This window comes from Lotus japonicus, chromosome 6 (genome assembly GCF_012489685.1).
Source record: "Lotus japonicus ecotype B-129 chromosome 6, LjGifu_v1.2".
In the NCBI taxonomy this organism is placed as follows: Eukaryota; Viridiplantae; Streptophyta; class Magnoliopsida; order Fabales; family Fabaceae; genus Lotus; species Lotus japonicus.
This window is the reverse complement of record NC_080046.1, coordinates 9,980,912-10,053,000: the sequence shown is the minus strand read 5'-3', so window position 1 is coordinate 10,053,000 and position 72,089 is coordinate 9,980,912. Positions and strand designations below refer to the sequence as shown.

At 38.6% G+C, this 72,089-nt stretch overlaps 2 protein-coding genes across 2 annotated transcripts; one reads left to right on the top strand and one right to left on the bottom strand.

Annotated features, from left to right (window-relative positions):
- Positions 1 to 25,679: 25,679 nt before the first annotated feature.
- LOC130724866 (uncharacterized) lies at positions 25,680 to 30,412 on the top strand. Its single transcript, XM_057576136.1, has 2 exons — positions 25,680 to 25,983; positions 30,246 to 30,412. The coding sequence occupies exons 1-2, from the start codon at positions 25,680 to 25,682 to the stop codon at positions 30,410 to 30,412; spliced, it is 471 nt and encodes a 156-aa protein (XP_057432119.1).
- A 21,819-nt stretch (positions 30,413 to 52,231) lies between these two features.
- Positions 52,232 to 59,898, bottom strand: LOC130723763 (uncharacterized). Its single transcript, XM_057574890.1, has 12 exons — positions 59,490 to 59,898; positions 58,929 to 59,132; positions 58,708 to 58,853; positions 57,862 to 58,130; positions 57,321 to 57,418; positions 56,547 to 56,694; positions 56,030 to 56,469; positions 54,940 to 55,454; positions 54,785 to 54,845; positions 54,394 to 54,672; positions 53,277 to 53,538; positions 52,232 to 52,890 (listed from the first exon to the last, which is right to left on the bottom strand). The coding sequence occupies exons 1-12, from the start codon at positions 59,853 to 59,855 to the stop codon at positions 52,526 to 52,528; spliced, it is 3,153 nt and encodes a 1,050-aa protein (XP_057430873.1). The 5' UTR covers positions 59,856 to 59,898; the 3' UTR covers positions 52,232 to 52,525.
- Between the last annotated feature and the right edge of the window lie 12,191 nt (positions 59,899 to 72,089).

The following is a 72,089-nucleotide window of genomic DNA, read 5'->3' as shown; positions in this document are numbered from 1 at the left end:
CCAATAAAACTAAATTAAAATCTCAACTCTTATTTTTCCACCCTTCAAAATAAATATTTGTTCTTTTTCTGAGGTTTCGTCTACCGTGAAACTGACCCACGGTGCTTCACTTTGTCTTTTCACCATTGGATTTAATGTTTTTTATTTGAACGGTCCAGTTCAGTTTATAATAATAATAATTCATTAATTAAATATATATAACTTTACTAAAATACCCTTGTCTCTTCTAATGCTTAGCCGCCACCACCTCCCTCTCCCTCCATGGCAGCGCCGCCACCACCACTCAACACAACCAGATCCGGTTCGCATCTCCACCCAAAGCCCCCACCACCACTCAACACAACCAGATCTGAGAACCCATTTTCCTATCTCCACCACCACCACCACCTTTATGGAAAATTGCAACCACCACAAAAATCTCTTCGTGAAATCAGCCACTGCTCCCCTAACCCTTCTTCCTTCTTTAACAAAATTTTCAAGAAATCAACACCAAGATTTGCTCCATGTCTTACAAATCAACAAATAACGTAGAGAATTAATGAATCTGTAACTCACAAAGGGGTGTGAGAATGAAAAATAGGAGCTTGATAATGATAAACACCACCGTAAAGGAGGAGAGGAATGAAGCTTGATCTGAAAGAGCTTGATAAACCCAACCAGATCCATGGCGTGGTAAGAAGCTTGATGATCTGAACCTTCAGATTTGTTCATATCTGCAAAGAAAAACTCAATTTTTCCAACTTCTCCTTTATCTTTGGTCTCCTACAGCTCGGATGAAGACTTCTAACTACTCAGATCTGAACATCGTGACTCTTTTTTCCCACTACATTGCTCCTCCCTCGGCACCGAGCTTTATCGTTCGTCGTTTGAGTGTCAACGGCCAATTCCGGCCTCCGCAGGATGCACTGTCCTCACCATCTCCCCTTCTCCCTCTCCCTTTTTTCACCCTCTCTTCTTCCCTTTCTTTTCTTTTGAACTGTTTGCCCGGTGTGGAGACAGGAGGATGCCCGGAGTTGAAAGGAAGCGGTGCCCCCATGGCAGCGCCGCCACCACCTCCCTCTCCCTCCCATGGCAGCGCCGCCACCACAGTAACCACCATCCAAAGCAGAAAACCCAGTGTGAGTTGGTGATGATGGAAGGAAAAAGATGGAAAAATTTGAGCAAAGAAGGTTATTTTTGTCTTATCACTAATATAGTAAAACTGAAGCACCGTGTGTCAGTTTGAAACTGACACACGGTAGGCGCAGCCTTTTTCTGATGATATGATTCAATATGAAAGTTTTGGTATAAGATTATACTCTCTGTTTTATTTATATCAGTCTCCACGGGAAAGGTGTAAGGCCCGAGTTTTTAAGTTTATGATAAGTGAATAAACTTCTTATTCACGATTAGGGTTGATGTAATGTGAAGGGAAACCTGAACGAAAGTTTATTAAATGAAATATATTTATGAAGGAGAAAGTTCAGGAAAAGTCAAAGGATTGTATCGAAGTCGATTTAAGTTATAGCACGACTAATATTCGCATTTAAAACCTAGGACAAGAACCTTAGGAAACAAAACTATGTTCCAGCTTTGGAACACTATAGGAATATAATTTCCAACAAACTTCCAGCTTTGGAACACTGTAGGAATTTAGTCCAAAAATCTTTAGAGAAATATTAGAACTTCTCTTCTTCCATATATCACAATCATTTCGAGGCGAAACTCTAGGATCTACGAACGTCCGATTCCAATCATCGGAAGTTTGCCGAAACCGAATCCCTGGTTTTTCAAAACCCTAGAATCAACCGTCAATGAAGACTTTTTCTATTCAGAGCTTCAAATGAAGATTCTACACGCGTCCACCCATTTCTCTTGATGATTTCAATCTTTCTTCAGAAGGAAGTTTTCCATTCCGACATTCGATGCAAAAAGTAACTTATCGGGTAAAATAGTTTTACACCGACTTTGCATTAGTCACCTAAAATATAAGGAGACCTCATTTTAGTTTTGGAATTCTTTCGCCAAAACCTATCTTAGAATTCATGGAGAATGAAGCCGGAAAAAATCAGATTCGCGAAACTTTCATTTTACCGCGTTTTGCCAACCTCTATATATAGCCAAGAAATGAGAAAATATCACAAATTTCCACCATTTCTCACCAAAACCTGCGAATTTGCTAAGAGGAAGAAGGAAGAAGAACTTTTGTTCATTTCTTGCTTGATCGTCGATCAATCAGTTGCTACTTCAAGGCTTCGAGGTATAGTCGCTAATCCTTACCTCTGATCGCTTTTTCCATAGCTTTTCTGTAGAGTTTTCTGAGCGGATAGTTTATGGGTTTTTGCAAAACTATCCTGAATCTTTCATTTCTGATTCTAAACCTCTTCCTTATGCGCCCAAGATCACTTCTGCCGGGTTAGATTTTCCGTTATGTCGCCGGAATTCCGCCGGAATCAATTTTAGCCTTAAATACCCATTTTTGGAGTTTTTGAGGTAAAGCTTCAACCTTTAGGCTAAAAACTATCGCCTTAGCTTAGTGTTAGTAGGATTAGTTGTCATAAACGTCGTTAGTAACGTCCCTGCAAAATTTGGTTTTTGGGATTTCAGTTTTGAAATTTCTAAGTTAAAAATCATGACCAAAATACCCCTGCGACAGTTTTTGATCCGATAATTTTTCCGAGTTCAGAATACCCTTAGTTACGGCTTATGAAAGCATAGGAACCAAGTTTGATCGAAGAAAAATCGAGCCCCACAATTAACCAAAGTGGCCGAGCCCTATTAGGGGGGAGGAGGAAAATTTCCTTTTCCGAAAACTTGTCTTTCGAGCTAGATTATCGTACCTTAGAGTATAGATTACTTCGAGTAACCTTAGTAAGTATCGATAGCTTAGTTTTCGATAGATTCTGATAGTATTTCTGTGGTTTTGCTCTAAAGGTGATTTTGAGGAATTTCCAGCGGAGCAAGGCTTTGATTGTGAAGGAGCTTTAGGAGATAACTCTGGAGAACCTATAGGTGAGGGCTTCTCACTGAATCTCTAGTTAATGCTTAGGGTCGATGTTTCGACATTGTTTACTGTTTATGCACTGGAATTGTGTGTGATTGGAAAATGTTTTCTGAGGCTTCGGCTGACAATGTAGATGATTCATCTACTGAATGTTTTTGAGATTGTCTTACATGCTATGTGCTATGTGGGTAATCTAGGATGTGTGGTGCATGCTTTATATGCTAAGTGCTAAGTGTTTATGATGCGATTTATTGATATATGACATGTTGTTGATTGTGATGATTTAAATATGCTCTGTACTGGAATCTGAGATTCTGAATGGTGAGAATAGCGGGCAGGTCATGCCGATTTTATTTTGAGAGTTTTGAGAAAGTTTGATAGGACGAACGAGGTTCGGGCCTTAATTTTGTTTAGTGGATCGAGACATCCTCTGGAAGCGACTTGGGATTGGGGGATCCTGAAAATGTATAAGACTTGCGATAAGACAAAATGGAATCTATTTTATAAAGAAAATTCATAAGGCCTTAAATAACCTCAAAATCTTTAAGTAATGATAACAACCTCGAAGGAAGGCATTGGAAGTCAAATCATAGTTTTGGAAAAACGAGGAGTGTCGTCGGATCCAAGTGTTGAGTTTGTTGTTGTGCTGTTGGAGCAGCGTTTGTTGTTGTGCTGTTGGAGCAGCGTTTATTGTTGTGCTGTTGGAGCAGCGTTTGTTGTTGTGCTGTTGGAGCAGCGTTTGTTGTGGTGCTGTTGGAGCAGCTATGTGTCGTTATGAAGTGTGTCTTTTGGTCGCAGAATCGACTTTACCTTAGGGTAAGCTTTTAGAGACTTTAACTTCCCTAGAACACGTGGCGACGTGTCGAGTGAGGACGGAGACGTTGTTTGACTAATCATTTTGCATACATGCAACATTAATGGGGTATTAACACAGGACGTACTCTGGACCTCGTCGGTTTCCAAAATGGTCATAAGACCCGGAATGCCGTGAAAGAGCGTTTATAGACGTCTCTTGTAGCAGACCGAAATGGCAGACCTACAGGTTTACTGCTGATCTGACTACCTTTGTGTGGTGTAAGAGGCACGCGGGCCGAAATGGTCCCACCGTGGCTGGTGTTAGGGCTGATCCGTTTGATGTCCATCCGTTCCGGATTGCATATTGGTTGACTGGGTTAACCTGCATATCATTTCATGCAACATGCATACTGACATAGTTGATGAGTGTGTTTGGTACTTGTTAATTCTATTTGAGGCATGTTAACTGTGATTTACTGTCGTTTATGTTCATTGAGAAATATGCAACCCTAGGATGTTATCCTTAGCTATAAGCCTTAGTGGCTATTTCCTTATCTGTATCTATTGGTGGTGTTATTTACATAATTCTTTGGAGTTGACCCTCGCGTCTTCTGTGTGTGCTTTGGCGGACAAACGCCCTTTGTCAGATGTCTTTGGCGGGCTGATTCATGATGGTTCATCCTTCGGGAGGAACTAGGGTTGAGATGCAGGAACTGGAGCGTATCGCGGTTGCGAGAGGAGGACGGATGGTGTATGTAGACTAGGTCGTTCTGGATTTCGAATTCGGACGACGATCATGCTAGCATGTAGGATTGAGTGTTAGTGTGAGCTCCTCGAGATGGGATTAGTGTAGGAGTAGAGTCCTAGCTCTGAACATCATTTGTTCCTTTGGGAACAGGGTAGTTTCCCACCTATAGCTTTTTGTGTGGTTTCTTTACGGGAATCACAGGGAGTTGGTTGGACTTAGGAGGTCTTGTTTTAGGCCATCTGGGCTGACTTATTCTCAGTTTTGAGGGATGGTGTTGCGGACACTTCACCTTTTTATTTGGTTTGTACATATTGCCTACGGGCGTTACAGTTTTCTTTCCGTCACTGGAGGTTACTCGTGACGAGGTTGCTACTTACAGCGGGGGCTGTTTATATATTGTACATTAGTTCTATTGCTTTTCGCTTTTGGGTTTTATTTAATTCAGTCTTGTCTTAGTTATTATAAAAAAAAAAATATTTCACGTTTTTCCGCATTAAGTTTACTTTTGGTTACTAAAGTGACGCCACCGAAATCGGGGTGTTACAAAAGGGGTCTCACGCAAAGGCGGATCCAGGATCCGGGGTTAGGAGGTTCAAATTTTTCAAACAAACATATCAATAAAAATATAATTAAAACAGCTTTAATATGTTTATACTAATAAATTATACAAATCATAATTCTCTTTTACGTGATTTCATATTCTAAAATCGTTGAATAATAAGTTTGAAGTCAATGATATTGAATATCACTCTTAATGTAAGTAATTAAATAGTCGTTCATCCATGTATCTCTCATTCGGTTACGCAGCCTATTCTTTACAATATTCATAGCAACAAGCAAAATCAGTGCAAATTTCAAAAGAAGATAAACTTGTGGATAAACAACATGTTTTCCTTTTTCAACCAACTTCTCCGAAAGTTGTTGGAGTCCTTTCAAAGAGGTGAATTCATCATTCCTATGCATATCGATGATGTAAGAATCTAGTGCATCACCAAACACCAAGAACCACTAAATTAAATGGAGTGAACTCATTTGGATAAAAACTTGCAAATTCCAATACCTTTGTCTTATCAAAAGCAGAGAACAAATTACATGGATCCAAAGAAGCCAAACAAAGTTGCATGTCTATCACAGTATAAAATAACTCAACATGATAATGATGCTTTGTTGTAATGATATGGGTTTTACGTCGTGACTACCCAGTACTAACAAACACACTTCCTGCAATAAAGACACTGAGACACACGCGTGTGTGAGAGAGTGAGGTAAGTGAGTTTGAGTCTTTTGTGCATATAGGTGAAATTAGGTGCAAAATTTAAACTACTAGTACAATTTAAAAATTTCAGGGGCTTAAAAAAAATTGATATAGAGTGTTAAAATTTATATAGGGGGGGAAGGGGCAAGTATAATCTTTTTTTTTCCAGGGGGTTCAAATGAACCCCCTCATCACCATGTAGGTCCGCCTCTGGCCTCACGTGACTTATCCGACTCAGGTTACGGTTGTGATGTTCCTGTCCACAAAGGTATTACTATTTTTTACCTCAGAGATGATCGAACCCGGGCCAGAAGCTTAGGCGAAATCCCTTAAGGAAATGCACATTCACCTCTTGTGGTTTATTTATTAGTTACTTTTACATAATTTTCTAGCTTAAAAAAAGTACTCCATTTTTCTTCAAACCAACATTATCTCTTTCGTATTAAATATGAAGGTAATTGTGGAAGAAAGTATTGAATGTTTCATTACTATTATAAAATAATTATTTACAAAGTTGCAACGAAATGGCGACAGCAATGGACGATGACGGCGCGCAGGGCAAAAACGGCGGAGTGACAGGAAAGGACACCGGTGATGGGCCACCACCGCCGGCGCGAATGACCTTCAAGGAGAAACTGCTCGGCACTCAAGGGGCCGTTGCGGCATGGAAGAAAGCGGACATGATCAAAGAGAAGTTGGTCAGGGTTGAACATGAGAATGATAATCGTTTGCTTCCACGATGCATCATTGATGATGGGGTCTTCAAAGAGCTATGCAAGCCATGGAAGGGCACACTGATAGCCAAGCTTCTTGGGAAGACCTTAGGTTTTACAGTGATGAAGGAAAAATTGAGACAGTTATGGAAACCAAAGGGTGGAATGGAGGTTTTGGATATTGGCCATGGCTACTTCACGGTTACTTTTGATGATTCACAGGACAAGGAGATAGCTATAGGAGAGGGCCCATGGATGATATTTGACCACTATTTATCTGTTCGTGAATGGGATCCAGATTTTGTATCTTCTGAGGCACGAGTGGAGAAGACCTTGGTGTGGATCCGCTTTCCTTGCTTGGGCTTGGCTTATTATGAGGAAAATGTGTTGATGGCAATAGCTACCGCTGTTGGACAGCCTATCAAAGTGGACAAGAATACACCGAGTATCAATAGAGGACGTTTTGCACGGGTCTGTGTGGAGGTGGATGTTAATGTTCCGGTGGTTGGTAGGGTTTGGATCCGGAATCATTGGTATAAGGTGGAGTATGAAGGGTTGCACTTACTTTGCTCGACATGTGGCTGCTATGGCCACCTTCGCCGGACTTGTGATCTTGAACCAGCTAAGCAGGACCAGGGGAAGGTCGGAAGCACAGTGGTGGTGGAGTCTCAGGTGGAAGCCCAATCAGTCTCGACAACCGTGGGTGATGGAGCAGGGCAGAAAGCCGCAATGATGGCGGCGGAGAAGGCAAGCGAGAAATTAGGGGATGATATTAATGGAGTAATTGAAGGTATGAAAGGAGGTGCAAGAACTTAGCCGGCTTGAACTCAAGCTGCTGGAAGAGAAGGAGTGTTTGGAAGAGAAGCTCAAGACTTCAGAAGAGATTCTGGAGAGGGATGAGCTAAAGATCAGGCTCAGCAACATCCAGCATGTACTGGAGCGTCTGGAGAAGGATAGGTCAGAGCAGCGCCAGGAGTGCAGAAGAATGAGGAGAGATCCTCCATTCTAGATTATATGATGTAAAGAAATATGATGTAAACACAAAACAATTATGAATAAAACGAGTTTAGCAAACATATGTGACACAAAGATATATATATATATATATATATATATATATATATATATATATATATGTGCATATAGAATCACAAACGAACAAATTAAAATAAGTAAAAAAAAAGAAACAGAGTTTAACAAAAGGAAAACAAGGTTAACGAAAGAAGAAAAAGAAGAGATCCTAAAACTAAGGTTTGTCAGTGCGTCGCAGAAGTTCCATCATCATTTGCTTCATCTCAATCAGCATGGATTCATGAGTGTCAAGACGTTGTTCCATGATGTCGAGTCTGGATGAGCTTGTCTGAGTAGAGCTGGAAGGAACATTCTGAGCAGCTTGAGGATCTGGAATGGAAGCAGAAGCAGCAGGAGTAAACACAACTGGTGCAAGTCGCTCTGCCTCAGCCTCAGCTTCAAGACGCTCTGCCTCAAGTCTGGCTTGTTCAGCCTGAGCTGCTGCTTGACGTGCAGCTTCTTCTGCTTGATCTTTCTTTCTCTTGGCTTCTTCAATAGCTTCAAGAAGCTTGTTTCTCTGTTCTAGTTCATGAAGAGCCACCCTCCTAGCAAGCCTTTGCTTTGCAGCCTCAATGCTCTGACTGCCCTCTGCATGCAGGAGCTGCAGCATAATTGGAACTTGAGCCACTAGCCAAGTGCTCAGATTGTTCCACTCATCAGCCACATTTTCAGCATTCTCACTGAGATCAGTCTGACCGTGCACATTGCGGAGCCTCAAAGAGGCTTCATGATAGAAGATATTGATGCACTCAGAGAGAGATGTGGGTTGAAGGTGAGTATAGGGAATTATGGAGAGGTTGGGTTCAGGAGAGGCTGGGTGATTGCTGCTATGAGCTTCAGAAGCACCTTGTGGAGAACCAATGTTAATCATGGGAGCATTGGGTTCAGAGGTTCCACGGTGAGGGTCTGAAGTTTCAACCAGAGGGTGAGGTGATCTAACCGAGGATTGGTTAGACACTGATTGTTCGGGTTCAGGGTCTGGTTGAATAGGCTCTTGTTGGTCAGGGACAGGGTGAGCTTGTTGAACTAAGGGGTCTGCCTCTTGGATAGGATTGGCCAAGATAGGTTCATCTGGGTCAACTAGACGTTCAGGTCTAGGGCCAGGATATCTCCTAGGGCTTGGGCAGGTAAGGTAATACTCTTCCAAGGCAGACACCTTCTCTTTTCTAACCTCCATGAATTTTCTAATTGATTCAGAGGTATTGGAGGGAGGAGAGTCAATAACATTGATTGGGAATGATACAGGTGTGAAGGCTGTTGAAGAGTCTGTATCCGTGGTTCTGGCAGCAGGACGTGCTGATGCTCTGGGAACAGAGTGATCAGACGTTCTGGGTTGTGGTTCTGTTTGGTTGGGCTCGGGTTGTTCATGGATGATTGGTTCAGAAGATACTGGGTCGTATGGAATGGTAAGGAGAGAGGTTGGATCTTCTGACCTAGAGGTTGGGTTCTTAAGCAAATTCCAGAGAGGTGCTTCAGTAGGAGAAGGTTGAAAGAAGGGGGATCTTGGGGAATGTGGTGGAGAGGTGGTTTGTGCGGCTGGTTGGGATTCAGGAATAGGAGTGAGGGGATTTGAGGAGTGTTGAAGCAAGGCAGAAATAGGGAGTGCATCAAATAAATTCAAATCATCATCAGAAGCAAGTGCAGGCTTACTTGAATGTGCTGATGATCGAGTCACTCTGGCAGGAGCTTCAGTCCTTCTGACCACTGCAGCAGCTGGTTCCACCCGAGTAGGCTTCACCACGATTCTGACCTTCTTCTGCTTCTTCTTTGGAGGACCATCCTCACTATCATCATCATCACCATCATCAGGCTTGCTCTTCGTCTTCTTGACCAGAGGGACATCAGATTCCTCTGAGGATTCTTCCAGAACCATCTTCCTCTTGGTTTTCTTCTTGGGAGGAGAAGGAAACTCTGGAGCTGGTGGAAGTTTGCTGACGAAATCATCAAGGTCAATCTCGAATCCTTGAGCCCTGAGGTCTTCAACATAGCATCTGATGGCGTCAGGATGGTCTGCCTGAGTCCACAGAGGGTAGTCATTCAGAGGCATCCTTCTTCCTCTGATCTCTGAAGATGTGTCTTCATGAGCAGGAGCAATCTTCTTCTGAACCAAACCCATCTTCTTCAGAGAGTTGGCAGTGAAGACATCGCTGACAATTGTGCTCAAGTCCTCTGTGCAACCAGCATTGATCAAATCTTGCACCAAGTTGCTTTCAATGAGAAAGTCTGAGAGCAGCCTCCCAAACGGGATATATTTGATTGCAGACTTGATGGAGGCGGTGGTGCGAGACTTCCGGATGCATTCCTTTAAGTAGGAGAACAGGAAGTAGGGTAGGCAGATCTTCTCCTTGTCTTGAATGAAGAACAGCATCGCCTTCTGGTTGAAGTTGATGTAATCTGGGGAACTGCCCTTCGGTCTCTGATTGATGCAGTTGAGCAGGATCTTGTGCCAGATTCTGAGTTTGGGGTGAAGATCCATCACCTTGTAGCTTGTCTTGCCCGGTTTGAAGGTGGTGTACAGAGCCTGGTTGACTATGTCCTTGGTGCTGGGTTTCAGCTTCGATTCCGTCAGTTGGAACCGATACCCATAAGCAGTTTCTGCACCTAGCAGATTCACGAATGACTTCTCAGTGATGATGATCTTCCTGCCAAGAATGTGAGAGACCACCTGAGTATCATCGCAGTCGGCGTGCTTCCAGAATTCCTTTACCAATTTCTCATACACCGGTCCTCGAAGTCGGTTGAAATAATTTCCTCAACCTTGAGCTTGGACTTCAGGACGAAGATCAAACCCATTTGCAGCCAAGTTGTCGAGGTTGAATCTCCATTCTGCCAGGACTTGGAGTTCCTCAGGAGGATAAACACAGTGAACGGCACAGCCCCGTTCTGCAATTGGAACAAACTGCTCTTGAGTTTGAACTTGTTCTTGTGCCGGGTTCTCAGAGCCCCTTTGACCCGTTGCCAAACCAACTTCCATGTGAGGGAACTGAGGTGCATCTGCAGTAGATCTTCTGGTTTGTCTCACCATCTTGAAGAGGTTGAAGGTTTGAGGTAGAAGATGAAGTTTGAAAGATGAAGAGAGATCGAGAGAGAAATCGAGAAAAGGCGGTTTTGAAAAACAGAGAGTGCGAGAGTGAAAACCGGAAGTGAAGAGAACGTGTGTGTATAGTGGGTTTTATCAAATAACCGTTGTTGATTCAAAAAGCACTTTAAGATCAACGGTTGAAAATTAAAGATAGATAGTAACAGTAAAATACACAATCACACACAGGAGATAAGCATATCTACACGCAATCATAACAGACTGTCACACGGGCACAAGGAATTATGCATCAGAAATTCTGACACACGTGTTGTTGTCTCAGCTTCAGAGTCAGTACCAGTGGGTACACACACTCTGATTGAGTTACCTTCTGAACTAGACATCTTCTGATCAAGAAGTATCATAGTCAGAGGTTCTGATCCATCTTCACTCTGGACAAAAGTCCATGTTCAGATTTTTCAGAATAAAATTAAATCTATCCTCTGCTAAGGGCTTTGTAAAGATATCTGCCCATTGATGGTCAGTATCAACAAACTTCAGAAGAAGTACGCCCTTCTGTACATAATCTCTAATGAAGTGATACTTTACCTCAATGTGCTTTGCCCTTGAATGCAAGATAGGATTCTTACTCAATGAGATTGCAGCAGTGTTATCACAATAGATTGGGATATTGCTCTCAAGGATCTGATAATCCTCCAGCTGATGTTTCATCCAGAGCATCTGAGTGCTGCATATTGCTGCTGAGATATATTCTGCCTCTGCAGTTGATAGTGCAATGGTTGATTGCCTCTTGCTTGCCCATGAGACTAGATTGCTTCCCAGAAATTGACAATTTCCAGAAGTACTTTTTCTCTCTGTTCTATCTCCAGCATAATCAGCATCACAATAACCTGAAAGCTTATACTCTGATGTTTTCTTATACATCAAGCCAAGGTTAGTGGTGCCTTTCAGATACCTTAGGATCCTCTTAACAGCAGTTAAGTGGGTTTCCCTTGGATCTGATTGGAAACGAGCACATAAGTGAACACTAAATAATATGTCTGGCCTAGATGCAGTTAAGTATAGAAGTGAACCTATCATTCCACGATAGAGCTTCTGACATACTTTACCGCTTTTATCTTCTTTCTCCAAAATGCATGTAGGATGCATTGGAGTCTTGGCCACTGTAGATTCCAGCATATTGAACTTCTTCAGAAGTTCTTTAGTGTACTTGCTCTGATGGATATATGTTCCTTCTGGTGTTTGATCAACTTGTATTCCCAGAAAGTACTTTAATTCTCCCATCATACTCATCTCAAATTCAGCCTGCATCATCTCAGAAAATTCTTTGCATAGAGATTGATTAGCAGAACCAAATATAATATCATCAACATAAATTTGCACAATTAAGATATCATCTTTATAAGTCTTGCAAAAAAGAGTTGTATCTACTTTACCCCTTACAAACTCATTCTCCAGAAGGAATGAGCTAAGTCTCTCATACCATGCTCTGGGAGCTTGCTTCAGACCGTAGAGTGATTTCTTCAATTTGAACACATGGTCTGGTTTCTTTTCATCTTCAAAACCTGGGGGTTGATGAACATAGACTTCCTCTGAGATATAACCATTTAGGAAGGCACTCTTTACGTCCATCTGATGTAGAACTATGTTGTGATTTACTGAGAAAGAGATCAACAGTCTGATTGCCTCCAGTCTTGCTACCGGAGCAAATGTTTCAGTGTAGTCTATTCCTTCCTGCTGGCTGTAGCCTTGAGCAACTAGCCTTGCCTTGTTTCTGACTACATCTCCTTTCTCATTCAGCTTGTTTCTGAATACCCATTTCGTTCCAATAACATGGACACTCTCAGGCTTCTTCACTAAGCTCCAAACATCGTTCTTGGAGAATTGATTTAATTCTTCTTCCATGGCCAGAATCCAATCCTTGTCCTGAAGAGCTTCATCTATGGACTTGGGTTCAATTAAGGACACCAATCCTTTCAGACTCAGCAAGGTCTCTTCAGAGGGTCTGAAGGCAGATCTGGTTCTGACTGGTTCATCTTTGTTGCCCAGAATCAATTCCTTAGGGTGAGCTGCAGTGATTCTGCTCTTCTTCAGAGTTTGTGAGTTAGAGGGACCAGCTTCTTCCTCTGGTTCATCTTCCTCTGGCTCAACTTCCTCTGGAGCTTTGCCTTTGTCAGAAACATTAATGCTTAAATCTGCAAACTTTTCAACTAGCTTTGACTGGTCAGAGTCAAGCTTATCATCAAATCTAACATGAATAGATTCTTCAATAGTCTTAGCATCAGTATTATAAAATCTAAAACCTTTAGATCTATCAGAATAACCAAGTAATAGACACTTAGAAGACTTAGCATCAAATTTATGCAATCTATCCTTAGTATTGAGAACATAACAAACACAGCCAAAAGGATGAAAATAAGAAATGTTGGGTTTTATGTTCTTCCACAATTCATAAGGAGTCTTATTCAGAATTGGTCTCACAGAGATTCTGTTCTGAATGTAACATGCTGTATTTACTGCCTCTGCCCAAAAATGCTTAGCCATGCCAGTTTCTTGGAGCATGGTTCTAGCCATCTCCTGAAGAGTTCTGTTCTTCCTCTCAACAACACCATTTTGTTGAGGAGTTCTGGGACAAGAGAAATCATGTGCAATTCCATAGGAATCAAACAGACTCTCAAACTTGTCATTCTCAAACTCTCCACCATGGTCACTTCTGACACGCACAATCCTACAAGCCTTCTCGTTTTGCACTTGGGCTATGAAGGTAGAGAACACAGCATGAGACTCATCCTTGCGGGTTAGAAACTTTACCCATGTCCAGCGGCTATAGTCGTCAACGATGACCATCCCATATCTCTTGCCACCTATAGACTCAGTTTTCACTGGTCCAAAAAGGTCGATATGCAGAAGTTCCAACGGCCTTGAGGTTGAGACAACATTCTTTGCCTTGAAAGGGACTTTAGTGAATTTGCCTTTCTGACATGCTTCACAAAGAGCGTCTGAAGCGAACTTCAGATTAGGTAAGCCCCTGACAAGGTTTAGCTTGCTCAGCTGAGAAATCTTTCTCATACTGGCATGCCCTAACCGTCTATGCCATACCCACTGCTCTTCATTAACAGACAGAAGGCAATTCACATTCTGAGCCTCCAACTCAGATAATCTGATCTTATAAATGTTGTTCTTCCTCTTGCTGTTAAACAGAACAGAGCCATCGATCTGACTTACAGCCCGGCAGGACTTTTGATTGAATATAACATCATAACCCTTGTCAGCTAATTGACTTATAGACAATAAGTTATGTGTTAAGCCGTCTACCAATAAAACATTATCAATGCATGGACTACTATCTACACAAATAGTACCAGTACCAACGATTTTACCCTTTTCATTTCCACCGAAGCCAACTTCACCTCCAGGCTTAAGTTTCAGCTCTCGGAACATACGCTTTTCTCCCGTCATGTGACGCGAGCATCCACTGTCCAGATACCATGATTGGTGTTTCAGTGGAGCTATCAAGGATATCTGCAACATAGATAATCTTGTCCTTAGGTACCCACTTTCTGGGTCCTCTTTTGTTAGTTACCCCAGAGGTTCTGATCACCTTGGGTGTCTCAACATAATATTTTAAAGGAATATTTGCATGATATTTAGTCATAGAGAAAGATCCCTTTTTAAGAGGATGTTTAGTAACTTTAGCAGGTACAGGATCAGGCAATATGGTACCAGAGGGAACAAAGCATTCATACAAGGATTTAGCTTTAGACACAGAAGGCTCATTTCTAATTGGTTTAGAATAGCCAATGCCATGCATTCCATTTCTGCTTACGCCATAGATCATTGAAGCCATTAAGCTTCTATCCACGCTTTTAGCTAGAAATCTTTGAAAAGACTTTTCATACTTAGATTCATTTTTACAATCAGAGGCATCACAGGCAACAATTTCTTCTAACTTAGCAATCTGGTTCTTAAGCACAGAGTTAGAATTTACCAAAGCATGATTTTCATTTTTCAAATCAGAAATAATTTTCTCATGTTCAGAAGGAGTCTTGGAGACAGCAGATAAGTTCTTTTTCAACTTTTTATGCTTAGACAATAAAGAGTTATACTTATCCATGATATCAGACAAAGCATGTTTCAGTTCAGAGGTAGAGAAAGAAGCAAATACCTCATTTTCATCGTCTGAGTTAGGATCTCCTTCTGATTCTGAGTCAGAGTCAGCAGCTTCCTTTGACTCTGCTTCCTTGTCTTTGACAATTGCCATGAGTCCTTGGACTTCACCATCAGAGTCAACATCCTCTGACTCTGATTCATCAAATGTCACCATCAGACTCTTCTTGGTCTTGAAGTGCTTCTTTGGCTTCTTGTCTTTCTTCAACTTTGGACAATCACTTTTGTAGTGCCCAGATTCTTTACACTCAAAACATGTGACTTCCTTGATTGAAGACTTCTTCTGGCCTGAGGACTCATACTTTCCTTTTGCCTTTCCAGAGCCTTTGAACTTGCTCTGCCTGTGCTTCCAGATGCGGTTGAGTCTCTTGGAGATCAGAGTCAGCTCATCTTCATCAGAATCTTCTGATGCTTCTTCAGATTCTTCTTCTTCAGCTTGAAGAGCCTTTGACTTCTCAACCTTAGCCTTTTCAGATTTGGATTTCAAGGCTATGGATTTTTTCCTCAGATCTTGCATCTCTGAGCGTTTCAGCTCATGGCATTTCAAGATGCTGATGAGTTCTTCTAAACTCATGTTCTCAACGTCTCTCGTGAGCTCTATTGAAGTCACCAAAGGCATCCAACTTTCAGGAAGACACCTGATGACCCTTATGACATGATCTTTTGTTGTGTAGCTCTTGTTGAGAGGTCGTATGCCAGCTACAAGCAATTGAAATCTGGAGAACATTTCTTCAATGGACTCATTTGGCTCCATGATGAAGGATTCGTACTTTTGGATCAAAGACAATGCCTTTGATTCTTTGACTTTCTTGTTTCCTTCATGAGACATCTTCAGAGAATCAAAAATGCCTTTAGCAAACTCACGATCTGTAATCTTCTGGTACTCCTCATAGGAAATAGCACTTAGAAGAATTGCTCTTGCTTTGTGATGTTGTGAGTACAGCTTCTTTTGATCTGCAGTCATCTCTGACCTTGGGATCTTCTTGCCATCTGCATCAACTGGACGCTCATAGCCATCCACAATAATATCCCAGAGATCTGCATCGAAACCCAGAAAGAAACTTTCCAGTCTATCTTTCCAATATTCGAACCTTTGACCATCGAACATAGGAGGCTTTGCGTTGTAACCATCTCTTTGAGTTTCACTGGTGGTGGCAGCCATTGTTTTTCACACCGGCCCGGATCACTGAACACTGTTAGGTGTGGTAATCAGAACTTGCGCTCTGATACCAATTGAAGGTATGAAAAACGGTAGAAAGGGGGGGTTTGAATAACGTTTTCAGAACAAAAACTTCCACCTTAAAGATTTTGACAAATCTTTCGAGAACTTAAGTGCTAAAGATAAGAGATAGAAAAGCACACAAGGATTTTATCCTGGTTCACTTGATAAATCACTCAAGCTACTCCAGTCCACCCGTTAAGGTGATTTCTTCCTTCTTAGAATGAAGGCAATCCACTAATCAGGTAAGAGTTACAACTGCACTTGAAACCTACAAGTGACTAACAATTACACTGACTTAGCTCACACTAAGATTCACTCTCTTAGTCTTCTCTAGGATCCGATCAACCTTGATCTCCTAAAGGAACTAAACAAACTGTTTATCAAAGAATCGTTTACAAGAGATTTGCTTCTAAAAAGCTAATTGTAAACACAATGAATTTCAGATGAAAGAAAGCTTAGAATATTTTGAATATGTCTTGCGCGTGTATATTTCTTTCTTGTTCTTCTATTGTAGTTTCTTAGCCGCTTCTTTCAATCTTCAGCCTCTATATATACTCCAAGGATTAGGGTTGAGTGTTGCATGGGAAATGCTACCGTTGGAGGGCAGTTCTGGAAAATCCAGTTTCTGCTGTGGCTGAGAACGTTAGGTAGGTCGTCAGGAAGGTACACTTGCTTTTGTACTTGGATAGCGACTTGACCTTTTAACCTAGGAGACTTCTGATCAGGGGAATACTTTATATTGGAACTTGTGAAGCCGGTTGATCAGAGTCAGAGGGAAAGCACAGATCCTCTGACCATTGTATCTTCTGATTCTGAACTCAGAGGGAAGAACATGCCTTCAGAGTTTCTTGCTTCTGGACTTCAGAGTTTCTACTATTCAGCTTCTGGATCTTCAAAGTCTTCTACACCATCAGAACATCTGAACCTTCAGTGTTTCTTGGTTATCAGAACTTCTGGATCTTCAGAGCTTCTAGCGACTGAGTCCACATCAGAGTTTGTATAGCTTCAGAACTTCTGAAGCTTTTCCACTGTTCATACTGAACATGGTGAATGCGAAAGCGTTGCTTGGGTTACCCTTTATACACAGTGCTTCTGATTTGTGTGAGATTGAGTTGAGGTCAGAGCCTGTAAATAGCACACTCAGAAAAACACGTTAGAGTACCACAATTGTTCATATCAAAAGGTTAACTTGTAATCATCAAAACATAGAGTTGTACTACTAGATCAAAACTTGATCTTACAGTAATGGGGACCGCGGAATCTCAGGAGAAACCGAGAGAGAATCCCGAGATACATGGCAAGTGGCTGACGGTTACGAGGAAGAAATCTGCTCCGAGATCAACGACCCAATCAACATTAAATACCAAGAAGGGGATCCCAAGGAGTATATTTAATGCCCCTGGCGTGGGGGAGGAACAGGCACGTGGGAAACATGTCAGCTTGGCAAAGGAGTTTGTAGTTGGTAAGAGCAGTGTGGGCCAATTTCCTAGTCCACCAGTGACTCGAAAGAAGCGGCCCAGAAGAGAGGTTCCTTTAGTGTTAAAAGAACCCAACTTGGCCATGTTGGGCCATCCACCCCAGGCCTGGGATAATGCCATGACCGGAGCCCAGTGGGAAACACCTCTCTTGGCTACTTCTGCGGGCCCCACTGTCCTTCAGTTAGAAGGTGTTCCAGAATGGGAGGTGAGGCATGTGGAGAGAAATCACTTCCAGTTTGTGGAAGGAGGCACAACAAATCAAGATGCAGAGGAACGAGAGAAATCTCGAATAGCAGCGGAGAACGTCGCCATGGTGGAGGATCTATCCACCCAACCAGCGCCCCCTGTGTAGTCGAGGTCGAGGCCTCCTCTCCCACTTCGCTTGGTGTTTATGGATTTGTCGACTGCCAAGATAATATGCTGGAATGTGCGTGGGGCAGTCAATGTCCGTGGGAGAAGGGTGGTTAAGGATCTGATTGCTAAACATCAACCAGATTTGTTTGTGGTGGTGGAGACGCACTGCCCCTTCCAAAGGGCTGAGACCTTTTGGTCAAGCCTGGGCTATGAAGCGTGTAGTGTGTCTGAGGCCAGTGTTTTTGTTGGTGGGATTTGGGTGCTGGGTTCCTGTGGGCGCAACTTCTCTGTGTCAGTGCTTGATGTCCACAGTCAAGTGGTGACTCTTCAAATTGATGGGCAGGGCTCTTCCTGGGTATGTAGTGTTGTATATACCAGTCCCGGCCCCGCGGGGAGGGACATCATTTGGCAGCATTTGATTCAGCTCCGGTCCTCCTTTATGTTTCTGTGGCTGTTGCTCGGGGATTTCAATGTGGTAGCTTTTCCATCAGAGGTCAAGGGAGGTACGTTCTGCTACCAAAGGGCACTTTGTTTTCGTGACATGTTGGAGGCATGTGGCCTAGTGGACCTTGGATGTTTTGGCCGCAAGTTCACATGGTTTCGAAGAACACAGACTGGTCAATCTATTGCAAAACGACTGGGCAGAGCACTATGCTCTATGGAATGGCGTCATTTGTACCAAGAGGCAGTGGTGGAGGTCCTACCTAGGGTCCATTCTGATCATTCCCCCATTCTCCTTCATTGTGGTGGCTTTGTGATGAATCGGAAAGGAAGGCCCTTCAGGTTTATGGCTTCTTGGGCCACCCATCCAAAATTTGAGTAGGTGGTGTGTTCAGGATGGAATAAGAGGAATGATGTGGTGCTGGGGCGGTTGGACCAGGTTCGTCAAGGAGCGGTGGAATTTAATAAGAAGGTATTTGGCAATATCTTCCACCGGAAGAATGTCTGTGAAGGGCGATTGAGAGGTGTGCAGCGCGCGTTGGAAGAGAGGGAAACTAGCAGCCTCCTTCAGCTGGAAAGAAAGCTACAAGATGAATATGGTCAGATTCTCTATCAGGAAGAGTTAATGTGGTTTCAGAAATCAAGGGAGCAAAGGGTGCGCTTTGGGGATCGGAATACTAAGTATTTCCATTCTCAAACGATTGTCCGTAGGAAGAGGAACAAAGTTCATGGCTTGTTCCTTGAGGATGGTACCTGGAGCACTGATCAGAAACAGCTAAGTGAAGAGGCCAAAAGGTTTTATCAAAACCTGTTTGCATCCCCTAGTAATGCTAACCCGGAGGCTATGGTTACTAATAATATGCCTCGACTTTGTGAGGAAGGTGTTGCTGCTCTCCTTGCCCCTGTCACGAAAGAAGGGGTTAGAAGCGCGGTGTTTAGCATACAATCTTTCAAGGCTTCTGGACCTGATGGGTTCCAACCATTCTTCTTTAAGAAATATTGGACCCTGGTTGGGGATGAGGTGTGGAAGTTTGTGGCTGATGCTTTCAGGAATGGGTACTCCGATCCGGGCAATGTGGAAACACTAATAGTACTAATACCGAAGGTGGATGTCCCCTCTCGGTTTAAGGAATTTCGCCCCATTAGTCTTTGCTCAGTGATTTATAAGATCCTGACAAAGGTCTTGGTGGGAAGACTTCGACCTTTCCTTGGTACTTTGATTGACCCCTTACAAGGTAGTTTCATTCCTGGACGGTGTTATGCAGACAATATTTTGGTGGCCCAGGAAGCGCTTCATTACATGAAGAAAACAAAGGTCAGGAAAGGGGTGTTGGCTATCAAAATAGACTTGGAGAAAGCCTATGATAATGTCAGCTGAGATTTTCTTCGCCTCACTTTGCTGCAATTTGGATTTCCCTCCTCCATCACTCCTCATCATGTGGTGTGTGACAAATTCGAGCCTTAGTATTTTGTGGAACGGGAGTAGACTTCCTAACTTCTGCCCCTCTCGAGGGTTGCGACAAGGAGATCCGATGTCGCCTTATCTCTTCCTCCTGTGTATGGAAAAATTATCCCTACATATTCAGGATTTGGTTGATGCAGGAAAATGAATGCCGATTCACTTGGCTAGAAATAGCCCGGGCCTATCCCATTTACTTTTCGCGGATGATATTCTTTTGTTTGCTCATGCTCAATCCTCTCAGGTGACCTTGATTGCTGAGGCACTGCAGACATTTTTGTTAGCTTCAGGACTCAAGGTAAATGTGGATAAGTCTCGTATGATGTGCTCTAGCACGGTGACAAGAGTTCGCCGCAACATGTTCACTGCCATCTCTTCGATCCGTTGTGCTTCAAATCTGGGCAAGTACTTAGGTGTGAAGTTGGGCCACGAGAGGTCTAAGCGGAGCCAATTTCTGTCTGTGATGGAGAAGATAGAGCAACACATGTCCTCTTGGAAAATGAGGCTTCTGAACCGTGCTGGCAAGTTGTGCTTGATCAAGTCTGTGGTGAATTCCCTTTCGGTTTATGAAATGCAGGTGGCGTGGATCCCTACGAGTATCTATACTCGCATAGACCAAGCCTGTAGGAGATTCATATGGGGTTCGAAGGTAGATGGACGAGGCTGGAATCTGGTTAATTGGAACAAAGTCACTGACATTCATAGTGCTGGGGGCCTGCGTATCCGCGATGCTCGTAAGACCAACACGGCGTTGCTGGGTAAGTTGACTTGGAAGATGGTAAGCGATCCTCAATGCCTTTGGGTCTGTTTGTTCTCTAGTATCTACTTGAGGGATACCCAGTTTATGGACTATAAGTTGAGTGGGAATGTCTCTTATACGTAGCGAAGCATAGTTCGCACCCGGGATAGCTTGGACCAGTGCTTTTCTTTCTTGTTGCAGAGGGGGAACTCATCCTTTTGGTATGAGGACTGGCTGCGTATTGGTGCCCTATGTCACTATGTCTCTTTTGTTCATATTACCGACACGACCTTGAAGGTGAGAGACGTTTGGGATAGTGGCTGGAATTTGGATTCTTTGTTCACCATTCTTCCCCCGCAGGTGCGAGACCTGATCTTGGCAGCAAAAGGTCAAACACTAGCGGATTTTGTGGATGCTTGGCATTGGAACCAAGAACCTGATGGCCACTTCACGACCCGCTCTGCGTATGCCTATTTAAATTCGTGTGATAGAGGGGATAATGATCACCCAATTTGGCAACAGTTGTGGCGTATTCAGGTACCGGAGAAAATTAAGTTTATGGTTTGGTTGGCGTTACACAAAGCTCTTTCAGTCAATTCCCACAGGCACCACTGCTCCTTGGCACCAAGTGCAGCGTGTGGTCGTTGTTCCTCCCCTTTAGAAGATGTCCTTCATTGTCTCCGGGATTGTCCCCATTCAAGAGAACTTTGGAACAGATTCGGGTGTGGTACTGTGGCGGGTTTTTTCTCCCCGGATGCATGGACTTGGTTGGCTAGCATGCTGAATCACGCAGAAGCCAGAAGATTGTTGTCTATTATGTGGTGGGTCTGGCGGTGGCGTTGTAATATGGCTCTTGATCCTGAGAAGTGAACTATTGAAACTGTTGTTAGGAACATCATGACCGAGCTGAGTGAGTCAGCAACGATCTCTACCTGTGTTCATTTTTTTCTCCCCGTGCTTCTGGTTGGGTGGCTCCGAAGGAAGGGTGGATTAAGGTTAATGTTGATGGGAGTTGTGACCGGCGGTTGGCAGGTATTGCAGCTGAGGGAGTGCTCTGCGATCATCATGGGAAATGGCTGTGTGGCTTCTCAAGTTTTGAGGGCCAAGGGGATGCTTATATGGCAGAGCTTCTGGGTGTGATTCGAGGGCTTCAGGTGGCTTGGCGGTGTGGGTTTAGGAAGATAGTGTGTGAATCGGACTGCTTCAAGGTAGTGGAGAGTCTAAAAGCTAACAAAGTGCTGAACATTCATTCATGTGCTGCAATTCTTTCAGAGATTAGATGCTATCTTATGTATGACTGGCAAGTGATTTTTCAGTATGTGCCTAGGGAGAACAATAGTGCAGCTGATACTCTAGCCAAGCTCGGGTTGCTGAAGCGTTGGGGACTCACAACTTGGAACTCTCCTCCTGCTGACGTCTTGCATCTGCAAGAGTTTGGATAGTTTTCCTTTTCTTTCTTGTTGTTTTTCTTTCAGCAATCTACCAAAAAAAAACTATTATAAAATGACTTATATTTTGAGGGGAAAAAATCTCAAATAGTGACTTATAAATAGGGACATAGGGAGTGTGTACCTAAATGGTACTCCCTCCGTTTTAGAAAAATTGTTGTTTTGGACATTCTTTTAATATTTCAAAATGTTTAATGTTTTAGAAAGTCAATGTATTTTTTATTTTCCACATATATCCTTATTTAATACATTTTATCTCACTTATCTCATTTCATATTAACCAACCACAATTATTCTCTATTAAGTACATTTTCTCTATCTAAGTATAATTAATAGCATGGTACTAGTAAAATTTAATTAAATAACGGCACTTCATTAACATTATAATTGTCATCATAGTCTTTGTGCCACAATCTCAAACAACAATCTTTGTAGAACAAATGGAGTATCTAATTTTGTGTGTCAACCAACGAAATTTTGATGTGAGGAACTGAGTGTTCAAAATCAATGATTGGTTGATTTCTAATGACACTTAGAGCATTTCCAACCATGGGTTGTTAGATGAGTTGCTTAAATTCTAGTGGACGCAAAATCCCACATATGATTTAAGTAACTCATAAGCAACCGATGCAGATTTCGCTCTAAATATGATTTTTTATTTTACATACTTTTGATTGGGTCCAAAGTGAAAGAAAAAATATTATTTTTTAGTTAAAAAACAACCACAAAGAGAAAATAAGCAACGTTGCTAAAATTTAAGTAACAAGAAACAACATATTACTATTATTCCTTTTCCAGTTAACAACTCTTCTTCCTCTCTTTTTTTTTTTTTAGATCATTTTTGTATCCTTTTCAGTAGCTAAATAATTGGAAAACTATTTATTACGAAACGATTATGAAGAAAACTTTTCGAATTACACTTACAACCATGAAATCGAAACAACCAAAATAAAATTTTGAGAGAAAATAAGACTAATCTCCGCGGTTGCATAGTGTGTTTGGTTCTAATTTTTTGTCTAAAAATAAGAAGTGGTAACAAATATCGATCATTTTCCATTGATTTATTAAAATCAGGTCTAACAGATAAAACATATAAATCAATCAAATTTTTTATATTCACTCATATTATCTATCTCATTTATAATTTTCTTTTACATCGGAAACATTAAATTACAACATTTAGTGATTTATCTTTTGATCTTCTCCTCTCAAACTATATGTCCATCAACTCTTACCACTTAAACTATTTATAATATCTTACTTATTTTTTATTATATCACTTTTCATAAATTTTTTTTTATTTTCTCTTTTTTATTGTTATTTACTATTTCTTTCTATGAGATCGAGGTGGAATAATTATCGAGTTTTATGAATGGAATTTTTTTTCCTAAATATAATATTTCTTTTTTATATATATATATATATATATATATATATATATATATATATATATATATATATATATCACTTTTCTAACAGGTTTCGTAGACTTATTGAAGGTCCCATGAAAAAAGTCATTGTAAAAGAAAAGAAAAAAAAAACTATGCAACGAAATGATATGTGGACTGAACACATATTTTTATTTAGACACCGTTCTATATAATATTATAAGGGTAAATAGCCAACTTGGTCCCTGAATGTGTTAGTCGCCTTTAAATTGGTCCTTAAACTTCTAAAATGTCTCCCGTGGTCCTTGAAAGTGGCAAAATTCATTCCTGCTAGTCCCTAGGTTAAAAAAGGCAGACGGACGTTAACGAAAGTCTGACCTGGATTTTTTTTTGTCATAATTGAAGCTTACGTGGCAATTGGCTGTTAGAAAAGTTTTTAAGACTTCAATCTAGTCCCTGAATTTGAAAAAAACAAAATTCTCTCCCCCTCTTCCTCTACCTCTACCTCTACCCACCACCATCACCCTCTCTCCATCTCCATCTTCTTCTTCCCACCCTCATCCCCTCCCTCTCACGCTCCCCCTCACCAAAATCACAAACTGTTTGAAATAGCTTCTTGTATCGATGATGATTGCTGCTACTGTGGTTAACAAGCTTGATCTTATATCTTCGTGTTTGTATTGTGTGCTTGACTCACAAAATTGAGTAGAAGATTCAGACCAAGGAGTGGAGGCCGATTAATAGCCAGCATATCTGCGATTTATGGGTTGTTGGATGGTATGGTGAAGACATTGGACAATGCAGAGAGTGTAAAGTTGCAGTATCGCTCCCTTGCTAAGGTTTTGGATGATCCTTCAAAGATTGCCTCCAGCAAGACGGTACCTAACTGGGTTTAGATCTGCTGCACACCATCATCAGAATTAGGTGTGGCTGCTAATACTTCTTCACCAATATACCACTACAATTTCTCTAGTTCCACTTTTGTATTTAGAAAACTGTGCTAGTTGAGTATGTAAAAATATATGCTTTCTCATGCTTCGTGTTCGTTGAGAGTTTAATAGCTTAATTAGCAATCACCTTGTAATAGACACAGTAACAGATTTGGAAACAGCTCATCTAAAATGAGTTTTTACTTTTAAAAAAAAATTGTCTGGGTTTGTTTTTCTGAGATTGAAGGTGCAGTAGTATGGTGGCTATGGAAATGATTTTGGAAGAGGGTTAAATTTCTGGGCTTAAGTTTATTTCTTGGTTTTGTGATTTTGGGTTGAAGGATTTTAGTTTTTGGAAGGGAAAAAGAGTTGGGGTGAGGGAGAACGTGAGAGGGAGGGGATGAGAGTGGGAAGAAGAAGATGGAGATGGAGAGAGGGTGATGGTGGTGGGGAGAGGTAGAGGAAGATGGGGGAGTGAAAAAAAAATCAAATTCAAGGACTAGATTGAAGTCTTAAAAACTTTTCTAACAGTCAACTGTCACGTAAGCTTCAATAATGACAAAAAAAAATTCCAGGTCAGAATTCTGTTAACGTCTGTCTGCCTTTTTTAACCCAGGGACTAGCATGAATGAGTTTTGCCACTTTCAAGGACCACGAGAGACATTTTAGAAGTTTAAGGATCAAGTTGAAGGCGGCTGACACATTCAGGGACCAAGTTGGCTATTTACCCAATATTATAATGATTTTTAACTATCCAAACATTAATGACGATTCTGTTGTTAACATATACTCTCTTCGTTCTAAAATTTAAGTTGTTTTACCATTTGTACTACTCCCTTCGTTTTTGATTTTTTGTTGTTTAGGGTTATGCACATTGTTTTTAAAGCGCAATCATTAATATATATATATATATATATATATATATATATATTTGTTGACATAAACACCCATATTTAATGTTGAGTTAGAGTGAAGAGAGAGAATGATAAATATTGATTAAAAAACTTGTTATAATTTTGATGGGTGAAAATAAGAGGTGTCAGGTGATAGATATAATATTAAATGAGGGTATGGTGTGCCTTTCAAGTCTTTGTTGGATGCCGACAATGTAATGCTTTGTGAAGGTTTTGATCCTCAGGAAATTAAGGATGCAGTTTGGGCTTGTGCAGGGGACAAGTGCCCCGGCCCGGATGGATACAGCTTCTTTTTTATCAAGTCCCCTTTTGGCTCCTTATGGTAGACGATTTTAAAAATATTCTTGATGAGTTTTGGGTTCATGGTGTGTGTCCAAAGGGAAGCAACTCTTCAATCATAGCCTTAGTGCCGAAAGTCGAATCCCTTCAATGCCTAAATGAATTTAGACCGATCACGCTGGTGGGGTGCATCTATAAAGTGGTGGCAAAGATCCTAGCCAATCATCTTTAGCAGGTGCTACCAAGTATAATAAGCATGGAACAATCAGCTTTCCTTGAGGGGCACAGTATGTTGGATAGCATTGTGGTTGTGAATGAACTCATTCATGATGCTCAGAGTAGAAAAAAAGGGACTTTGATCTTCAAAGCTGATTTTGAAAAGGCTTATGATTCGGTTCGGTGGGACCTCTTGTTCTATATGCTCCGGCGGATGAATTTCCATGATCGTTGGAATAAATGGATTAAGAGCTATATTACTTCTGCCAGAGTTTCAGTTCTTGTGAACAAAAGCCCTTTTATGGAGTTTGGCATGGAGAGAGGGTGGAAGCAAGGGGATCCATGTAAGACCCAAGTTTTTAAGTTTATACCAAGTGAATAAAATCCTATTCACAATTAGGGTTGATGTATCGTGAAGGGAAACCTGAACAAGAGTTTACTAAATGAAATAAATTTGTGAAGGAGAAAGTTCAGGAAAAGTCTAAGGATTGTATCAAAATCGATAAAAGGTATAGCACGATCGACATACGCTTAAACCTAGGGCAGAAACCCTAGCAAATAGCTAATTTACACTTAAAGTCACGATGGAAACTAATTCCAAAAATCTTCAGAGAAATGTTAGAACTTCTCTTAATCCTTATACGACAATCGTTTCGAGGCGAAACCCTAGAATCTATGAACGTCTGATTCCAATCCTCGGAAACTTGCCGAAACTAAAACCCTGATAGTTCAAGAAACCTAAAATCAACCGACGATGAAGACTTTTTATATTCGGAGCTTCAAATGAAGATTCCACACGCGTACACCTATTTCTCTTGATGATTTCAATCTTTCTTCAGAAGGAAGTTTTCTCTTCCGACATTCAATGCAAAAAGTAACTTATCGGGTAAAATAGTTTTACACGACTTTGCATTAGTCACCTAAAATACAAGGAAACCTCTTTTGAGTTTTGGAATTATGTCGCCAAAACCTATCTTAGAATTCACGGAGAATGAAGCCGGAAAAATCAGAATCGCGAAAATTTCATTTTCCCGCGTTTTTCAATCCTCTATATATAGCAAGAAAATGAGAAAAAATGGCAAAAACTTCACCATTTTCACTCCAAACCCGCGAGCTTCACTAAGAGGAGGAAGAGGAGATTTTCATCATTTCTTGCTTGATCGTTGATCCAACAGTTGCTACTTGAAGGTATCGAGGTATAGTCGTTAATCCTTACCTCTGATCGTCGTTTCCATAGCTTTTCTCTAGGTCTTTCTGTGCTCCTAGTTTTGAGTTTTTTTCAAAACCATCCAGATAACTTTATTTTTCTATCTAAACATCTTCCCTACGTGCCCAAGAGCATGTTTAGCTAATAATACTACGCCGATTCTCAAAAAACCACCGTCGAGTTTCAATTCTGCTTCAAATACCCATTTTGGGACAAAGTTTCATCCTTTGGGCTGAAAACTATCGCCTTAGCTTAGTGCTAGTAGGATTAGTCGTCATAGACGTCGTTGGTGACGTCCCCATCCAATTTGCTTTTCGAAATTTCAGTTTTGAAATTCTGAGCTAAAAATATTGACCAAAATACCCCTGCGACAGTTTTCGATCCGATAATTTTTCCGAGTTTAGATTCCTCTTATTTACGACTAATGATAACCTAGGAACCAAGTTTGATCGAAGAAAAATCGACACACACAATTACCATGTGTGGCCGAGAGCACCCTAGGGGGAGGAAGAAAATTCTTTTTTCGAAAACTTGTCCTTTCGCGCTAGATTATCGTACCTCGGAGTATATGCTACTTCGTGTAACCTTAGTGAGCATTGATTGCTGAGTTTCTGATAGATTCTGATAGAATTCTGTGGTTTTTACTCTAAAGGTTCTTTTGAGGATTTTCCCGAAGAACAAGGAGCTGAGTGTGAAGGAGCATTCGAAGAGAACCCTGGAGGATCTACAGGTGAGGGCTTCTCACTGAACTATTAGCTAATTCTTTAGGTGTCGACATATTCGACTTGATTTACTGTTTATGCACTTGTTTGTGTTAGGATGGGAAAAGTTTTCCGAGGCTTCGGCTGACAATGTAGATGATTCATCTACTAACTGTTTTTGAGATTGAATTACATGGTACGTGCTAAATGGTTAATCTAGGATGTGTGATATCTGCTTTACATGCTAAGTGCTATGTGGTTATTCTTGGATATGTGATATATGTGACATGTTTGTTGACTGTGCTGATTTAACTATGCCATAACACATATATCTGTGGTACTGAGGAGTGAGAATAACGGGCAAGTCATGTCGATTTTTTATAAGAGTTCGAGAAAGTTTGACGGGACGAACGGAGTTCGGGCCTTGTTTTTGTTTTAGTGGATCGAGACATTCTCTGGGAATTACATTGGGATTTTGGGATCTTTGAAACTTATAGGAAATACGATAAGACTAAAAGGAAGCTATTTTTACAAGGAAAACTCATAAGATATTAAACAACCTCTAAACCTTTAATTAATGATAACACTCTCAGATACAAGCTTTGGAATTGAATATCAGATTTGGAAATGAGAATTGTCGTCGAGACCAAGTTTTAGGAAAACTGTAAGTTCTGAGTATGTTGATACTCCTTCGCTCCTTGAGCAGTTTGTTTAGCCATCCGAGGGGTGAGCCGAGAATCTTCACTGAGGCGTGAGACCTCGTGAAAAGCATGGATCTTCACTGAGGCGTGAGACCTCGTGAACATCATGAAACTTCATTGAAGCGTGAGACTTCGTGCAAGTGTGTAAATTAACTGAGGCGTGAGACCTTGTGAAAGCATAAAACTTCACTGAAGCGTGAGACTTCGTGATTGTATAAGACTCCACTGAAGCGTGAGACTTTGTGAGAGCATTGATGACTCGAAGAGTTATCGTGAGTGATTGTACTCTGTTTATGATTAACTGTATTTTGTCGCCGAATCGACATTTGCCTTAGGGTATTCTTTTTAGAGACTATAAGTTAGCTAGAACACATGGCGACGTGTCGAGTGAGGTCGGAGACGTTGTTTGGCTAACCACTTTGCATTCATGCACACATTTTGAGGTTAATACACGGCGTGATACCGGACCTCGGTGGATTCCAAAATGGTCATAAGACCCGGATTTCCATATAAGAACACTGCGGTGATTCTTAGTAGCAGACGGAAATGGCAGGCCTTCGGGTTTACTGCTGATCTGACTACACTTTGTGTGGTGTAAGAGACACGCGAGCGGAAATGGTCCCACCGTTGCTGGTGCTAGGGCTGACTCGTTGATGCCCATCCGTTCCGGAACTGCATCTTGACAACCAGCATTGCATTTCATGCAACACGCATACTGACTTAGTTACGGAGTGTGATTGATACTTGTTAAACCTATTTGATGCATGCTAAGTGCTATTATTGCCTTTTATATTCATTGCGACATATACAACTCTAGGATGTTATCTCTGACTTATAAGCCTAAGTAGCTATCACTATCTTTACCTATTGGATTTATTATTTACATAATTCTTTTGACTTGACTCTCGCATCTTCTATGTGTACTTTGGCGGACTACGCCCATTGTCAGATGTCTTTAGCGGATTGGTTCACGATGGTCCACCCTTCGGGGGGGACTAGATATGAGATGTTAGACCAGGATGACCCCGGCGCGTGGGTGGTTGACCCCGCTAGCCATCGCGCGATGTACTCGGGGAGGATCATGGAGGATCGCGTGGACAGTGGAGGACATTTGATGGAAGGAGTGCTGAGGAGGTGCACTTTCAGTTTCAACCTGCCGCCCGGCGTGCTTTGCGGACCAGGAGTAGGAGCACCACCACCACCGTCATCTTCTGATGATGAGGACCCCTCAAAGGAGGAGCCTGTGGGAGTGACTTCTTCAGAGTCCAGCTCACCCACGGTTGCTATCATTGCTGATCATGGTTCGGGCCCTAAGCCCGTGAGGCCAGCACCGGAGCGCATTGCGGTAGTTCGAGGGGGGGGGGGCGGATAGTGTTTGTTGACTTGGTCGTTCTGGATTCTGATTCGGACGACGATCATGCTAGCATGTAGGTTTTAGTGCTAGTGTGAGCTCCTCGAGATAGGATTAGTGTAGGAGTAGAGTCTTAGCTCTGACCGTCATTTGTTTCTTTGGAGACAGGGTAGTTTCCCGCCTATAGCTTTTTGTGTGGTTTTCTACTGGAATCACAGAGAGTTGGTTGGGCTAGGAGGTCTTCTTTTAGACCATTTGGGCTAACTCATTCTCGTTTTTGAGGTTTGTGTTGCGGACACTTCACCTTTACTTTTGGTCTGTACATATTGCCTACGGGCGTTACCTTTCTACTACTTTCCGTCACTGGAGGTTACTCGTGACGAGGTTTGGTACTACAGCGGGATATGTATTTATATTGTAAATTAGTTCTATTATCTTTCATTTTAGAGTTTTATTTCTTTCAGTCTTGCTTATATTATCGAAAAAAATATTTACGTTTTTCCGTTTTAAGTTTTCTTTTTGGTAACTAAAGTGACGCCACCGAAATCGGGGTGTTACAATCCACTAGCGCCGCTTCTCTTCCTAGTTGTGGTTGAGGGTCTTAACGGGCTTGTACAACAAGCACTACATTGGGGTAAGTTTGCAGGTTATAAACTAGGGAGGCATGAGGAGGTGACGGTTTCGCTCCTACAATTTGCGGATGACACCTTGTTCATTGGAGAAGGGTATCTCCAAAATCAACTTCCACAAGAGCAAGGTAGTCGGGATATTCATAGAGACGAGGACATGTCTCCAACTAGCTCAGCTTCTTAATTGTAAAACTATGAGGGTCCCATTCACTTACCTTGGACTCCCCTTGGGGGGAACTCGAGAATATTGTCTTTATGGGATCCGGTGCTTGAACAATTGAGGAGAAGGTTGACTCAGTGGCGCCAGAAATTTATATCCTTTGGCGATCGAATAACTCTAATTTCTAGTGTGTTGTCCTCGCTGCCCCTTTTTTCCTGTCTTTTTTTAGAATGCCAAGTGGTGTTTAAAGGAGTGCACTAAGATAATGAGGGAGTTCTTATGGGGAGGTTTGGAAGGGCTGAAAAAGGTGGCTTGGATAAAGTGGGAATCGATTTGCAAACCAAAACATCTAGGGGGCTTGGCTTAAAAGATTGGAGGTCTTTCAACTTGGCATTATTGGGGAAATGGAGATGGAGGCTTTTGCTTGAGGAAGAGAGCTTGTGGGGCAAGGTTATGATAGCAAAATATGATGTGCCTTTATATGGTGAAAGGGCAGAACCGAGAGGGACCTCATCTAGTTGGTGGAAGGACTTGATGCGTTCCTGCTTTGGAGGTACAGAGAGTTGTTGGTTTGACTGGGGAGTGGAAAGGAAGATAGGCAAGGGAAATAGTGTTCGCTTCTGGAGCGATACCTGGTGCAGACACTTTACACTCAAAGACAGGTACTTAAGGTTGTACAATCTATCCTTGCAGAAGGACGCAATTATCTTTGACTTGGGGACCTGGACCTGGAACTTCTCGTGGCGAGGCCCTTGCTGGACCATGAGCAAGAAGTGGTGGAGAAGATGTTGGTTTTCATTGATGTGGTTCCCCTTGTCGAAGGACGCTCGAATAAATGGATTTGGAAGCCAAATCCGGAAGAGAACTACACTGTTAAATCAGCGTATAGCTCCATCCAGGAAGAAGCTTCTGATGTGCCATTCCCAGTCTTCCAAATTCTATGGCAGGGGACTGCACCTCCAAACGTTCTGGCATTTGGCTAGAAGGTTTTATGGGGCAGAAACCAAACAAGAGAGAACTTAAATAAACGCAGAATCTTAACCGATGGAGACTCTTTATCGTGCCCTTTCTGCCAGACAGAGTTAGAAAGCATGGAACATCTTCTGTTTACTTGTGATTTTGCCCAACAAGTCTGGTATTCCTGTTATAAGTGGTTAGGAATCAGTATTGTCTTGCCTGCAAATTCCTGGATGCACGTTCAACAACATGGTGCTGAGCTGAGAAGCAAAAACCAAAGAAGTGGAGCCCTTGCAATTTGGTTGGCTCTGGCCTGATCACTCTGGACTTGCCGCAATGAGATTGTATTTAAAGAGGGCCATGGGGATACTGAGAAGGTACTGGATACGGCTAAATTGAAAGCTTGGAGTTGGTTAAAGGCCAAAAACAAAGGGTTCAGTTGCTCAACTTATGATTGGATGTCTAATCCTATGATTTGTTTGGGTTATCTTTAAGTCTGGCTAGTAGATGGATGTGCTGAGCTTAGCCTTGAGGAGCTTGTTGTTTTGCTCTTCCTTGAGCAGCTTTTGTACAGGGTTGGAATACCCCTAGTGTTCCTATTTATTATACTTACTTGGCTTACAAAAAAAAGGGTATACATGGAATAAACTGAGAACTCATAAATGCTAAGAATTAATATCTTATGAAAATGAATGATATAACATGTATTTATATGCCAGAAGTGTATGTTCGGGGTCTTTGCAAGTGAGCGAGAAAGTGGAGCTTTCGAACGTACGGTCAATGCTTCAGTATATGTCTCTGTCCTTTACCAGGCTGGTCAGACACTTTGCAAATCATGTTGGGGTGGTCCGTTCTTGGATCAAGTCATGCTAGCTAACCGCACGGTGTCTGCTTAAGAGTGTTACTTAGTGAGCCAGCCGCGACACCATCGGATCGTATAGTTTTTAGAGCTGACTATAACAAAAAAATCTCTTTAAATACGTTACTAGCTTAGACCAAGCTTTTAAAAAGACCATGCCAAATTAAAGCCTAAAAAAACCGTGAACTTTGTAAGCAGATCCGACCTTTATCCAAAATCCAGTTTAATCCAGCCTATTTCTACCATACATGTGTAGGTTAATTAACACAATTGCATGGTTAAACAAAAACGCATGCAAAACGTTTAGGTCTTGGATTCTTCCTTTCAATAAAAAAAAACTACTTCAAACTTAAATTAGGAGAATATAATCTATTTTAAATCTTATTTATATTAGATACTTTTGTTGAGTGTAATTAAACTTAAAATTGTCATTTTTTGCCTCACAAATAGAAATACTAAAATATAGATAAGCTAATAGTTAAGTAGAAGACTAAAATCATTATTATATTAACAATCACAAATGATTCAAGAGTTGTTTTTTCAAGCAATGCACCCAAATCATGTGTGGCCCAATGCCCCAAACATGTACTTTTTGATTCAATTGATTATGATGCTATCAATTAATGGTTGGTTTAAGTATTACATGATTAATTTCTCTTAAGTAAAGTTTTTGATTCAATTATTATGTAATTATGTATTATAATAAATAAATAAAAAACTCTAGTTAGGAGAGCTAATCTCAAAAAACTCTAGCTAGAAGAGATTCTCCACTCAAACATAATTGTTTTCGTGATAAGACATGTGGGAAAAAAAAAGTTGACGATGACATTTGAAACAAACTCTAGCTTTCATATGACATTTTAAAAGAACTTCAAAAAACGGCAATGTTTCATATAATATAATTAAGGAGAACCTTTTCTGCTTCGTGATTACAAGCCCACAGAAAGTTTTGCAAAATGAGTTGATTTACTTAAAAACAATGGCTGAGAATGGAACCAAAAACTGTGATCAGTAGTAGTAGTAGTCACCAGGGACAGTTGTCACGGATTTTTATGAAAGGTTTACTTGTGATACCAATTATGTTTTCCATCCACCCAAATGCTAATAACTTTCTCTGTAATGAAATGGTAATCTCTTTTGGAAGGCCAAGTTCCCTGTATGGCTCTCTAATGGAAGACGACAGAACCAGAACATTGGAATGTATTGAATTTTTTTTTTTGTTACAGTAGGAAAACTTGGAATGTTTTGATTATTTATTTTGTTCCATTTAAATGATTCAAGTAAAAAAATTCAATCCAACTAGTTTTTTAAGTTGTTCGGTTCAACATAGCCAATTCATTATTTTTTCTCCCTTCAACAATTTTGAATCTTGATTTTTTTTTTTTTAACTCACATAAGTCACATGATATAATAAGAAATCAATTAGCAACCCTTTGCACATGTTTTTCAACCATTAATGGACCAAATATTTACTATTTACTAAAGTTAATTCACTATAAATATTTAGGTCGAGCATAATTCTTTCTATTTTAACTTGTTAACTAGCTCAGTATAAGGATGCGCTGATTCAACGACTAAATTTAGCATTGGTAACGACACATCAGTCCTTTGCACGGGCCCAAGCCTGACTGGCATTAATTTGATACAGTACCGTGTATGACGTGACATTATCCATAACTATTATTGGTTTCTCCATCCAGCTTCCATTTTAAGCCTCATCCTTTATTCTCTACCTTATACCTCAAACCCTTCGCCCTCACACCCCGCCAACCCAATAGTACTGAAACTCTTCCCTCGATCCTCACCCTCTACCGCCCAAATCGTGAAGCTCCTGCCTCTTCCTTGTCTCCTTTCCTTCGCCGCCCTTGCCCTATCTCCTTGGCCACTCACACTCTGTTGCCCCAGTGATGCTCTTCCTTGGGCTATCACCTTCTACCACCCCCACCATGACGTTTCTCCCTTGGCCTTGTCTCATTTCTTCCACCACCCTCACCCTATCCCCTTGGCCACTCATACTCCCCCCCCCCCCCCGACACTCTTCCTCCACAACCTCCCCAAACCCCCTAGCCACTCACACTCTATCACCCACCCACCCCCACCATGATGTTCTTCCAACTTGCCTTACCCTCTACCTCCCTGATTGTGATGCTCTTTTCTCGGCCTTGTCCTTTTCTTCCACCACTCTCGCCATATCATCTTGGTCGCTCACACTCTACCGTGAATGGATTGATGACCATTGGGATCAATCAATCTAACAATCAAAGAATGAGGAGTAAGTCTCCTAGTACATATCATTACAAGAAAAATGTGGATTATAGTCGATGGATATATTCCATTTAGTGTCAGCCTAGCATTGATGTGAAGCTAAAACTAAACAACTTGAAGCTAACACTTAAGGCTGGTCATGATAGTCGACGCCACATTTCAACTGACTCTTAGCCGGCACAACACACCAATTGACATCGCCGATGTTACTGCCGATCACCTAAATTGCACCAAAATCATGTTCAAGATGATAATACTCAAATTCCAACTTTGATTTGCTTATTAGTTGTTTTACGAGGTGAATTATTTCGACATTTAGATATGTATGCATGTTCTCTATTTGTCATTGAGTACCATGTATCGTCATTGAAAGCTTTGAATTCAGTCATAAAGCTTGGCTCTGTGATCACTACAGTTTTCTTATCCATTACATGAGAAATAAAAAAATGGGGGCAGAGAATAAGGAGATTACAGTGATTGAAGGGCCAAGCTTCATGAATGAATTCAAAGCATTCAATGACAATACATGGTACTTACTGACAAATAGAAAACATGCACGCGTGCGCGCACACACACATTCAATGTCAAAATAACCTAAGTGACATAAAAACTTTCACATTGCTCGTCTGACCTAGTTCCACCTAGTCCGACCTACAAGCAAGTGATGGTCTCAACTTACGACGTACCACTACTGACACACTCCTAGCAAGATCAAGGGACACTATAATAGACAAACCAGCATCATCTCTTGCTAGCTAGGTTAGTGGTCGACTAAGAGGATAACACGTTGGTTGCCCGAGATATCGGCATACGAACTCAATCCCTAATCGCGAGGATGACCACTAAGTTAGTTTAACCCATTCTCGACATTTTTCCCGCTCAAATCTCCCAATGTCAAAACACACTGGCGTAAGAAAAACTCATCGCGCGATGATAAGGATAACATTGTGCAGAAGGAAGATCCATCATCCATCAACGTGCTATGAGTGCATTTGACCCAGAGGATCCAAGGCTAATCACGAAACATGTTACGCCTTGAAACTCAAACAATGTTGACGCAACATTAGGCTCTCCAACCATTGTCTATATGAAGGACCACTAAATAACCATAATGCACACATGCAATCCTTACATAGCACATTTATTAAACCTCTTGAGTAATTTGGGTATTGAAGTGTAACTACCACTCGTAGAGGGTTCAACACACATGCGTACGGTGAAGGAGCGACGAAGGAGGAGCACCACTAATATTGTCATTGTCTGTGTCACCACCACCTTAACCACTTGGCTAATTAAGAGATTAAAACTCGAGTGAGTAATTGATTTGAGTGTGTTCGATCAATGTAGTTATCTATCATAAAAATGAGTTAAAAGTTAAATAATTTATATAATTATTTAAATGACCCATGGAAAAGTATGGATTTAAATAACACATGGTCCTATGTGAACCAATCACATTTAAGATAAATGGATTATAAATTTTATATTTTATTTATTAATTTATTTATAAATAATCCTATTAGTGATCCATTTGAGTGAGGTTAAGTAATTCTCATGTTTATTTAAACTACCCTATAAAATTCGTTAAAAAAAAAAGAGACAACCCTATAAAATTTAGTTATAAACTTCCATATATTTTTGTTAGACGTGAAGTTGGGTTTTGCGTTGAACTAAAAAAAAATATAGCCTCAAAATTAATGCTGATGGTGCACCCTCTTATAATCTGAATGTAATTGTGTGTCAGTCATCATCTTGCATGGGAACAAAATGACTGCTGAAAAAGAAATATATGGAAGAAAAATCTCTTTGCGATGATCATGCTCATGCATGCATGTATAACCTGTACTTTTGTTTCTAGATGGTAGAAGTTGAAAAGTAGAAGCAATGAACAGTAAAGCAATTGAAGTCAGCCAATTAATTTCAAGACACTTGGTTGTGGCTTCCCCTGGCAACGTATATGCTAGGCTACGACGACTCCATGGTTGGACGGTGAAGCTTTTGTTCCGCCATCCAAACGAAGTCGTCTAATAAAGGTGAAAAATTGACCCAATATAATCTAAGTGTAAAACGATAACTCAACATTGTCGTTCAACTACCTTGAAGTGGTTAAGCTTGTTTACTTCATGCTCTTGATGCATCTTCCTCCGGTCAAACTGTTCTAGGGAAATGATTCATCAATGAATTTTTTTTTATATAAAAGTAGATTATTTTATAAAATTAAAGGTCTATAATTAGTGTAACTATACAACTTTTTTATGACGGTATATTATACAACTTATATAAATCAGAAAACTGAAAGAACTAATTTGAAAATTTAAAAAAAAAAAATCTTCAAATAGATATGGGACTGTCGAGTGAGTCAACTGAAAAATTAACATAATAATCTTCAAAACAAATCATTATTCGAAGAAGAGACTTTTGTTCTTCATTGTAAATTTATAAGATACTAAAAGGTAATGTTGAAGGTAGTTGTATGCTAACTAAGTTAAGGAGAAAAGTGGCTAGTAAAAAAAACTGATCAAACAGCTAAAGTAAGTGGTTGTAAGCCTAAACTTAAAGTAAATGACTGAAAGGAATAAATAAATGCTGAAATGAAATAAAGTAGCTGGAAAATAAACAGAGTTAAGGGGAAATTTATATTTTGATTGATGATTTTTATGTGCGTTTGTACAAATAACTATATTTTTCCCTATTTATTGGGAAAGTTTCGGCTGACTAACCGTTATTCAGACCTATAACCACTAACCTACATCTTATTGGTGCTCAATCCACTACCGATCATGATGTGTTCATGCCTTTCACTTCCAATTAAAGGAATGGCACAATATCCAATTTCCAGGTGTTTAAACCGAGATTCTAAATCTATACTTGAAAATATATTCATCCTCATACCTAGGCTCTTGTATTTGCCCATAAATCTCATCTATATAGGTGCAAAGCTTTTGTTCATTCAGCTATTTATCTTAATTCTGCAAACAACTACCCATTCTTTAATTGATCGACTAACATATTTTTTGGCATATAAAATTATAGCCGCTATGAAATGACCAATTTTTTAGTTCCGGCATGGTCAAGGACTACTCAGTAATAACTTGAAGAGGCAGAGTCACATACTTGTAACTTGGTGAAGTTAATGGAAAATCACTTAAGGAGTAAGGAGATTAGAAGTAGCCTACGGTTAAGGTGAACCAAGATAATTAAATTACTTGAGTGATCTTTTTCTTTCCCTTATCTTTGTCATTTGTTTTTAATTTCTAACTCGGGAACCAAAGATCACTCCAAATATTATATAAGAAGTTACATCTACCACTTTGGTGCTAAACTTCATCAACTTGACATTCGAGGGTCGTCCATCGGCTTGGATTAGCCTCTGAGAGGCTCTTTGGCACATTCAACATCTAATTGGCACTGCTTCTTACCGGTGTCGTCGACGACGACGAGTTCCCTTAATTAACTGGCGGTGGTTGTGGGTGGAGTCACGACGGACTCAGAGTTGGGGTACTATGGTGAATTGGGGGTGAGTGGGGAAGGTGTGTATTGACAAAAATAACTTTTCACCGATGATTCAATCACAACATTCATTTAAGAATATTCTAAAAATCTTACATCCGACGCTATATTTAACCCCAAGTACACCGGTGAACTCCAAAAAAAATGTCTACTCGAGTCTTTGCATTAATCTTTACATCCTACGGATACCTTTAAAACTTAACAAAATAAACTTCACTAATTTATTTATTTTTTAAATTGTATCAAATCTATCCTAAACTTCAAAATATTTGACAAGAAAATCAAGATTTTGTAAGTTTCTTCATATAAAAATTGACAGAATAACTGAATTTACTTACTTTTAGTAGTAGAAACTTTGATTAGCTTGAAAAAAAATTATGAAAACCAAAATCACACATAATCTTTTTTTCTTACAAAAATCACCCATGATCTAAATAAACTAAATGAATAAAAAATACAATTAAGTCTAAAATAAATATAGATAGATGGAAATAGTCTGACTTACGACTCTAAAAAAATGGCCAGAAGCATGCATGCATCTTCATACAACCACCGTCTAAGAAAATTATGCAAATCCAAACATAAGATTCCTGATTTCCTACTTTCAACGCCATTGTTATCGTAATTTATATGTAACAAGTTTTTAGGGTAATTTATGAAGCACGTACGCATGGTTTGGTTTACAGGTTATAAAAAATAGTCATAGTAATTAACATGGCACTTCTCTGACCATTTTTGTTTTAAAATGTGCAAATGCAATTCCATGTATCTTTCACTCCAAAGTTTCTTAGCAATAAAATAATAGTGTTAATTGACGAACATGAGGGCGTCATGGCCGTTATATTTGAATTTTACAGTCTTTTTTTTATGTCCTGTTTATAGTACTTGTTTAATGTTCTCGAAGGTGCTTTCACGAAAAGGATAAGGGAATAAATAAGTCATTGAATTTCACACTTGATGTGTTGATCATTGACATTAAAGAGTCCCGCTGAAATTAACTACTTTGGCGTTAACATGATGTTAGGTTAACATCATTCAACTTAATTATCTCACAAATTTGTTAATAATTTGCTTGTTTTTTTAAGCTAATTTCACATCTAGTAGTCATAAGACGAATCTCCTCGAAGTTCAGAGGTCATGTTAAGTGGGTTGGCATCGCTCAACAAATTTGTCTCTATACGCAGTGTCTAAAGATCAAACTATGGACTAGATGCTTAGAAGTTCAGCTAGTGTTTGTTAATATCATACTACGACGTAAGAAACAATAATTCATGCATGACTATAGTAACAAGTGTAGTCACCAATGTTGTTGGAAACTCGGATGGTTTATCGATTCGATCGGTATATTGGATTAATGGGTAGTTGTTCAGACTTTTGATCCTCTCTTTGAGCCTACTCTTAACTTTTAAATGAAGCTTCTGATTTAGTTACTGCAAACATTGAAGGATCAGCTGAAATTAGATAGGAAAAGCTTTCGATCGAAGCTCTTGTATCTATTCTGAAGTCAGTTTAGATTCAATTGGTGTTCTGATTGGTTTTCGACTCAAGTTAGCTCTTTGACCAAGTTTGACCACATTAAAATTTCATTTCCCACCCATTTCTGCCTAATTCGTGAATAAAAAGAATTTGAAGTTCAAACTTATTTGACCTAGTGAAAGGTCAGTTCAACCCAAGTTAGATTGATAGTTCCTTAATTCCTTAAAGGTTAGAAATTACCATATTAGTCCATGAAAGATGAGAATTATGATCATTATAACTATTGAAAGTTTTAGAATTTGGGTCATACTTAACTCTACCTTTGGACGGGTCAGACACCTCCTAGATTTAAGGCTCGCCTAGGAAGCTGTTCAGCAAGGTGATCTCATCAAAATGGCTTATGGCTATGGCGAGTCGTGAACCCCTTAGAGATGACCTACAGGCGAGCCCCCAATGATCAAGCCCAGCCGACAAGCCATGTGACACGTTAGGATATGTGGAGGAGCTAGTGAGGTTTTGAAGACCAGCAAATTAAAGCCCGAGTAAAATCTTCTAACGAGAGAGTCCCACCTTGATTGGGCGAGCCAATTCTATCCTAGGGCACGAGCCCAGTGGGGATGAGTGTAAGGCCCAAGTTTTAACGCTTTGGATAAGTGAATAAAATAAAAGAGTTTATTTGATTAAGATAAATTTGTGAAGGAAAAAGGTTCAGGAAAAGTCCAAGAATTTATCGAAAAACCGATAAGAGTTATAGCACGACTAACATACGCTTAATCCTAGGTCAAAGGTATTAGTGAATAGTTAATTTACGCTTTAGGACACGATGGAAACTAATTCCAAAAATCCTCAGAGAAATGTTAGAACTTCTCTTTTCCGTCCTTAAACAATTATTTTGATGCGAAATCCTGGAAAGTACGAACGTCAAATTTCAATTCTCGGAAGTTTGCCGAAACGGAATCCCTGATAGTTCGAGAAACCTAAGATCGACAGACGATGAAGACTTTTTTTATTCGGAGCTGCAAATGAAGATTCCACTCGCGTTCTCCTATTTCTCTCGTCATTCCCAATCTTTCTTCAGAAGGAAGTTTTCTCATCCGACGATCACTGCAAAAAGTAGTTTTTCGGGATAAACCGACTTACACCGACTTATGCCGATTTTGGATCTTTTGGTTTAACTCCAAGAATCCTGTTTTGAGTTCTGGAATTCTGTCGCCAGAACCTATCTTAGAATGCGCAGAGGAACGCGCAGGAAAAATCGGAATCGCAAAAAAATCATTTTTCCGCATTTTCCAAAATCTATAAATAGCTCAAAAATTAGATTTTTGCCAAAAAAATCACCCATTCCCTCCCCCAAAACCGTGAGCAGCTAGAGAGAAAGAGAGGATCCGGATTTTCGCGAATCTTTGCCCGTTTTCTTCACCGATCGTTGCTAATCGAAGACCTTGAGGTAGGTAAACTATATCTCACTTCTAATCGTCAGATCTGTCGACTTTTTCTATGTTTTTCTGAGCTCAAAGTTTGGAGCATTTTGTAAAATTGTCCAAATAGCTTGATTTCAGTGTCTAAACTTCTTCCCTGCATGCTCCTGAGCGTGTTCTGCAGATTAGATTTTGTCAAATGTCGACGAAATGCCGCCGGGATCAATTTCTACCTTAAATACCCATTTTTCGGTAAAGTCGCAACCTTTAAGCTCTAATCTATCGACTTGGCTTAGTGCTAGTAGGATTTGTCGTCATAAACGTCGTTGTGGACGTCTCCATCCAATCTGTTTTTCAAAAATCCAATTTTGAAATTTTGAGCTAAAAATAATGACCAAACTACCCCTATATCAGTTTTCGATCCGAAAATTTTTCCGAGCTTAGAACCGTCTTAGTTACGGCGTATGTTAACCTAGGAACCAAGTTTGATCGAAGAAAAATCGACCCTCCCAATTAAGGAAAGTGGCCGAGAGCTATACCAAGGGGGGAGGAAATCCGACTTTTTCGAAAACTTGTCTTAACGCGTTAGATTGTCGTACCACAGAGTTTGTAATGTACCGTGTAACCCTAGGACTTATTGCTTGCTGAGTTTCTGACTCAATGTGTTGATTTCTGTGATTTTGGCTTAAGGTTCTTTTGAGGAGTTTCCTGGAGATCAAGGCGAGGAACGTGAAGGAGGTTGTGAGGAAAACGCTGGAGGAGTTGCAGGTGAGGGCTACTCTCTGAATTACTAGATAATGCTTTAGGTGTCGATGAAATTCGACTTGATTTATGTGTTATGCACCTAATTGCTAAATGTCTGAAATGATGTCTGAGGCTTCGGCCGAACTTGTTGAGTACTTGATGCCATGATATTGTGTGCTAAATGATTCACATGCTATGTGCTACATGGTTAACTTAGGATGTGTTGGAATATGCTGTTTATGCCTATTGGTTGAGCTGTTTCATGATGCTATTCCACTCGTGCCTATGTTTCTGGAAAGTGAGGATTACGGGCAAGTCATGCCGAATTTTTATGAGATTTTGAGAGAGTTTGAAAGGACGAACGAAGTTCGGACCTTGTTATGTTTTAATGAATCGAGACCTTCTCCTAAATTATTTGGGATTATGGGATCCCTGAAACTCGTAGGAAGTATCATAAGACTAAACGAAATCTATTTTCTCAAAGAAAATTCATAAGACATTAATCAATCTCTAAACCCCTTGAACAATGATAACAACTTTAGATAAGAGCTTAGAGCCTGAATATTAGTCCTGAAGATATGATAAGTGTCGTCGAGTCCAAGTTTTGAGGAACTTACAAGTTTTCGAGTATGTTGATACTCTCTTCGCTCGATGAGCAGTTTAACGTTTGGCTATCTAAAGTTTAGCCGGAGACTATAAGTTTCCAAGTACTTCGGTACCCTTTCGCTCGATGAGCAGTTTATTGATTGGCTATCTAAAGTTTAGCCGGGAACCATGAGTTCCCAAGTACATTCTTCTTCTTTTTGATTAATTCATTTTGTCGCAGAATCGACATTTGCCTTAGGGTAGGCTTTTTAGAGACAATAAGTTAGCTAGAACACGTGACGACGTGTCGAGTGAGGTCGGAGACGTTGTTTGGCTAATCACTTGCATTCATGCACTCATTTTGAGGTTAATACACGGCGGATTACCGGACCTCGGTGGATTCCAAAATGGTCATAAGACCCGGATTTCCATATTTAGGACACTACGGTGGTCCTTAGTAGCAGGCGGAATGGCAGACCTACGGGTTCACTGCTGATCTGACTACTTTTGTGTGGTGTAAGAGGCGCCCGAGCGGAATGGTCCCACTTTGGCCGGTGTTAGGGCTGACTCGATGGTGTCCATCCTTCTTCCGGAATGCATTTTGTTACCCAGCATTGCATTTCATGCAACATACATGCTGACTTAGTTGCTGAGTGTGATTGGTACCTGTTTATCCTACTTGAGGCATGCTAATTGTTATTATGATCTTTATATCCATTGTGATATATGCAACCCTAGGATGTTATCCCTAAACGTATAAGCCTGAGATGCTAAATAATTATTACCCTATATATCTGGTTTTATTATTTATATAATTCTTTGGAGTTGACCCTCGCGTCTTCTGTGTGTGTTTGGGCGGACTACGCCATTGTCAGTTGAGTATGGCGGACCGGTTCACGATGGTTCACCCTTCAGGGGAAACTAGGTTGAAGAAGCTTGATCAGGTGGACTACGGTTCAGGGGTGGTCGACCCCGCTGGCCACCGAGCGACTTACTCGAGATGGGATTAGTGTAGGAGTAGTGTCGATGCTCTGACCGTCATGCTTCAGTTTTGGGGACAGGGTAGTTTCCTACCGGTAGCTTTTGTGTGGTTTCCTATGGAGATCACAGAGAGCTGGTTGGATTTAGGGGGTCTTTTCTTAGGCCGCTGGGCCAACTTGTTCTCAGATTTTGAGGTTTAGTGTTGCGGACACAGTATTTTTACCTTGGTTTGTACTTTTGCCTACGGGCGTTACTTTCTTTTACTTTCCGTCACTGGAGGTTTACTCGTGACGTGGTTTACAACTTACAGTGGGGGCTGTAATCATATTGTGTATTAGTTCTGTTATCTTCGTTTTAGAGTTTCATCTCTTTCTGTCTTTACTTACATTATCGAAAAAAAATAATTCACGTTTTTCCGCTTAAGTTATTTCTTTGGTTACTAAAGTGACGCCACCGAAATCGGGGTGTTACATTGTGGTATCAGAGCTTGTCGAGTCTTTCGGGAGTCTTTGGGGAATAGGTCTTCTGTGCTAGGTTGTGTGACTCTGCAAAGAGTAAAAATTGATTGTCTGCCAAGCGATTTCTCGCTTAGAATTGATTGAAGTTATTGCTTGATCATATTGTATAGTATGTTAGATGCTATCCGATGATGAGTACTAACTGTTTGTTTGACTAAGCATAGGATGGTAAGCCCTGACAGGATGGCAAAGGCAATAGCTACCATGATTGAGGCAATGATGAATCAGGCTGCTGAGGACGCTTACAGACGCGCTGAGGAGGCTGCACGTGAACGACCTCAACCGCTAATCGAGGCGTCCAAGTACCAGCATAGTGGATTGGATCGAGCTGGAGCTGGAGGACCAGTGAGGTCAGATCCACAGGAGTACCGGCAGTGGAAGCCATACCAGCATCCCGAGGGAAGAGACCCTACCCCAGGATCACGCAAGTTAACGACCGCAACTAATTTCCAGGAGGCTGTGACATGCTACCGTTGTGGGAGACTTGGACACTACGCCTTTCAGTGCCCAATGACTGGACCAAAATGCTGCAAGTGCAAACAACGTGGACATTTGGCTGTAAACTGTAGGACGTTCCAGGCAGGACCGTCTGACAACAAGATGAAGGGCAAGCTTCCTGCCATGGTCAGAGGGGAAAAGAAACAAGTGTCATGTTACAGATGCGGGGAGATTGGGCACTACTCCACGAAATGCCCGAAGGGGAAGCCGAGGTGTTTCAAGTGTGATCTACCAGGACATCTGGCCAACAACTGCAAGACACCCAAGGTTGAGCCGTTTGTTAACACCGTAAGGGGAAAGCGCCCTGCTGCTGAAGGAAGGGTTTATATCATGGACGGTGAAGGAGCCGAGGGATTAACCAGAGGAGAGCGCAATAACGATGGTAACCTTCTAACTATTCTTTCTCATTCCGGTATAATACGCTTCAATACTCTCGTAACGTGTGCAACACACCTAACTTGCCTTTACTGTCGAGCTTTGACTTTATAGTTATTACGCCTAATAATACTTTATTTGACCGTTGCTCGTGTTTAAACTATAGAAGTTACACGAGGTTTAGAATAACGCGTTAAGCCTAGAAAAGTAGTCTTGCACCGATGTGTTTAACAAAGAAGCTAGAAGCTGAAGGATGAATCTCAGGGAGATTCCGTATGGATAGTATATGTATGGTGTCGAGAGTGTGTAGTTCCGTAGCGGCATCATTGAGGATTTAATATCAAGATCTCTGTGACTACTGGATGTTAGGAACTCATCGACTGTTCCAGTGGGTTTTTCTAAATCTTCACCTTCGATGTATTAGGCCTGATCAACTTAATATTGAGGGGGTGATATTCGGAATCAGAACTGGCAATGGACTTTGATAGATGGATTGGTAAGATTAATTTGATTGGATCGAGGATTAGTGGAGTCGGGAAGTAAAGTTTTTGTTAAGTAATTGATTTCCTTTGGGGAGGAGTTATAGTTTAAGAAATGGATATTCATTTAAGAAGTATTGAAGAATTAAAGGACATTTGAGGTCCAAACGTGGTGAAAGTTTAGGTTTTAAGTCTATGAATTCTTGTCTTAAGTGCGTAGGACTCAAGGTTTGTCAGGTTTTGATCGAGAGACTAAGTATCGGATTGATGGGAGGACGATCTAGTTACGGAAATAAAGAGTTAGTATTAAGATTAATACTTGAGGTTGTTATATGTGGACAAATTTCTTAGAGTCTAAGAGTGAATGGAACTTTGTTATGGATTCCGATATTGCATGCTGGGGTTACCAAGAATCCAGATATGGATTAGGTTTATGGTTTCACACATTTCAACTATAAAAGGAAAAAAGTTTATTTTGTATTCCGGGTTGGCTCATTTTTATTCCAAAAGCATCTTGGTAATTAGGAACCCCTAATTATGCTAGGGTTTCGTCTTAGCATGCTTCATCGTCTCACTATACGTGAACAACCTAAAAAGCTTGATCAATATCAAACTTCTTAACATACTCCCTCACGTTCATGGATGAATAACTGGAGCGTGGAACTTGCACTAATGAACATCTGCAGTGTCTCACTTATGAGTGGTCATCAGTAAACGAATCTAGAATAGACTCTAATACCATTTTAGAATTTAGGTTACACCTAACTCTACCCAAAAACATCTGCTCAACTGGGACTTCTTAACATATTTTTAACCTTTTAGTTAAGGTTTTTGATTTTTTTTATTTTGTATGAAAAGCCCTACAATGATAACCGGTCATGAGGTGGATGCTTTCAATTTAGGAAAAATTGCCTCCATAAATGATACCGCGGTTGGACAAAACAAATTCAATAGTTCATGTCAGAAACTCATAATGAAGTTAGTATATTAGGAATATATTGTTTTGAGCTCTAAGTCACAAAAGATTCAATGGACAATGCGAAAATAGTGCTAGTTTTCATGCATGAATAAGATTCCATATTGTGCATAAATACAAATAAGAAAAGTACAAAATCTTCCGCAAATGTGCATGTTTTGCAACTAATAACTAGTGAAGTTCTAGTGAAGTTTCTGTCTTATTTACTGTTGTTTCCTCAGGCTCACAAATACACACCACGTAGTTAGTTGGTGGAAGTGTGTGGTGGACATGGAGAAAGGACCTTTTATATGATTCATGTTCATTCTCAAACATTATATTTATTTCAGGTCTAATTTATTGTACCTTTTGTTGGAATTAAGTGTTAGAGTCAAGTCTCACATTGGAGATGTCAAGGTAAGAGGGAGAGTTTATAAGGAGATTGGCCCATAAACCTAATGCCTTAAGGTTTTTGATTAAGATGTGGTGTCCAAGATCTCCTTGGTGTTTTCCCTCGACCTTGCCCCATGGGTCCTCACCGTGACTCTCACCAACAAGTGGGTATCAAAGCCGATGGTTCGTGAGACCATAACAGCTCCTTGTGTCGAAAGTCTTCCTAGAAGTGTGGCTAGGCGGCGGGTTCTGTTGGCAGCGAACGCCGGTGCAAGGTGGATAGCTTCCGCAGACGGGAGGACCATGGGTGATGTGGTTGAGGGACTCACACTTGAGGGGGAGATTGTTGGAATCAAGTGTTAGAGTCAAGTCTCACATTAGATAAGTCAAGGTAAAAGGGAGAGTTTATAAGGAGATGGACTCATAAACCTAATGTCTTAAGGTTTTTGGTTAAGATATGGTGTCCAAGATTTCCTTAGTGTTTCCTCTCGACCTTGCCCCATGGGTTCTCTTCGTGACTCTCCCCAACGCCTTTTTACCTAATATATATCACATTAGATAACAATAAGGAAACACAAACACTTTAAAAAATATAGTGAAAGTAACAGTGTCGCGCACAAACACACATTCCCCTCTTTTAATTTGTGTTCATCATAAAAGAGTCACTTCTTTCACTTTACATACTCGAAAAGAAACCAATAAAATTCAGTGTCATCACTCATTTGGATTACTCAAACCTTTTAGGATTCGACTTTGTTGCAATTGGAATTTCCAAAATCTCCGCAATCAGATTCTACAGCTGTTTGATTGGATAACTTATATCTACGGGTGGTCATTACCAATTCAATTAACTAAAAAAATTTAAAACCGGTAAAAAAAAAACTAGAACTCAGTTAAATTGAAAATCAAACGGATTTCAAATTTGAGAAAACCGAAATTTTTTATGAAATTAGATCGAATTTCGGATTTGAAATTCAAAACTAAATTAAATGTTTGCAAATATCGGGTAAAAGGGTTTCAAGTAATAATTTGAAAAATATATTACTAATTTTCATAATATTAAAAGTTATGTCACCTACTATGCAGATTAAATTTTTTCTTCTTATTTTAGAGAGGTACTGAGTCAAGAATGATGAATGTGGTAATTTGTTGGAGACTTTTGTTGATTATCTTTACATTTTTATTCCAAACTCTCGTCATTTAAGCTTGTAATGTGATGTTATATGATTCAAATTAATTTCTATTTCTTCATTGATTTTGATCATTACAACAATCTTTAAAAACCAAAATCTGATTCAAACCGATAAAAATTAAATTGGATTGGCTCGGGTTCAAATAAAAATGTTGAATGGATAATGAAGTACAAAACCGAAGTAATTGGATCGGATGAAAGTTTTCCCCTCAAAACTGAACCAATCAAGACCGCAAACAGAACACCCCTACTTATATTTGAAGAGACATACTGCGTATCAGCCTTAAACTCTAAACTTGACTTGAAATCTAAAAACAACCATAAACTTGACCATCCATTTTTCCAGCCTAACTCAGAGCCGACACGCCCAAATTCGTGTCAACCAGCCTGACCTCACGTTGACTCTCCAAACCCGACGCTGACCCGCTCGAAACCGACATTGACCCAATCTGAAAAAAAGCTTCCAAGGAAATAGAGAGTCGATGACGAGTCGACACCAATTTGATGTCGGGAGGGTCGATGATGAGTAGCACTTGAAAAAATGGTGAGTAAGATTTAGAGTTTAGGGCTAATTTTAGGGTTTAGTGCGGGTCGGTAGGTCCGAACTAGGTCGGGCATGTCCGAGTCGGGCGAGCAAAATTAAATGGGCGGGTTGGAATTAGGGATTAGGGCTCATTTCAGTGTTCAAGTCGGGTTTATGGTCGATCTTAGGGGTTCAGGGCTAGTCGGGCGTGTCAGTCGTTGTTTGGCTTCTAATCAGTAATGGGTTGAGCGAATCATTGACGAGTCGGCGTCGGGTCGAACATGTCAACATCAATTCGGGCTATTTGAACTTAGGGTTTATGATCGACTTTAGGATTCAATTTGGGTTTATGGCTGATTTTGGGGTTTAAGGTTTTGCGATTTTTTACCCATTCATGTTTACTCGACTAGTTCGGGGTTGATCCGACCCAATCATGTCAGGTTTAGGGATGACTTTAGAGTTTAGGCCTTTCTGAGTCGCTCTCATCCGTTCCGGTCAAGCCGACTACTACAGTGTTGACCTGGCCCGTTAAGGTTGGCTTGACAGGTTATTTCAAAATAGTAAAGCATTTTATTGACAAAAAAACATTTTAAATTCTCTCAAAATACATTACCCCAAAAAATACCCCATCCAAATACATGCTAGGAACTTTCCACCATAAGGAATTGAAATCCAAACCGCTTATTAATTGTTAGTTTATTCAAATTTGAGAATTTCCAAAACACACATCTCTCACGGCCTAATATAAACATTGTAGAGTTTGCATTGGCAAACGAATACATTCACATGTTCTTGAACTGAAACACTGAATGGCTTCTTATAAATTATGTTAAAACACACATAATGGTTGTAACTCTTAAATTGATAAATAAATCTGTAGAAGATTACTACATCATAGTCTATGTGGATTCCAGCAGATATTGCTTGTTTTCTTTTCAAAGTTGGGTAACGTCACACAAGTTACCTTCAAATTTGCTATTTTATTTTTTAGCTTTCTATATATCATCATAATTAAAGCAAAGCGTGAGTGTGTCCAGTAGAAACTATCGTTAGTGGATATGCGTCGATGCTATTTTCACGGGCTTATCACTTGACACTTGAGGCTTAAAAGGAACGAATCAACCTTGTTCAATATGAGCTTTTATTTCAAATTGGAGGATTCTGCTATGCAATTGTATAATGTCTCTGGTTAACGAACTAGTTTGAGGGATACATGTCTAATTTTTCTTATTTCGAAATTCAAGTCTTAGGTGTGGAAAAAAAATCATTAAGACAGCAGTTCTATTATACAAGAATTTTTCTAACTCGAACAGAATTATCTCCGTGATAATTCGATACTAGTACTAGAAATAATGAGAAAGGTATAATTTCTCCAAATCTCAGGCCAGATCCTTTTCAATTGGGAGCATATTTCCTTCTAAATTCCATGGATTCAACCCATTGAATTTCTATTCAGACAGCGCCATTATAAAAGTTCGATACAGTTAATGAGTTCCCCCGACAACCGCAACAAATTGACCATAATATCAATGCTTTGAGCTACCAATAAATAGTGAATAACATGCCAAACTCTTAATTGTTATTATAGCACCCCATGTGAATGCCTAAATTTCATGCCTTGCTTGAAGGTTGCCCCATATGCTATAGTATTATACTATATGCAGATCACAGATGAAGTTATGTATTCTATTGGTGTATCAAAGACACATAATTAATGAAGATGTGTATATTATCCATGTGTTTTCTTTAAAATAGACCTCTCACCACCTCCACACAATAAAAATTTAGACCTTTTGACCACATTGTTCACAAAATTAAATACTATCACAGAACGATAATAGGGAACCCCTTTTAAAAACAATGAAAATGATTGATAGACTACTAACGGATGTAAACATCTAGAATGAGAAACAAAGAGAAATAACGAATGTGATATATATGATTTGATTTGAGGTGGTAAAATGTGAGAAATAGAGAAAAAAAATGTTATAGTTGAGAAATAGTTATAGATTAAATATATAATAAATGATATTTCAAAGTGCTATATATCACAAAGATTGGAAATTTAGTTCAATCATAGTAATATAGAATTCCTTCACACAAATAACACTTGGTAAGTTGATGCCCTCCCCAATCCCCGTTCATTACTCTGGTTGGTTTTCTGTTGTGATCGTTCAGAGCTAACTTACTCAGTTCTGCTAATTAGTGTCCTAATTAAAGATACTGATTCAAGAATTGCAAGACAGAAAGTATGTCAATACTATTCTAATGCACATTATTAAATTGGATTGGTAATTCAGGAAACACCTGTTTGATTCTATTAAGTAAGGTTTTAGATTCAGTTGTTCTTCAAAGATCTGAGCTAGTGGACTCTCTAGATCATTAGTGGTGGTGCATGATTCTGGATGAATTCTATGTCACGGTGGTGTGTTGTAGACATAGCAGAGTGAGGTATTTGTAAAGGTGCCATGACGCTTAAGTCAATATGAGAACATAGTGAGAAGCTCAAAGTTATAGAAGAATAATGAGTTAGCAAAGTGAGTAATGTTTATGTAAAAGAACGATTAAACTTGTATTTATAGTTGTAGTTAGAGTCGTACTCGAGGATGGGCCTTGATGAAGTCTTTATGCAAGACTTCAGAGATGATGATTTCTTGTACGCAACCTTGCAAGTGTATTATGAACGTGTTAGCTCAAGTCTGATCGACTCTCAGTTAGACGAGATGAAATTTGTTTTTTGTCGTCTTTGTTGACCAACATGGTGTTCACTTAGTTGTGGAACCTCTAGGTCACCTTATACGATATTGGGTCTAGTAGCCTTTTGAGTCAACCAGAACAAATATAAATAGAAAAAAGATAATATTAAACCTAACAACTGATTTTCAAACGAATGATGACATCCGTCAACCACAAAATCTTTCATTTATTTCACTAATCTTGCACTTTTCTGGTGCATAAACTATATCTTAAAAAGTAGAAATTGCCTCTTAACATATGCACAGTGTCCACAAAGAAATGACTGGGTTGGGAGGGCAAAAGCTTCCCTTTCCTAATTATGTGTCTTAGATGTGCTCTCCATGACATCCACCACTTAGTAAGCCTAGGGGACATTCTCATTTGAGGATTTTATTTGGCCTACTTCTAAAACCTTTTAAAGAAATCTATAATAATGTGATCATTTTTCTTTTCTAATAAGTGTCTATGATTTGAGGGAGGGGTTGACCAATTAATCAATTATCTAGTTTGATTAGTTTAGTACTTGTTATATATACACAACAACGACATAATGACCTTATGATATGGGACCACCGTTGGAGGCATGATGCATCATTCGGCATGGGAGCTTCAATTTGGTCCATAGAACCTTGAGAGAGAGCATTAAATTAGAAATTAGAAATTAGAAATCGGGTGCTGGTGGAGTATAATTATAATAAATTTCCTCTAATAATTAGATTATTCCTTAAAAAAAAATTGTCAAGGCCTAAAGCCCAAGTCAACAGGCTTAAAATCCGAGATCTAATATGAGAACAGATTAAAATCTCTCCATGGGCTAAAGGTCCAAGGCCACTAGCCCAAATTTTTAAATCGAATCCGATGAACTACTTCCCTTCAAATCCAATGATCCTAGGCCCCATTGATTAGCCAAGAGTCTCAAATTGTAAATGCAAGGGACAGAGTTCATCCCCCACCAAGAAAGACTCATCTAACTTAAAACATCAAAGTGTCTTTGCAATTGCAGGTACTCCATTACCCTCAAAGCACCGCATATGCATATGTTGAAGAAAACAACAATGACCATTAGTACGGTTCATTCATCAATTAATTTTGAACACCTACAGTGAATTATGAATTTTTTAAAAATTGATTTTGATTGAAATTCCAAAGTTAATTATAAGGATGCTTAAAACTTTTCATCATTTAAAGTACTAAAATCAATTTGTAGACATTTGAAGTTAATTGCTGATAAATCTTATATCTTTTAAGAATCCTGAAAACTTGCTCATTACTGCTAACATGTTTTAGACATTAAATCAGATTCCACGCTTGAACAAAAAATAGAAAAAGATTGGACTAAACCAAAAGTCATCAGAGAAAGTATAATTTCTAAAATTAAGTAGAAAACAGTAATTTAAATATATTTTGTCAGAAGAAAGTGTTACTAGGCCATAGAAGAATAAAAAGATAGACAGTAGAGTCGCCAGCAATTGCTGGACAAGAATTTCATTCACTCCAACTCATTACAATACTAATAATAATACCCTATGGCTTGCAAGAATGCAAGCTGAACTATACTGACCTGCTCTTCTGTACAAAATCTGCAATACATATAATCAGAACAATACAATATAGATTAAGAAAATTACAAAGCAAGGGCCATTAGATCTAACATGTCAAGCACATATCTAATTTTATTGATCCGATTCATCAGAATCTTCAGATGTCACACCAGAGTCTTCTTCCTCTTCCTCTTCCTCTTCCTCTTCCTCTTCCTCTTCCTCTTCCTCGTCAACTTCATCGATTTTGAGTGATTTCCTGGCAGAAGACATCATCTTGCTCATTGCTGCAGTTTTGCTTGCTCTCTGTGAACGACTTTTAACAGTCTGATTGGTTGTAGGAACCACAGAAACAGGTGAAACTTCTTCATCAGAAGAACTATCTTCCTCAATCCTAACCCTTCTCCTAGAACGCGCAGGTCTGGTTGGGGGTACAGCTGGTGTTTGTGGAATTGTAGCAGAACTATCCAAATCCAGGTTGAAGTCAATTTCCAATTTCCCTTCAAAAAGTAGAGAAAGAAAATGTTAGCAGTGCAAAAGGTTTTCCAGGGGGGATCCGGAAAAACTGCATATTGCAATACAATGTTTTTGGTTTCATAAGATATTCATTAGGAAGTGCATGTTTGTATACACGGCAGAAAATCACAGTAAGCTACAATCACAATTGACAGAAGCAACTTCTATGTAATTTTAGTTTCACAGTGATCCACCGTGTATTCAAACATGCACGAAAACGAGGAATGTAAATGATATCAAAGAATAAGATTGAAATTGACTTGCTAATACAGCGTATTTTTTCTGCTGGTTCATTTTGCTTGCTTAAACAAAATACAGCCTAGGTATTTTACCATTAAAGACATCATGGAAGAGAAAAATAAAGCATTACCCAAAATGAGATTAACTTCATCTTGCAACAAATCCTGATCTGGTTGTCTATCGACTGTGATGAGATGGTCAGCCATGCGGGTCAATTCTTTAACAAGATCCTTCTCTGAAGATACACATTGAACCATGCGACATAGGAGTTTCCTCATAATTTTTATTGGCCCTTGTTCAGACAACCGAAAATGAAGCAAGACAAGTATTCTGCATAATGCTGACACATATGACTTCTCAGCAGCTGTCTTCTTCGAGTGAAAGCTTGCCACCTTAACAAAATAGAGCGTAAGAAGCAAAAAAGAACACACAATCATTAATTGAACTTGAATCATACAATGTTTTTACTTAGCCATCTGATATAAAATTCACATATGCCATTTCTATATCTATAATTTATGTCCAAAAGTGACATTAGAGTTAGACAGCTTTGAGCAACAACGGTGCCAGTTAATACAGCAGTTGATGTCAAGCATCAATGAGTTCACAGATAAAACCAATACTCATTTGGCATTGTCCCCAATTTTCCTAATATATCACACATGTTAATTTCTCCCAGCATCGAATAGCTATTTAAGACTATGATAATTGAATGATTAGATGTCAAAATCCCACGTTCCAGATCAAATACAACTTTTTATGCATTGCAGGGACGTATCAACAAACATAATCTAAATGATAAGTACAAGACTATACCAAGATCAAGCAGAAGGATTACAAACATGATTCACATAAGTTTTCCCTTTTATCTCTGCTAAATGTCTTCAGGCATCAAAAAACAGGCTTTTCCTGTTCAAGCAATTAGAAGGATATGGGGACTTCAAAATCTAAGATGCTTAAAATAAATTATTCTCTATGAATAAATAAGAAAGAAAAAAGGAACTTTCTGCTACCATAATACTCAGAGATCCTCTTACTGTCCATATAAACATCGACGGAAAAAAAGAATAATGAAGTAAATAACAAAAGCTTTAGAACATAGCAAATAAACCAGAACTGTATGGACAACCCGTACCAATTCAATAAGGTGCAGCCTTTATATTAATAAACTTAGTATATTAAGCCTGGTGAACAGAAGAGCAAGTTTTAGCATATCCCTAACAAACATCAAATTTGAGGATGGTTACCTCTATGGCTATGCGAAGCGCAAGCCCCTCTTCACCACACTCAAATGGAACTTCAGCACAACTATCTATAACTTGTGGCTGCTCCGTATTAGTATTTTCACTCTCTGGTTGAGTCTCTTTAATGTATAAAGGAATCTGCAGCATCTGCAACATAAAACGTGAAGCTTGAACAGCACGCTTACGCATCTGAGACACCACAAAAGAAGAACCACTGGAGTTGCCGAAAATTCCTGGCCACATTGAACGCATTACTGGAATGAAGGCCTTTGATATGCACCTCTGTGTTAACAGAAATAAAACAATTAAGGCATTAGATACAGTATTAAAATAAATAAAAGTAAACAATGATGCATAATGTAAGAACAGAAAATATGATATCAGTGTTGCCTGCCTTATGATTGACTGAAAGACATGGGTAGTGCTCAAAGAAAACAGATAAGCATTGCTTCAACCTGGTCAAGGAGAAACATATTCAATCTCAATTAGCTACATGCACAGGGAAAGAATAGTACAAACATGGAGAAAAACTAGATGAACAGAAATCACCTGTACAGGTGTTCCGACACATCACTGAAGTACAAGTAAATGATCTTGGATAAAAGCACAGGATGCAAAGAGGCATGTATGCTTGGATAGTTGTCGCTTAGAAGAAGAATTTTGGCAAACCCTTCTCCAAGTACCGCATTAATGCATTCATCATCATTACTCGTTGAAGGACTAACCCAGTCATCATTTTCAAAGCCACCATATAAGATATCAAGCGTTTCAACATTCAAATCCCCTTCTAAATCAGAGAAGTTCACAGGACAAAAACTTTTCTTGTCACAATTTATTTGGCCCGGAATAGTGTGCTTTAAAACCCTATCAACCTCTTGAGGACCATGCCACATTACAAGATCAATCAATGCTTTAGAGGCCTCTATACTGATTGAATGTGGCCCTTGGATATATGAAGTCCTCAGCTGTTTCAATAGTTCTGCACTAGGTTTCCTTTCCAAAAGCCCAAAAAGGCCAAGACATCTGACAGCAATCCTTTGCACGTCCAAGTGAGATTGTTTTGCCTGCGCATTCCATTGTCCATGCAAGTAATAAGTTAGAAGTCAACACCCGCAAACAAGATCTACAACTATAGACTGATTCTGCATTCAAACCACTTTTTAAATAGAAAGACATTGTTCATTACAAGCTCAATATCATAGAAATTAGAACAAGTCGACAACAAAGACACCAAATGAATATATTATTATGGTTTATGTATGTCTAGCTCATACATCATTTCTTAGTTTTTCTAGATAAGTAGAGTTCATAGCAACATTTTAATATCATCATCATAGTTCATTAAGCAATAAAAAACTGCAGCAAAGTAATTTTATCAATGATTGAGCCATTATACAACAACTTTTCAGGAATGGATATATGTATAGGTTTACTTTGTAGTATATGTAAAGATATGAATATTTTTTGCAAAAGTTCAGTCCCAATCCTGAACGAAGTTTTGACGCAAGCAAGAATCATTTTTTGTTGTAAAACTGGCTCAAAGGTCCATGGGATATTTTTAAAATTAAAATAATAGTATCATGATAGATAAGTTAATAGTTTCCTAAAAACAGTAAGGAGATTTAGAACAATTTGTTACCCCTGGAAGTAGTAAAGATTGGAGTAGATCATCTGCTCCAATAGCCTTGCCCTGAAGAAACCGCAATGACACTGCATTTTTAAGTAAAAGGCCAGAAAGTGAAAGGCTGTGCATCCATTGCACATAATCAGCTGTTCTCTCCCTGCAAGGTTGAGCCAGCTCTTCTACGATTGCAAGAACAGCTTCTTCAAATTCACCAGAAGCACCATGAACTTTCCTTGCCAATCTCGCTACAGCTTCAGCCCAATCATTGTCTCCACCAAAACTTAACCCATCTCCAATAACAACAACATTTCCTTCATTATCAATCTCATGCTCTGGAGGCTTCCTCATCAGCTCCTGCAGAAATGCACTAGCAGTCTTCCTATTTGTTGCGTCAGAAAAATCAAACATAGCCCCAAGCAAAAGCAGCTGCCGGGATGCAAAACGATGGTTTGATCCTGCAAATATTAATTAGAGCAAAGTGTGTTTTACAGAGTTGAGTGTATCAGCTTCATCCATATAAACGTAAACTTACCAGCATTGATATGAGCTCTAATCAACTCTATATATTCATCAACTGTTGCAGGAAGAATTTTTTCTAGAAGGTCATTTGTATCTGTTGCTTCTGCTGCATACACTTCTGCTTCAGTGCCCGTTGTGGCTGCAGCATCAGAGCCCATGGCCTATTGGGGCACAAATAATAATCCTTAGTAATTTGAAGGGAAAAAAAATTGAGTAAGCGGTAATGACTGTACCTAAATAATTTCCAATAATGAGAAGATAGACAAGAGAGTGATAACAGAAGAGTGACAACATGTTCCTGTATCTTTTAGGGAAAAAAACCATCACCAGAAATTTTGCTTGCCTGTGTTAATTAATACCATAACTTCTGAAGGGATTGGTAATCAATTTTAATGGACATACCCATGAGGTTAAGCCAACGACAATGCAAGCTTTTCAGTTTATTCAAGCTTTTCAATTTACACTTCAATAAAATCTTTATAAGATTTGGAACTGATCAGGTCTCAACCATAATAACTCAGCAAGATGATCCAAACGGCAATATGGCCTAAAGAAACTAACTCTCAGACAGGAAGATCTTACTATTAGTATTTCAGAAGACGGACACAAGTTAGCAATGGTATGTAGACACCTGATGTCAGCTTTCATAAATGTTTTCTTAGCAACTAATCTATGATTAACCAAGTGCCTAAGTGAGATAAATCCTGCCTCCAATTCTTTCTTGGATTGCACTTAGACAGATAAATAAATAAATAAATATGAAAAATGGATATTCCTTTTGACTCACTTGTGCTATTGATTGCAAATGCTTGCACACAGTTCTCCAATACAGAGCAGCCTCAGCTTCCATCAGCTCAATGCTTGGTTGACAATCAACTGAGTCCCCTACAGTAAATATGAGAAACAATAAATTATGCAGTACAACAGCCATCCAGGTTGAATCCTAATCTCAGCCTACCAGTTAAAAAATAACAGCTAAGTTCTCATAAGTCATAACGGTATTCAAGAAACGAAATCCAAGGGCGCGAGGAAATAGCTGAAGATGCGCAAGAACAAGATAGTACAGAGGCACAGCCTCAATTACAATTCATTTGACTTAACCATTTCAACCAATCTCTCTGAAAAACAGCAATATATTTGTTTACACATACAAAAATAGCAATATGTTTGTTTAAACATATAAAAGTTCAGTCATGTCCTTAGCATCATAAACACAGTATACAAACCTAAATTTTAACTATGTTGATGAAATATTTAATCAGTCACCGTGCAAGAATGCGGAAGGTCAAACAAATAAAACAATTTAAATTTCATAAAGCTTAGCTAACCTTCTGCCGTGTCACCATTTGATGAAATATACTGTTGGATACTTGCACCATTCTGTAGTTTAACTAAACCAGCTTTTAGAAGTGCTTCCATGACAGACTCACTCACTGATTCATAGGTTTCAACATCAAGATACTTCAAAAGCTGTAAAGGATCACCATTACAGCACTTTATAAGCCATTCATCTTTCAACAGTTTAAAACATTCCTTTGAGACAGCAACAGATCGGTCAGCAAGTCCGCTTCGAAGAATAACTGTCCTGAGCTTAATGCTACAAGAAAGAAGGGAAATCAAAGAGAAGGTTAGAAAACGGTACTTAAGTGAAAAGATGTTGGGGTCAATTACTATCACAATAGTAGGATATCCGATATCCTCCCTATGCGACTGTAACACTGCCTAATAATTAAAAAAGACAGACAAAGAAGACAGATTATTATACAGATTGTCATTTATTACTATAATGACAACAGATTAAAGGTTCCCCAAGAAGTATGGACAGACATGGAAAGTATTATTCCTTTCATAATGGAAGAAAAGATTGAGATCCTGTAAACTGCAGTGTGGACTTCAGGGTGTAAAGTACAAACCATAATTGCTAATGAGAAAATCAAAGCAGTAATCATCAAAAGTCTATGATTTACTTTCTGTCCATTGTTGTACTTATAAAAATCTAGACCCTTGATTTTCTTTTTTAACAGTAGAAAACTGGCATTGGCACTTAGAAGTTAAAACTATAAGGTGAGACCCTGCATATTAAAAGATCTAAGTTCTAGGGCAAGTGGAAACTCAGAGTAAAATGTAGGAGGAACCGAATAGAATTATTGTTCTTTAACTATTCAGCACTTTACCTTAAGCTATGAAGAGGGAACTTATTAGCTAGAACACAGTATGCCGCTTTGCGTACGGATTCACTCACATCCAAGGTGCAATCAATGATAACTTGAGAGGTTGCACTAGAAGGGGGCAAAGATAACACAATCATCTTACGAACATCCTGCAAACTTTTTCAAATTCAATAACAGGAATAGGTCTCTGACTGCATAAAGACGAAGCATTAAGATGCACTAACCGCATTCTGTTCCAAGGGAAGCAGCTCAAGGAACAAATCAAGAATGTCACTGTTGCTGGTGTCATTCACAAAGCGCGAAAGCGCCCTAATCGCAAAAGTACGCACCACAGGGATCTTGTCCCGCATCCTCACCATCATGCAATCTATCACCTCATCCCATAGGTCATTGCTCACTTCTGCATCATCTGGCAGCCACAATATTATCTACAATTCAACAAATTCCAATCAAAACAAAACCAAAAAAGGAAAATCAAAAAGGTTTGTTGTTCATTCGCAATTTTCGAATCCAAAAACGGAATCAACACGTCACTGGAGAAATTAACCCTAGTTCCAACATTTGCAGTAATTGTAAACCATGAACTTACATCTAGAAGCCGCAATTTTATCCAAAAATTGATGAATTTCAGTTAAATTAAAGCCGAAAGTTAAAAGTAGCAGAAATGTTCAATAATCATACGTTATGCTTCTATCCGAATAATGAATCGGCACAAAAATTAGGGAAATTCATTGTAGTTCCAATTTTCGCAGTATTCTCAGATCTTCTGTTGCTGAATTTCTTACCTCGGAGACGATCTGGCAGGCTCGGAACCTGGCGGTTTTGTTGGCGGCGGCAGCGGCGACGAGGAGGAAGTTGAGGAAGTGGTCGAGGAAATCGTCGGAAGCGGAGGCGTCAGCGGGAGGGCGGGCAGCGGCGAAGGAGGAGACGAACGCAACGGCACGGTCAGCGGAGGCGAGGCGGCGTTGGAAGTTGAAGAGCGGGGTGAGGGATTTGGAGAAAGCGGAGAAGAAATGGGAAGGGGAAGGGGACTTGGATCGGAGGAGGGTTAGTTCCTTGAGCTTTCGGTTGTGCGTGGCGAGTGAGGTTCGAGCGTCGTCGAGAATCGCTGCGATTTTCTGCGACAGACGCGTCTCTTGGTCGTCCTCCATGGATGAGCACGGTGGTGGGTTGTGAAGGTTTGAGTTTAGAAAAGTGAATTTGAGGAGACCATTTGATCGTTTGTTTTGGTTTTCGAATTTGAGCGGGAGATTGAGTTTCACTGGTTTTGGGCCTAGAATTGATTTTGGGCCAAAGTACTAATTTTTTTATTTATCTAAAGCATTCAAAAACACTTCTGAAAATTAGCTTTTGAAAATTAAAAATATAGTAAACTTTTATGTCATTTCTTTAAGCACTTTCAGATATTAAAACTTTTTTCTTATAACTGTTTTATAGTGTGAAAGAATTGGTCTTGATTTACCAACTATTGGTGTATTCGAAGAATACTTGTGAAATTCATAGTGATAAATTATTTCATATTCTCTTAATTTACCAACTATTGGTCTATTTAACTTTGTGACCAAGGGGGAGTGATGTGTGACTCTACTGGAGGTTGGATCAAAGGGGTTTTGCAGGAGTTTTGGAACCTTGGAGTTTGTCAATGTTTTTCTTGCATAACAACAGTTTGTGGTCTCTACAACAGTGGAGCTACTAGTTAGTTTGGATGTCCCCCAAATTATCATTGAAAGTGACTCTCTTGCAATCATTCAGTTGATCACATTGTCTAATGCCAGCGTCTATCCTAATTCCCAACGTGAAGCTGATTATAATGTTCTCCCGATGAAAGAGGCTCATGAGGGCCATGAGTTTCCATCGCGTTCCTAGAGAGACAAATACTCTTGCGGACTATTTAATTCATGTTGGGCTTAGTTTTCCTTTACGTGTGTCCATTTCATGGACTCTTTATTTAGCGAGTGTCATAGATTAGTCAACCAGGGTCTTCCCAGTCCTCTTTAGTTTTTTTTTGTTTCAGGGCCCAGCCCATACTTGTAAAAAAAAATCTTTGTGACCATAAAACTATTGGTCATGTGGATAATAGAAGAAGTTTAAAACTTATGTTTCATACCCGAAACTTATTTGATTTTTACGTCTTTTCTATAATTAAAATTAATTAACATACAAGTACAAAAAAAATATGCATTAAAAAGTTAAATCAATAGTTAGAATTAATTTGACTATTTTATACCATCATTAAAGAATAATAAACTTTTTTATCTTTTACTGATAAAAATTCAATACTTCATCCATAAAAATTTTAATATATGTGGATAAAATTTATTTAAAAACTATGTATTTCATGTCCCTGATGAACCGACATCAAACCAACCCAATTTTAATCGGATCAGTTTGGTTCTGGTTTGCTAAAAATATTTAAAGAAATCAAATCAAGTCACTTAGAGTGGTAAGAGCTAGAGAACATGTGGGTTGGGTGTGGGAGGTCCAATGATAAATTTCTGGAGGATGCACTTTATCTTTCCGATGTACCAAAAAATATATCGATTTAAATTTTATTGTACCTCAAACCGTGAAAATCCGTAGTAGAAATTGAAACAAATAGTTGAATTAATAGAAAAAAGTTTATTTGAGAGTTATAGATTATCTACAAATTAAATAGAATGTGGTCTTATAACATCTTCAACTCACATATGATTCAAATATTCCACATTTTACTTTTTTCAGTGGAATAGGCTCCTTTGAAATTTCTAAGTGTGGAATTTCAAAAAAAAAGAAAATTCTAAGTGTGATACCACTATCTTTGCGGAAAACCCACAGCACTCGAAGAGAAGATTCTTTGAAAGGTGAAACAGTTGTCATCGAAGTACAAGCATATATAGTAGATAGATTATATTGCCATCGTGTCACCCTAAATTTTCCCATCCAGAATCCAGAATAAAAACAAACAAACGGGGTTCTTTTTCCACATAGAAAAAAGATTATAATTAGTTATAAATTACTTGTCAGTTAGGACTTAGACAAATATGAAATAACAGCTAATGAATGAACTATGCTGCTGCTAGCTACAGGTTCATTGCGTCATTCTCAATGTAGACCAAATAGGATAAAAATGAGAGGCAGAGAATTAACTTGTTGGCTGAATTTTTCTTTCTGATCTAGAAAGTAATGTGGAAATATCACAAAGGGTCAATTTTGAAAAGGTAAAGCCAAAAATCGGAAAAACATTTTTCAATATATATATTCAGTACTGATCATGATTCATGAAAGGTGCATTTCGTGCCAAATAATCGAAGACATTGGACTCTTAGCCAGCCAATCGTTTTTTCTAATGTTAAATTAACGTTTTTGTCTTTCTCATCCTTTCACCATCACTTTCGTCACCAATAACACCTCCAATCCATAGAAATAAGTATAACAATAACAACTTGTGTTTTTTTTTTCTTTTATATAGTAAAAAATATTTGATATACGTACAGTTGGTACTTGGTGCCATATATCCGAAAGTCAGAACTAAGCTCCATATTCAATCATAAGTTGACATTACATATTGCTATATACTCATTGTTACAACAATATTTCGTTAACTGCCATTCCAAAGTACTTCGAATTCATATTAAATGAAAGATCATCGAATGGATTATTAGACGCGGCAACATGTTATGATTTGTCCAAATTGTAAAATTGAGATTCTATATGCTTCACCTGATGAACTCTCAACATAACTTTTATTAGCTGGAGCTTTTAAAAATCCCTTTTGCCTCATGTTTGAGACATCAGACATGACATGATCAACAATAATAACATTACAAAATATTTTATATATATATATATATATATATATATATATATATATTATTTTCAGTTTTTGATTGAACCTTCAAGGTGGTGGTAGATAAAAGCATTTATATATTAACCCCTAACAGGGCAAATAAAGTTTAATAGGGTTATATAGTTCACTGCCAATGTGACCAACCACTTATAATTATACATCATTATTCTTTTGAAATTTGTTAGGGAAGTAATGTAAACTCTTACCCAGCTTAATTTTTTTGGGATAATTGATAATTTCTATATGGTATCAACGTAACTAGAGTCTTTTTTATCAAGCGGTCTAGAGTTCGATCCTCACTTCTCCCAATTTTTCTAATAAAAAAAGGTTAAAGCACATGGTAGATGAGCATGTGCATTATTCAAGCTAAATGACTCTTACGTATGGAGCGTGTTAGATAAGTAATATAAAATCATTCATGTAACTCTTACCCAACAACTTAAACTTATGGGATAGTTGATTACTATACTTCTACAAAATTACTAAAGTGTTCTGATAATCCACAATCATAAATTTGATTATTTTGAGTCACTGAAATCATATTAAATGAATATATTTTTCTTAATAAATTTTTATTCACACACCATCAAATTGAGAACGAATTAATTATTAATTAAATATTTAAAGAGTTAAGTTACAATTGCACTGGAAGTTGTTAGTGTTAAATAATATTATTACATAGGTCCATGTTATAGATACAGTAAATATATTATAAAGTATATACTTCTAAATGTTATACATATGGTGAATTAATATGTATGGCATGTAACGCTAGGACTAGACACCGCAAATTATTAAACAATTTATAAATGTCAAATATTGTTATTGTCAAACAGCAATAATGTGAGCTCATTGGAATATATTACAATCGATGAACAATTCTGTCCATTGAAGACAACCAAAAACCATTTCGCAAGAGCCAATGTCAATGTAATTTTAACATGGGTTTTATATATTTTACTATCGGAAGAATATAAGTTAGTATTTACTACTTCATCTATCCGTACGGATAAAAGCATTTTAAAAAATAGTCGGTGATGGTGGAAGTAGGTGAGACGGTCCGTTAGAAAATATTAAATATGTGACCTGACCCATCAAATGCATCATTTGCTCCATGATTCTCTTTCAGCGAGCTCCTTAAGGCATGCTAGGGAATTGACTCATTCTGATGTTAGTTTTCGGTATAGTTATTCATATTAAATCTGTTGAATCTGTTACGTTGTTCACTACCTTCATGATTGTATCCATGTAAGGGATTGGAGGTTTGAACGAGGCTAGAATTCCCACCGATTGGGCTTATCTTATGGTACGCGGCCTTTTATGGCGTTAGTACATAACAACACCTTCTTTGATGACACACCGTGTACAATGGAGTTTGTCAATGAATTGCCTCTTTCATGACGAAGTTCTTGATCTCCTATGTTATCTTGTCCCTAGGTCGAACAAGTCATCTGCGGCCTTGCCCGAGTGTTGGGCTAGTGAAATTGAATATTGATGGCCGCTTCCACTTTCATAGCCAACATATTGGTTATAGTGGTTTGCTCTGTATTTACCTATTTACCTGTTGCTTGGTTGAGTGGGTTATCTTATGTACTCTCTCTGTCAAGCTTTTGGAAATCTTCTTTAATTAGCTTGGGAGCTATTGGCAGATAGTTTGCCTCATTCTTTAAATGCTATATATTAAGGTGTTGGAGTCCCCAATTTTGTTTTTCATATAGAAATCGTGTTGGTGGACATATTGATATCTCAACTCATTTGTGGCGTATTTCATTCCATCATTTCGGCGCGAAGTTAATATGTGTGTTGATAAGTGAGCCGTTTTGAGTTTGCGCTTCCAAATGGTTTTATTCTTACCTCAACGGGCTTGAAGTTATTCTTAGTTTAGTTTCTGGTGTAGTCTGTTTTAATTTGTTTGTTTTTTTCAACTTTCATTTGTTCAATAAAAAAATTGAATATTTCAACTGTATCTAGAATGTGATACGATACGAATATTAAAGTGATAGTTCTTCTAGAAAAGAAAAGCATTAATTTTTCCCGCAAGTATAAGAGAAAGCGTCACTGTATTCGTAAGTGAAAGCTAATAATGCACGACTGAAACTAAAATTTTATTAAAAGTAAGCATGAGCATGACATGCTTTGTCATGCGTATACGCCCACACTTTATCACCCTTTTGCAACTTGGATAATTCATAATTCAAAGGGGAAAATGGCATGTCTCTTTTTATATTGAGCAACTTTCATAGCAAGTGCTAGCTTCTTCTGACTTTTTGTATTTATTTTTTGGGGAACTTCGTCTTCGTCTCTGTGCGATGGTTCATGCGAGGAATGTTACTTACACACCTCTCTTTTAAGGTGGAAGAGGTGGAATGATGAGAGAGATAGGAAGAAAAGAAAAAGTAAGAGAAAAAAAGTATGAGATGTGATAGATGGTAAGAGGAGAGAAATAGAAACAAAAAAAGGTGGAAATGAAGTGTTTTAAAAATGAGGTGTGTATATATCATTACTCCTCATGGTTCATGACTTCATGTGGTGTTAGTGGAGTGGTAGGTGGAAGGTGATATTCGATGTGAAATCGAGCAATATATGATAGTATAAAATTTAGTCAAACAAATACAATAAAACTATTTGATAAATGATTCAAAGAACATGCAACGTACTGTAGTTATTTTTTATATATAGCCAGAGTGTTGAAATTTATATTAGAAAGAGGGAAAAGTGAAATATAGAGTTTACCGATGTATAAAAAAAAGTGAAAGATAGAAAAGTGACATATGTAACATAGTTAATTTTTATTTTTATTTTACATTCTAGGAAAAAAAACGACTAGCATTCTAATTTTTATTTTAATTAAGATTAAGAGTACTTATTTATTATTATAAAAATGAGTAAGTATGGGGGAGGTCCAGAAATCGATTCTTGGCGGGTGCAATTTTTATTTTAATTAAGATTAAGAGTACTTATTCATTTACATTGTTTTTCTTTACATGATATCCAGATCAAGTTCGATCTTTAATTTGACATGTTCACTTAAAAAGTAGATAAGTTTGATCTTGTCAAAGGAGAAGTGGTTTGACGCAGCGTCGTTGTGCTTGTGATGGTGAAGGTCTTAGGTGGTGATATAGAGGACGATGATGGTTAGAAGGATGAACAAGAGTGGTCAAAGGCATTTTAATTGGTCGTTGTGGTGGCTTGTTGGTGGTTGTGAAGCCTGGGTAAGAGGAAAATAAGCTTGGTTTTAGGTTGGGAGCTCGAGTTTGCTATGCTCTGGGTTTCAGGTTGAGGTTGTATGTCGGGTCTCTGATTATGGTTGGATGGAGTGGGGTGGAGCGTGGGAGGGAAGACTTTTGGATGGATTTCTTGGTTATAAAATGATTTCATGGGCATTTATTTTGAAATTAGTGATAAGTAAGGGTGTGAATAGGCTGAGCCCAGGTAGACTTTGCTTAAATAGGCCTAGCCTGTTTAAAAATCTATAGGCCTGAGTCTGGCCTATCAATAGTTTTTTTTTTTCTAGCCTGGCTTGGTCTGCCCGAAAGTCTGACTTGGCCTGATAGCCTATTTAAAAGTCTGTTTCACAACAAGAGTTTTACGTTTGCTAAAAAACTTATATGTAAAGAAGCAATCAAACTTATAAGCTAACAGGTTAAAGCGTATTAAAAAATAATTTCTTTAACAATCACACAATATTAAAATCTACTAGGTAGAGATGAACTAAACGAGATTATGTTGGTTTTTTCGAGTCGGAGAGTCAATTTAAAATCACACTTCATATTATGGTATTTAAATATGTCATATATTTATTTATAAATAAACTTATAACTTTGAATCATTATATAAGTCAATTTGCTTAAATATATAAAAATGTCAATAAGTATATAATATCAAAATATTATGACAAAGTTCTAATATATAGACATCATCATCAATGGTAAAATATATTCATACTAATTATATTTACAATTAATGTATCAAGAAAATATTAATCATATTTACTTAAATAGGCTAGCCTATAAGGCTTGTTAAATAGTTTGAGCCTGACCTTTTTAACTAAATAGGTTTTTCAAAAAGTCTAAGTCTTACCTACTTACCAATTTTGCCTAGTCTGCCATGAGTCTATGATAGGCTAGGTCATAAGCCCCTACAAACGGTCTGACCTATTTTCATCAATAGTGATAGATTAGAAATGAGAATTTTTTTTATTTTTAATTAATTATTTACTAATTAAAAATGATGTTTTATGCCACACCAACTCCATTTATATACGTGAAAGTTACATATCACACATGTTTAGACTTTAGAGAGTAGAGACATTTTACAAATTTTCCTAAACTTCGTTTTTAAGTGAGGATTAAAGCTAACTTTTATTTTTACAAAGGAAGAAAGCTAACTTTTATCTATTAGAAAGATGACAAACAATTTTTTTTAGAGGAAAAATAAAGGGAAAAAATGTTATTTAATCCCTATTATTTTTATTATTATTTTTTTCGATACATCGGAAAAAATTATTATTATTATTATTTAACAAAAAAAAGGTTATTTAACCCTTTCAATTCGTTTTTTTAAGTCAGTCCTCGTAGAATATGTGGCAGTGGGGCATCCTAGACCCGGAGCGAAGATTCCGCGTTACAAACTAGGGAGTGGGTGAGAATCTCTAGAAGGAGTGGGTCCCAAGTATATAGAAGATTGGGCCTATTCTGCAACCGGCACGTGTCGGTAAAAACAAACCCCTCAGGTACAGTACAGTAAAGTCAGTATCGTCCTTCACCGTACACTCACGTGGGGCAGTATCCCCAAAAATCAGAAACAGCTCATGACTCGTATAAAGCATTATTTACACAGCTACCACCACCGCAATCTACCATTGGTTCACTGTCCACTTTCATCTGAACTCATCCTATTGGTTACTTCCCTCTCACTGCATCAATTTTAGTCTTCTCTCTGACTTTACCAATCAAGATAAGGTTTTATATATGTTGATGAACTCCCAAGGTTAAGAAAGAAATGTAGTAGTAGTAGTGCATAAAAATAAAATTTTAATCCCTTGGATAAGCTTTTTCAATGGCCATTATTTTTACATAGGAAATTTTTATCGAATGATGTTGAGTTAATCCATCTCCATGAAATGTGAAGAGAAATGAAATAAATAAATGATATGATATGTGATGTGATAAAAAGTCGAGAAAAAATATTGAAAAATGAGATGAGAGAAAAAGTGAAGTACGAATGTATATTCTTTTTAATTCTATTAAATTTCAATTTCGGGATGTGTAACATTCTTTACTTTTAAAAATTCAAGTTTCCGAAAGTATAATGAACATGAAAAAAAGTTACTTTTTCCGGAAGTTAAAATTTTGTTTCTAGAGATTTAATTTAAATTTTTTTACTTTCAAAAGTGTAAATTTACTTCTGAAAGTGAATTTTTTTTAATTTAGGAGTATTGTGGGAATTATTATTAGTTTTTAAATATTGGTTGTGTACTTAACAAAGTTAATATTAAAGTGTGAAAAAATTAATACATTCTCGTAATTATGACTTGAATATGGTGAAGACTTAAAATCTCCCAAGGGCAAGAGGGTGTTCAAAATATATTTGGTCATAAATTTAATAATGATTTATCAAACTTTTATCCCCTTATCAAAAATAGTTCAGTTTAAAATAAAATCTTAAAAGTATAATTTAATGAGTCCTGCAACCAACTATTGAAAAAATTTATTATAATTTTTAAGGAAATGTCAGTTTCAAAACTAGTCTTATTACTGTCAGTTGTGAAATACAAATCTCCTTCTTAATCCACATGTCCTATTTTCTTACCACTTGAATTATTATCAGATACTATTTATGTCTTTAAGTTTGCAACTTAAAAAAAAGAAAGCATTTAAATTTTTTCATAATTCATAAAATAACAAACCAGATTCTTACTTATCTCTATAAAGGATGGCAATGGGTCCAATACTCATTGAGTACCCGCAAAAAATACCCACAACGGGTAGGGTAAAATCCCGCTAGAAGGGTATGAGGTTGGGTATGGGTAAATACCCGCAAAAATTAATGGATACGGATACGGGTACGGGTATGGGCACTATAGTACCTAACCCGCCTCATACCCACACACATATTATACATATACATACACATAATTAGTAGTATATTTTAACAAACTTAAAGTATAACTTCATAACTTCTTTTAAAAAATACGTAACTGAAGTCTTAATATTATATATACAGTTCATAATTATTCTCACTTATTTTTAAAATAAATTATTAACCGACAACTTTAGGAGTTTATTAATAATCTAAATTTATAAATTTAAAGCTTCAACTCTCGCTTATTTTTTTTATATAAAATTTATACCTATTCCAATGATTTTACTTCTTAAACATTCGGATGATCGTTTGTATTTTTAATTTATGCTTTTTATTTTATAATAAAATTTATATTTTGATTTTTTAATGAAGAAAGTTAAATTTTCGCTAGCTAAATTGTGGGTAACGGGTACGGGTACGGGCATATAGGTACCCACAGGGTACGGGGACGGGCATTCGGGTTGCTACCCACGCGGGTATGGGGACGGGTACGGGTACTTTTTGAAAACGCGGGTATAGAGATGGGTACTATAGTACTCTACCCAAACCCTACCCATTGTCATCCCTAATCTCTATCGATCATATGCCAACAGTATTCCATAACGGTATTTTTTCACAGGTGGTATTGTTGATTTTTTTTGTTTGACATATGGTATTATTGATTTGAAAGCCCACAAATTTTTAAGGGTTAAACATCATATTAGTCCCTGTCTTTGTGTCGCCGTCTGATCTAGGTCCCTCGCCGGAAAAATTATTGTGAGTGGTCCTCATGTTTGAAATATTTTTGGAGCGGATCCTCGCCGGATGTCAGAGCTCCGGCGATTGCTTAAATGGCATGCTGACTGGGTTTAATGAGGTGACGTGGATTATAAAAAAAAAAAATTACATGTCAAGCTTTATTAATCTAATTAACTAAAATTAAACATAATTAATTAACAAATTCATTTCCTTCCCAGATTAATTTCAATTCCACAAATTAACCCCAAATTCTCAATTATCCCTACCAATTTAGGGTTCATATCTAAGTTCTTCTCCATCCCCTAACTCAGAATCATTTTCCAGAATATCATCATCATCATCTTCTACCATCCACCTGCAACCTCACTCACGGCCTCACCCACCCTCACCCTCACCCTCACCTACCTGCAACCTCACCCTCACCCTCACCCGCACCCACACCCCCTCAACCCCAACCCCCACCCACCTGCAATCGGAACCACCCCAACCCCACCTGTAATCGGAACCAAACCAAAACCCCAACCCCCAACGGAAATCCCCCCAATCTAAGTTTGGATCTGAGTTTATGAGAGAAGGAGAAGATGAAAAGCATGGAAGAAAAACCCAGAAGAACCCAGACCAAACAACCGCTTGGTGTTGCTGTGAAATGTGAATCGAAGGCCGAGAAAGAGGTTGAGGGCTCTGTCGTGCGAAGAGGAAGAGGAGAGGTTGAGGGCTCTCTCATTTTGATTCGTTTGGACTCACCAAGGTACCCGTTCGCACCCATGGTTTGCGATTTTCCCCATCTGCACAGGTTCTGCATATCTTGTTTGGATGCTGGGAAAGTGCAGAAGACAAATTTGATGGCTTTGATTGTGTCAGTGCAGGGAATTGCTATAACTGAATTAGATTCACCAAGGACCATGAAATAGATGAATCGATAGCAAGTTTTAATTTGGGATTTCATTCACCAGCACAAATTGAATGGAGTTTAGCCTATCGACAATTAGAAAGAATTCTTTTGTCCTTTTGTTCCATGTTTCACAATAGCAAGTATGAAGAAGAATGAAAGATGATGTTTTGACATAATTAAAATAAGTATTAGGAGAATTGGGGTTTTTAATTTTTTACTTAATAAGTTTAATTTTAATTAATTAATTTGGGGTAGTTTGGGTTTTTTTAATTTTTTAAATTTTATGATGTGTAATTTATTATTATTATTTTTTTAAATCCACATAAGCATTTTGATCCCGGTCAGCATGCCATTTAAGCATTCATCGGAACTCCGACCTCCGGCGAGGATCCGCTCCAAAAAGATTTCAAACATGAGGACCATTTATAATAATTTTTCCGGCGAGGAACCTAGATCAGACGGCGATACAAAAACAGGGACTAATATGATGTTTAACCCAATTTTTAAATACTAACTCAATATCAAAAATATCAACTGATCGATAATTTGAATTTGAAATAAGTTAAAGACTAAACTTAATTTTCTGTAATTTTATATTTTTATTTTAAATTTAAATCTAATACTACAAAAAACAGCAAATGTTATAGCTAATCAATACTTCATATAAGTGATACTCCCTCTATTTCTGATCTTTTATTATTTTAACTTTTGGTCTAAATTCCAAAACTTTTGTTGTTTTACAAACTTAATGCATTTTTTTCTCAATTTATTCCATGTATACTCTCATTTAATATTATATCTCTCACCTACCACCTCTTATTTTCACCAATCAAAATCATAAAACGTTTCTTAACCAATAATTATCATTCTCTTTCTTCACTTTAACTCAACATTAAATAAGAGTGTTTATGTCAACAAATATATCAATGATTGCACTCTTAAACAATGTGCATAATCTTAAACAACAAAAGATCAGGGTTCCCGTATAATAGCTCAAGTAGTAGGAGTCAGGGACATATGGGTTGGGTAGGGGGAGGTCCAGGGATCGATTTCTGGCGGGTGCAATTTAACTTTCCGATGTACCAAAAAAAACAAAAGATCAGAAACAGAGGGAGTACAAAGTTCAAAAAAAAAAATATAAGTGATACATGCTTGATTTCTGTTAAGATAAGTAGTAAGTTTGAGTTTTACACTACAACATTTTTTTGCTTTTCACAATAGTTTAAAAGTGTAGCTATTCCCTAAAAAAAGTGTAGCTATAGATATATAAAAAATCTTTTCTACACTTTACGCAACAATTTTTTTCGTTTCATGCTTCGACGTTACTTTTCCCTTGCAAATCACTTATCGTACTTTATGGTAACACTGTGAGAACATAAAACTTATACTTTAGAAACCGCAATAATTATCATGTAATACTTGTTTTCAATTATTAGATACATAACACTTATTTAGTGTTGTAAAACATGTTGCTTAAAATGACTCTAATGACAACTGTCACGAACTTATTCCTGATGCATTTTTATGGAACACATTTTGGTGTGTTACAAAACCAATCTTACCAAAAATAAAAAATGTTGTAGTGTGTGGATGTAAAAAACTTGCATAAGGTTTGGTGGTTTGCAGAATGACAATGGGGAATGGCTTATGGGTTTCGTGGGGCACAGTCATGGTGGTACTGCTTTCATGGTGGAGGCTACCGCACTTAGAGATGGACTTAGACTGGCTTGGTCTGGAGGGTATTGACACCTGTACTATGAAAAGACTGTGCGGAGCTTGTAGAAGCAGTGGAAGAGAGTATCGGGTTGTGGTTTTGTACGGTGACCGTTGAGATTCTAGACTGGT

Excerpts from the sequence above, each read along its gene's own strand:
- LOC130724866 (XM_057576136.1), top strand. The coding sequence starts at position 25,680 with ATGGAACAATCAGCTTTCCTTGAGGGGCACAGTATGTTGGATAGCATT. Across the intron at positions 25,984-30,245 it reads GTGGAAGCAAGGGGATCCAT|GTTATAAACTAGGGAGGCAT; the intron begins GTAAGACCCAAG and ends GTAAGTTTGCAG.
- LOC130723763 (XM_057574890.1), bottom strand. The coding sequence starts at position 59,855 with ATGGAGGACGACCAAGAGACGCGTCTGTCGCAGAAAATCGCAGCGATT. Across the intron at positions 54,673-54,784 it reads GTCTTTCAGTCAATCATAAG|AGGTGCATATCAAAGGCCTT; the intron begins GCAGGCAACACT and ends CTGTTAACACAG. Across the intron at positions 53,539-54,393 it reads CGCTTCGCATAGCCATAGAG|GTGGCAAGCTTTCACTCGAA; the intron begins GTAACCATCCTC and ends TATTTTGTTAAG.